This window comes from Helianthus annuus, chromosome 4 (assembly GCF_002127325.2).
Source record: "Helianthus annuus cultivar XRQ/B chromosome 4, HanXRQr2.0-SUNRISE, whole genome shotgun sequence".
In the NCBI taxonomy this organism is placed as follows: domain Eukaryota; kingdom Viridiplantae; phylum Streptophyta; class Magnoliopsida; order Asterales; family Asteraceae; genus Helianthus; species Helianthus annuus.
This window is the reverse complement of record NC_035436.2, coordinates 3,773,902-3,845,990: the sequence shown is the minus strand read 5'-3', so window position 1 is coordinate 3,845,990 and position 72,089 is coordinate 3,773,902. Positions and strand designations below refer to the sequence as shown.

Here is a 72,089-nt window from a genome sequence, read left to right as displayed (position 1 = left end):
GGTAAGAAAGGAAAACTGAGTCCCCGATATGTTGGACCATTTCCAGTGATTCAACGAATCGGACCAGTTGCTTATCGGTTACAATTACCCGAAGAACTAACTGGAGTACATGATGTATTTCATGTATCCAACCTCAAGAAATGTTTATCAGATGAATCTCTGGTAGTACCTCTTCAGGACATAGAGGTAAATGAGAAACTGAAATTCATAGAAAAACCTTTACAAATAGAAGACCGGAAAGTCAAATTTCTCAAAAACAAACGACTTGTACTGGTGAAAGTCAAATGGAATTCCAAGAGAGGACCAGAATACACTTGGGAATTGGAGTCAGAAATGAAGCGCAAATATCCTCATCTGTTTCAGTAAATCTCGAGGACGAGATTTTTCCTAAGGTGGGGAGGATGTAACAACTCTCACTAAAATTAATAATTAGAATGATAATTAATCAATAAGAACACCCTAATTGAGACACCCAAATAATTTGGCACTAACCCTGAAATTTCCGGAATAATCGGAATCAGGATCAGGGCCCCTAAAACTCAGGGGGGTTAAACCCTAATTGATATTTATCTTCAAAATTCGTTGTGTGCACTGGAATTCGATTTAGTTGTTGAGTCACCTAGGCTACACCAGTGAGAAGGCTAGTCTACAAGCCTAAACACGTCCCTTACGGACCGTAAGGATTATGGCTTACGGACCGTAAGCTAACCAGGTCCCTTACGGACCGTAAAGGTCAAGCCATACGGTCCGTATGTGAGTCGATTTTTGCACTATAAATAGCCGACATTGGCATTCGACTGATGATGTTCCAAGTTCGATCAAACACTTTCTGTACGTCAAATTAGATCGATTTTACTACAATTAATCACACACTAGTATCAAGGTGCTGCCGCGGAACAGGGTAATTACTCGATCGCTATTACGATTCATTTCCGGGATCGATATATCCAAGGAATGCCTAAGTGCCGCCCACATTGGGCTATGCTTTGTCGTTTGTCGATAATTCGATAAATGAGTTGAAGCATTGTACTTTGTCGTTTGTCGATTATTCGATAAATGAGTTGAAGTACTATACTTTGTCGTTTGTCATTTTGATAAATGAGTTGAAGTATTGCACTTGGTCATTCATTGAGAGAATTTGATCTCGGGAAGTTATCGTAACTGCTGTATTGATCACTAACTCTGTTTTGTGTGCATTATTGTGAAATTAGGTTAACAGGGATAAAATCATATTCTGTCAGTACTAAATCTGCAATGTGAGTCATTCTCTTTTTATCAATTATTTTACAATACTCCAAATCATTTTCCAAAAGTTATACTTACAGTGATTAAGTTTATGTAATCACCAAACTACAGCCGGTATGTGGGGTATTGTGCACATTACTATTGTTTTAATCACATTAGGTGGGCGAGCCTAAAAGAAAAGTGATATACGTCACTCATTGGGACAGCCAATGGTGATATGACCACAGTCACAGAGCTGGTCTGTGACAAATACCTATTCTTGAATGTTGGTTGATAATAAACATATGTAAAAACTCTTAATACTGTAAATTATAACAAATGTGTCGTTTTCAGTAAAATGAATGATTCACTCAGTATTTCCCCGCTGACAAAACCTTTTTCAAACATGTTTCAGGTGATCTGCTGTAAATCAGGAAAAAGTGCTGACGAGCATTTCAAGCTTAAAATAGTGGCTCAATATAAAATAAATAAAGATATTTTGAAATAAGGATTTATCACTAAACTTATGCATTGTAAATTATCGGGTTTTATCCCGAATTGTGAAATAAAAATAATCGGGAAAAAATATTTAGCTTTACAACGATCCTGATGTTAAAATTTCCGCTGCTAAACTCAATTAAACAAATATCACGGGATTTCTGTCCCGCGGCTCCGGAAACGGGTCAAACCGGATCGGGGGCCGTGACACAACACATAACTATGTGATTTTGAATACCCATTACGTTATTACACATTCAACATAAATCATTACATGATTACAATTTCAATATAAATCCATTACTTGATTACACATTTAATATGATTTGTTATAACTAATGTGATTACAATTATGCTTATAACGTAATCACTCAGTGTGTTTCATATAAAATACTATAATTAGATCACGAAATGGGTATTCAAAATCACGTACTCACGTAATAATACATACTCAACTATTGTTACATAATTACATAATCACTTAGTGTGGTTACACATACTATAATGAATTCATGTAATCACGTAATCGGTATTCGAAATCACGTAGTTATGCGCTGGGTATTCAAAATCATGTAATCACGTAATAAGCCTACCCCTTCGTACCAAATTTTAGAGACCTAGCGAATTGCGATCCCGTTCCATGTTACAGTATTTGAGAGTACCACGAACCATGAGAATAGGTATATTTTGGATGGGCCTCTTATTATTAACGAGGTTTGGTCGTGGCTTAAAATACAAAAAAAAGAAAGCTTTTTATTCAAAATTGACTTCGAGAAAGCATACGATAACATTAATTGGAGGTTTATGGTGGATGTCTTTCACCAATTGGGTTTTGGGGTTAGATGGTGTAACTGGATATGGGGAGTTCTTTCGTCGGCTCGTGCGTCAGTTTTGGTTAACGGATCGCCTACTTTTGAGTTTAAATGTGGTAAAGGGATGAGGCAAGGGGATCCCATTTCTCTGTTTCTTTTTGTTGCTGTTATGGAAGCCTTGTCTCGTTTAATTGACAAGGCAGAAGTCGTTGGTTGCAAACCGAATTCCCTTCCATTTAAGTATCTTGGGCTTAAGTTGGGGGCTAATATGAACTGTGTAAATAATTGGAGGCCTGTGTATGACATTTTTGAATCTAGGCTTGCTCTTTGGAAATCCGCTATGATGTTTATAGGAGGGAGAGTTACGCTTATTCGTTCGGTCCTCGAGAGCCTTCCCAATTATTACTTCTCCTTATATAAGGCGCCATTGAAAGTTGTTAAAGATCTGGAAAGCCTCATTAAAAAGTTTCTGTGGGGAGCTGAGGGTCGAGTGAGGTTAGAAAGACTCATTGGGTGGTGTGGGATAAAGTTTCTTTGCCTAAGAAGTTTGGAGGGTTGGGTTTTGGTAAACTAAGTAGTATTAACAAAGCTCTTCTATGTAAGTGGGGTTGGAGATATAAAAAAGAAAAAAGATAACATGTGGGTTAAGGTGGTGGATGCAATTCACTACGGCGGACCAGCTTAGTCGTTTCTCCCTGTCAAAAAATCTTTAGGAGGAGTTTGGAATAGTATTGTTTCTATTTTCAACAGGCTGTTGGATGGTATCTCTCGGCCCTGTGATTACTTTAGGGGATCGGTGGGTAGGGGAGATAGTATACTGTTTTGGTTGGATCCTTGGTTGATGGAGGTTCCTTTAAAGGAGGTGTTCCCTAAGTTGTTTGCGCTTGAAGTTGTTAAGACTTGCTCGGTGCGTGATCGGTTGTTAGGTGTATGGATTTGGAAACATGAGCCTGACATGGTTGACGAGTTGGCGGAGTTGTCAGCTCTCAACGAAGCCATCGCTCCGGATTGCTTAATTGAAAGGATGGACGACTGGAAATGGACTCCCGATCATTCCGGCTTATTTTCAGTTAGCTCCGTTAAGTGTGTTTTGGAAGGTGTCAACAACAACATCAGCAACTATGTGGTCGAATGGTGCAAATGGGTCCCGATTAAGTGTAACGTTTTCGTTTGGAGAGCGGAATTAAACAGAATTCCCACTGCCGATGCATTGCGGCGTAGGGGCATTGTTGTGGGTGACGAGGCTTGTCCTCTTTGCAAGTTGGAGATTGAATCGGTGGAGCATCTCTTCACGTCTTGTGTAACGGCTGTGGTCCTGTGGCAAAATATTAGTCGTTGGTGCCGAATTCCTCCTATCTTTGCATTTTTATTTAAAGATTTGTTGGAGATTCATAAAGCAAATTCCATTTAATCTGGGGATAAGGTTATAGTTCAAGGTATCATTTTCATCTCGTGTTGGTGTCTATGGCTAGCTCGTAACAGGGCGGTGTTCTCGGATGTAGAGGTCAAGGTGGAAGGTGTGTTTAGTGAAGTTAGATCTTTAGGCTTTTTGTGGTTCAAGCATAGATCCAAGTCCAGTTCTGTTTCGTGGTCGAATTGGTGTAAATTTGTAAATATGTAGTTGGTTGTTTGTTGCCCCTCCCGGTTTTCGGTTGTGGGTGTGTTTTAATGAAGTTCTCTTAAAAAAAAACAATAATAATAGCTTTGGGGTGAAGATCTCAGGTTCGGAAGAACAAAGCTTCTTTTTGTGATGCTATCTCTGCTAGAGCCCTCTTTAGATAGAGTAGTAACCAAATTTTGGTTATGTATTTGGTAGTTCTGTCGGTGGCACTCCAACTCCAACTGATTTGACGTTATTACGTTTATCCAAAATATAGCCGTGTACAAAACATGTTTGCGGCAACGCGTGGGTAAGAATACTTGTTTATTTCAAACCCTAACCAAATACAAATTTGTGGATCCATATATATGAGAAATAAAATATATAGAAAACAAACTTACTTATTTCTCCTCTTTTATTCTTGTTATATTAATTAATCAATAAATTAATTATATATTCTTATGTTCCCTTAAAGTCAAGGGAATAAAATACATTCTCAACCATTAGATTAAGATGAGATTAAATCCCGACCCTTCTAATTCACAAAATCCTTCTAGAAGCGGAGGTTTTCAGGCGGTTTTCTCATTCCAGTCAATGTCTCCCCACGTCCTCTACCAGCAGTTATACATCTTGGATTATGAGCTGTTGTGCAAGATATGTGTAGTCCGTTCAGAACCAGGTGCGGACTTTGATAATTTATAACTTCTACGATCTTCTTATGATATTGTTATGTTTTGTTTTGTTTTGTTTTAGTTGCAGGTCTTTGTCATAGTTTGATTTTGTCGCCTTCATTTCATGTGGATCGATACAGCTACCAGGTAAGAATAACCTACTACTTCTTTTTGGTTTCCTTTGTTTATCTCTAAACATTGATGCACAACAATTGTAAATCTTCTAACGTAGTGAAATTTGTTTCCTTGATTTTCATTTTTTTATCATAATTTTATTTAGAATGTTATTGCAATGCTAATCATCCGGTTCAGTACTTCTATTTGTTTGGTTCACTACATTTGGTATTTGTCAAAATTCTGGTTTTCGTTTAAAGATGTTGATGAATTTTAAGAACTAATGAACCTAAATCAAGTTAACTTAACGGTGATCCAAAATAGTTTAACTAGCCTATCACGATAGATAGCCCTAATATAACTGAAATTTGAAAAGGGTGAATTTTACAATGAGGAAGGCCGGGGTTCCATGATAGATAACACCCAATTGACAGCTTTTATTTGGCTTGGTAACAATCATACAAGGTCACATATATACATAAGGCTTAATGTGTATTTCGGAGTTCAAAAATCCTGCTGTGATATAAATTCGTTTTTGCAGGTTTTTGCGTTTAGAGATATAAGTTCACAGTTTCAAGCGACGTTCCTACGTCAGCGATTGAAGTCTTATTCTCACAATAGTCGTAGTTTCACAGCAGTCACATGTTCAATTTGAATTGAAGTCTCAGGGTATATTGACCATTTGATTATAATATCTTTTGTAGTTACACATGCATGTGATGTATTGCAAAATACATCCTTTATTCATGTATAGTTTGTATAAGTTTCTGTTATTTTTAGTTTAGTTTTAGTTAGAATGTGCATACTTTGATAAAATCTTGTGTTTCCAGGTCTTTGTACTGATTATTGCTGGAAATTGATTGGAAACGAGTCAAAATGCTGAAATACCAAGTCTTGGAATAAGCTGAAAAGAGTTAGAAAATATCTTGAGGTTTTTGGGAAGCTCAAGCTGGAAAATTCACGCAACATTCTGATCATTTTGTGCACTCGCGTCGTGCCACGAAGGAATAGCATAGTGGTGGCACTACGCCACCATTAAAATAAGAATATCTGGTTTTTATTGTGCTCGCGTCACGCCACAGCAAAGAGAACTACCCGTCGCGCGACGCGACAGGCTGGGTTGACGGTCAAAATTCGATGAAATTAGGGTTTGCTATAAAAACCTAAGGAAATCAATCATTAACCCTAATTACGAATTGGAGTTGTCTTGGGCGATTTTAAGAGCAAGTTTTGAGCACTTTCGGAGATTGTGAAGCCTACGAATCAGTGGTACTAGTTCGGGACGAAGGATCGAAGACTATACGGGTTTTCAAGTACTTTGTTTTTGATTTCTTTCTCGAAACTTGTTGTCATGAATTCTAGTTTGAACATCTTTGATTTTTTTTAAACCGACAATATCATTCCACACGAAAAAGGGTAATTACAAAGCAATGGCAGGTAGTCGGGCAACAAGTTGCGCCGCCACCCCCTTTTGAATAGAAAAACCAATTCTACTAAATACAAAGTTTGAAACCTTTAGCGACGAAGAATTACTATTAACGACTTTTTGAACCCGATTCAAAAGTCGCACAGCGTCAGGAGCGAGACCACCAAAGGTATCAAACGCAAACGGGACAAACACATGTTGATTCTCGAGGCAGGCTTTCTCATGTTTTGCCACTTTGCTCGCCTCTGCCTTGAGCACCGCTTGCCCTACAACAAAGCCCTTGTCCTTGAGCCCGACAAGGGGGGAGACTCCAGTTAAATCTACACAAGCATGTTTCCCCCCTTCCCATCCAAATACAAGGATGTCCGCCGGGCGTAAAGTGGACATGCTTGGCTAAACTTTTAAGCTACCTAGACTTAGAAGAATGGATAATAAAGTTTTTACCGTTTTCGTTGCTTGCATGAATATTATGGATTAATTGTGTTTAGTAAAGAGTTTCTTTTATTGATTTGATGTATATTCATGCTTTAATTTGGTTTAATATTATCAATTGCTTCGTGTCATTCTTAGTGACGGTCTTTATCACAACATAGAGTCATACTAGGGTTTAGGATTTTGTTGAGTGTCTATATCACGTAAGAAATCTTAACTCTTTAGGGAAAATCGGCCGATAACCCCTAGAAGTAAGTGTTAGTGATTTACTAGGTTTTAATGTTCTGCTAGTCCTAATACCTGGAAAGTGAGGGGCTATTGATAGGTCTTACCCGGCGAATTGCTTTAGACAGTCCTTGGAAAAGGTCGTGAATTGGTTTCCCCGTCGGTTTATCAGTCTATCAAGTCAAGTTTAATAATTCAAACTACCCTAGATCTATGATTGGAAAAGACTAGGTCAACATTAGGGTACTTACACAATAATTAGACAACTGGAAAGACGTCTAATAACCGGTAAGATTAACGGCCTAGGTAACGCCATAAGTTTCACCTCGAGAAGGGTTGAGGGGCTTAGTTGGTGTTTAATAGGTTCGGTACTTTAAGATCCCGGTTCCATAATTCATGCATTTAACTTAATCGGTAATTCTTTAAAATCAATCCAGGATTCTAGTCTAGGTGGTCCTTGTTATCATATAAGAATCGTCTTAGTCCTCTTTCGTATTAGTCTAATTCTTAGTTAATTAATTAGTTTAAATAGATTTCTTTAGTTTTTCCGTAACCCCCCCCCCCCCGTAAAACAAATAAACATTTTAAGTCTTGTCTGTCATTTTCTATTAGAGTCTAGTTTACATGATACATAGAGTCTCGTGGTTCGATATCCGGACTTCCTAGGTTATACTACATTGATCGGTACACTTGCCGATTGTGTGGTTTTAGGTCGAGTCTAGAACTAAAGCTTTTTAGTGTCTAGCTTAGAGAGTCTAATATAGTTAATTTTTATAGTCTGTTTAGCACACATCAAGTTTTTCGGTGTATGGTAGCTCGTTTGATGATTGTTTGAAGAACTTAGAGAAAATGTTGGAGCGTCTCGCCGGTCAACAACTTTATTGTTTTCTAGACGGCTTTTCCGGGTACTTCCAGATTTCCATAGCACCGGAGGATCAGGATAAGACCACTTTCACATTCGCACACGTAAGGACTCAGCCCTGATGTTCTCTGCTTTCAACGCTTCAACCTGAGCATCTCGTATCTGAGTAGGAAGACTAGATTGGATGGTAAGTTGTAACGCTCGCACACGTTTAGGTGTAGTATCCTTTCGAATGAGGGCGTCGGCCACAACATTGGCTTTGCCCGGATGGTACTTGAACGCATATTCATAATCATTCAAGAGCTCGACCCATCGACGTTGTCGCATGTTTAACTCCTTTTGCTTGAAGATATGCTCGAGACACCTGTGATCGGTGTAAATGGTGCACTTGGTACCGTACAGGTAATGTCTCCATATCTTAAGTGCGAAAACAATTGCTCCCAATTCCAAGTCGTGCGTAGTGTAGTTCCTTTCGTGAACTTTAAGTTGGCGCGATGCTTAGGCAATGACCTTGTCACGGTGCATCAACACGCAACCAAGTCCTTGGATGGAAGCGTCGCAATAAACCACAAAATCATCTGTGCCTTCAGGCAATGAGAGGATAGGCGCGCTACAAAGTCTATCTTTTAAGTACTGAAAAGCAGATTCCTGTGCATCACCCCAACGTTAGGTGACACCCTTCTGAGTTAGCGAGGTGAGAGGTTGCGCAATCTTAAGAAATCCTTGATGAATCTTCTGTAGTAGCCCGCCAAACCCAAGAATTGGCGGATTTCTGTTGGTGTACGGGGTGCAGGCCAGTTCTTGATCGAGTCAACCTTGGATGGATCCACATGAATCCCATCCTAGTTTACCACGTGGCCTAGAAAGTGGACTTCGCGAAGCCAGAAGTCACATTTAGAAAATTTTGCATACAACTGCTCTGTTCGAAGAAGTTCCAAAATAAGCCTCAGGTGTTGCTCGTGTTCTTCCTGACTCTTCGAATAGATCAGGATATCATCGATGAAAACTATGACAAACTTATCCAGGTAAGGTTTGCACACTCGGTTCATGAGATCCATGAAGACCACAGGTGCATTCGTCAATTCGAAAGGCATAACCAGAAACTCGTAATGCCCATAACGAGTCCTAAATGATGTTTTAGAGATATCCTCGTCTCGGACTCTCAGTTGATGGTAACCTGACCTTAGGTTAATCTTGGAATAGAAACTCAACCCTTGTAACTGGTCGAATAAGTCATCAATGCGTGGAAGAGGATAACGATTCTTCACGATCACCTTATTGAGTTCGCAGTAGTCAATACACATTCTGAAGGTACCGTCTTTCTTCTTCACAAATAACACTTGAGCTCCCCAAGGCGAAGAGCTAGGGCGAATAAAACCCTTGTCCAAGAGCTCTTGTAGTTGCGAGGACAATTCTTCAAGTTCTGATGGAGCTAGATGATAAGGTGCACGAGCTGTTGGTCCTGCTCCAGGAGCTAGCTCGATTTGAAACTCGAATTGTCGATGAGGCGGAAGACCAGGTAATTCCTCAGAAAATACCTCAGGAAAGTCGCGTACAATAGGAATGTCTTCTATCTTCTTTTCCTTCGAGGATGTATCAGAAACGAGGGCTAGAATAGCAGTGTGGCCCTTTCGCAAGCACTTCTGGGCTTTAAGGAAAGAGATGATGCCCACAACAGCACCACTCTTGTCGCCACGAATCACGAGGGGTTCTTCACCAGAACGAGGGATGCGGACAATCTTCTCGTTGCAAAGAATTTCCGCTTGCTGATGAGATAACCAATCCATCCCAATAACAACGTCGAAACTACCCAGAACGATAGGAATGGGGTCGATAGAAAAGGTCTGATCAGCAAGAACAAGATTACAACCCTTAACTATGTGTGTGGCCTCTAAACTTTTACCGTTTGCTAGCTCTACCATGTGTTTGGTGGTCAAAAGTGTTGGGGTGCGCTTAAGCATTTGACTAACTTTTAAGGACACATAACTAGTATCGGCACCCGAATCGAATAAAACAGTAACAAGGAAATCATACAGAAGAAACTTACCCATCACAACGTTGGGATCGTTCCTCGCGTCACCCTGACCTAGCTTGAAAACACGTCCCCTGGCACCATTGCCATCATTGTTACCCCCGTTATTGTTCCCGTTCCCCTGATTATTATTGTTCTGTTTCTTGTTCAACTGGGGGCAGTTTCTCTTGAAGTGACCTTCAGCACCACACTAATAGCATCCCCTGTTACCCTGTTGTTGTTGCTGCTGATTCTGTGGAGCTTGTGGCTGTTGTTAACGATTCTGATTCGCAGAACGTGAGCTCCTGCAATCCTTTGCTTCATGACCCAGCTTGTTACATCTCTGACAACGGCCCTTGTTGCACGGCCCACTGTGGTGCAAATTACATCGATTGCACTTAGGGTGATTTCCCTTGTATCCACCCTGACCTTGATTCCCAGAAGACTACTGACTGGGGTTCCTGTACTCATCTGTCTTTCGCTGCTGGGACTGAGACTGAACTGAAGTAGAACCCTTGCCCGAATTTCCATCCCACTTGCGCTTGTTATCACTGGGTGCATCAGAAGTAGTAGTAGCGCAAATACGCTTGGGCAGCTTGTTCTGCTCAACTGCCTGATCAGTGAGACGATGAGCCAACCGAATGATTTGCTGAATGGTGCCAAGATTAGCTGAGGTCACGTGGCTCTGAATTTCTTGCACTAAACCCTTAAGGTACAGCTCGATACACTTGATAGGAGGATCCACCATAGTAGGACACAATATAGCTAACTCGTTCGATCTCTTTGTGTATGCCTCGATTTCAGACCCCTTCATCTTCAAATTGAAAAATTCCACCTCTAGCTTGTGGATGTTGTCACGACTACAGTACTCTTCTTTGATCAAATCTTTGAAGTCGTTCCATGGGGTGGCATTAGCAACCGCCAGCCCTAGCAGTTGAACGTGTGCTTTCCACCAGGTTAACGCAGCACCTTCGAGTGTTCCAGTAGCAAATTTCACCCTACGAGCTTTAGGGCATTCACACATCTCAAAAACAGACTCAATCTTCTTGAACCAGTGAAGAAGACCTACAGCTCCTTCTGTACCGCTGAAAGTACTAGGTCGGCAATCCATGAATGTTTTGAACATACATACGGGAGGCTGAGAATGTTGACATGTGGCGCGAGAATAAAAGACAAGGTTAAGCACAAGAGTTGGTTCGATATGGTAGGATCTAAACGTCCTAAGATGGGTTGATATGGCAGGTTATACCTCCTGCAGGGATAGCTGCGAGTGCCTCAGCCACTCGTTCATTGATTAGAGCCATCAGCTGGGCTTGATTCAAGTTCAAACGTCCACTCATGATCTTCATAACGAAGCAACGTAAGTGAGAAAAGTGTCGCGAAAGTGCGTAAGCGTGGAATGACAAAAGAGAGTAAGCACGCAAGGTTCAAATAGCAGTTATCACGTTAACTAATGCACTATGTGAACTATCTAACAGACAATATAAACATAAATTATACCACCTATTGTGTCGAGTCTTGCACGTGGAGCGAAGCGTCGCTGTGGATCGTTGAGCACTGTACAGGTTATAGTCTGGTTTTGTCAAAAAGCTTTTCCCTTTTTAAAACCAAGTTCACTATAACCAATGGCTCTGATACCAATCTGTCACACCCCCAAAATCCACAAGCGGAGTATCACCGCATGGAAGCGTGACATGACCAGGAACAAGCCACCAATCATATTGAACAATGTATTTAAAATAGATAAAATCCAACCACGCAATATAATTGGTGTTCAAAAACGAGTTAACCAGGTTCAAATTAAACAGCGGAAGCATAAAACGTAAAACCAAAACATAAGTTCAATAAGTTCATAAAGTTTAAATATTTAGCATGGCACACCACTATCCATGCCCCACAACGATCACGTCTCCTCGTGCAAGCTCCCTAAATACCTAACGACCTGCGAGGCATGTAACCAGGAGTCAACAACAAAGTTGAGCGAGTTCACAGTTGGTTGATTGGTTTTAAAAGTTCGTTTTGAAAACCATAAGTTGTTTCGTAAACCACGAGTTAACCAGTACCTTTGTTTTTCCCCAAACCATATCCATAATCAGTGGGGGCTTCCCCATGTGAACCACTAGACCGTTACCATATCGACAATTGACGAAAGTAAGTTGTGCCCTAAGTCAATGTCTATCATCATTGACTGAGTAACCAGATCCATTAGTACAAGCCCATCCTACCAGCACGGTGTGAGGCTTGTCAACCCTAATAGCGCTATTAACTAATGACCCGCTCGCCATTGGCCCGACGATTAAGTCGATATAAAAATGAGGGACTTAATGATAGAGTTTTGTCTAGTAAGTTTAAGGTTGTTGTCCTACCCAATGAGGACGAACGTACGTATTCTACCCAAGGAGAATACGCACGATTAATATTGGCATCCTACCCATGGAGGATGGCGGGACATATCCTACCTAAGGAGGATATGCAGGTTCCGTATTAGTTCTTTGACCCATTTCCAACCACCGGGAATCCCATGCCTTAGAAAGAATGTGAACTCACCTTTGGTTGCTCGGTTGAACTCTTAAAGTAGCTAACAATAGGTGTTGGTCAATCATGTCCTAGTATGATTACCACTTAGTTTATTAGTGACTTCAAATAAGCAAGAAGTTCCTACACGCATCTACGACATAACATGTACTCACTTTAACAGTTCATGCCCATGCATACCTCCCACCTATAGCTACTCAAGAGCAAGCATACGAGATCCCACATAACACTTTATTGACATACAACAAGTTGGATAATTATCGGACAACACAATCGACATTTAGACACGCGAATCACCACATACATTGTTTCAGCTTTAACATCTAAAATTGGACTGTTTTCGAGTAATTTAATAAAATAGTTAACTTATTTCAAATATTCCCAAAATTTTAAAAAATATTTTAAACAATCCAAGTATTTTCGTGTAAAAATATCGGGATCCAATTCATTACCCATTATTTTATAAAAATCATTTACCGGGCTGTAATCAGATTCATCACTTCCTAACTGCAGTCCACGGAAAAATTCATCTAAAATTCATTGTAAGTCCAATTGATGAAATTCCAGTGGGAGAATTACAATGACATCAGTGTCCATCTACAGTACAAATTTCGTGACCTAATTCTACACAGATTTCAAGTTATGACGAAAAACATAACACAAATGTTCTACAGTAAAAACGCAGCTTTTGCAGCTGTACAAAACGGACCTTTAAAAATAGTCAACGGCCTCGAAAAATATGATTCTAGTGCCATTTGATTCGTCTTTCGAAAACACATAATTTAGACTTTAGAAAATCAATTTTTTGATTTCAAACGGTCAACAGCCAACGGAATTTGGCTGTAAATGTTACTCAGCATGCTGTTAATCGCTTAAACGTTACTAAAACACGCACATATGATCACAACACCTTCTAACAAGTTCCATATAATGATCAACATCATATTATCAAGAAATCAACAATCAAGTGCCATACATGTATTTCACAACATTATTTTAACAAGATTTCATCATCTTTAAGTTTCATGTTCATGATTCTTGTTGAAGTCTTTTAGTGTTCTTGTTCTTTATAACAATGTATATCTTTTTAACTAACATAAAGAGAAGTAAAAAACTAGTAGCAAGAAGCTTACAACTAGCTCAAAGGCTAGGGAAGATCACTAGAAAAAGATGATGAAGAATGATGGATGAAAGCTAAGGATGAAGGTTCTTCAAGATCTTCAAACACCAAGCTCCATGGATCACCTTCTTGCACTTGAATTAGGCTTAAAAATGGAATGATGGTGGTGACAAGGTGGTGGTGGTGGCGGCACAAGAGTGAGCCGAGAGGGAGAGAGAGATGTTGAGGGAGTTGGGTGAAGTTGTGAGATATGGACGGATATGGAATGATCTTGCAAATCCTATGCTCCATAGTTAAAAATCACCACCAATATTTTGTTCATTATCACAAGCAAAATCTAAATAAAATATGAATAAGATCTTGTAAGTAAGGTGGTGGGGTCCCCCACATGGGGCCATGAATTTTGATAGGGGTGGGGGGGGGGGTTAATTGTAAAATTTGATTGATAGTGGGTAAATATTTAGGAGGTTATGAGCAATATCTAGTGTTATATGTGTATGGTACATTACATAATGTGTTGGGATATTTGGGGACCATAACTAGTTCAAAAATAGTAAAACAATGTTCCTGGCAAAATTTTGGTGTTCCGGGTGGGTTGTTCGGTTAGATACCGTTTCGTTAAAGTGCTAAGTTATTCCGTATAGTGTCTTTTATGTAACTATTTGTAACACTTTCAATTCCCAACACTTAGGAAAGCATACAGGACCATTTTGTCAATTTTCTGCACAAGACTAGTATGTTAAAAAGCTGAAAAATGCAGAAATCATAAAGCAGTTACGTGATCAGATGTAATTAAGCACAGTCATCAAACACAATTTAATATTAATTAATCTTACGGATTCATGTAATTATGATGGTGGTCACATTCTCCCCCTGTTAAAAAAATTTCGTCCCGAAATTTAGCACGTGGTTACTAAGGAAGCTAGTTAAGTTGCGTGGTTTTCCTGGTTTTCCTGGGGTGTCACATCATCCCCCCGTTGGTTTGGAATTTCGTCCCGAAATTCTACAGTAGCTCCAGCCTCAGTATTGGTTGCACTTTTCTTAAACAATTGGGAATACTTGAGTTTCATTTCGTCTTCTCGTTCCCAGGTATACTCTGGGCTATGACGGGAGTTCCAACGAACTCGAACAAGAGGTATTCTGGTACTCTTGAGAACCTTAACATCTCGATCAGTAATCTCTACTGGTTCCTCGACGAATCGCAGCTGATCTTCGATAGTGAGCTCCTTGAGAGGAACTTTGAGGGTCTCATCTGACAGACACTTCTTCAGATTCGACACATGGAAAACATTGTGAACTCCGCTGAGTTCTGCTGGTAGATTCAGCTTGTAAGCCATCTTGCCAATTTTCCCAAGTGTTAAGTCGATTAGGAGTTTTCTAGGGCATGCGGGCTTCTATAGACGCTTTATTAGGGATTTCTCAAAAATTACCTGCCTCATGACCCGTTTGCTAGAGAGAGATGTTGCATTCGTCTTTGACGAGGAGTGTCTTAAGTCCTTCAACTTTTTGAAGGAACAGCTTGTGAGTGCACCTATTCTTATCTCGCCTGACTGGAGCTTACCGTTTGAGCTAATGTGCGATGCGAGTGACTATGCCGTTGGAGCAGTATTAGGACAAAGAAAGGACAAGCACTTCCACCCTATATACTACACGAGCAAAACGCTCAATGATGCTCAAGAAAACTACACTACCACGGAGAAAGAGCTTTTAGCCGTAGATAAATTCCACTCATACCTTGTTCTATCCAAGACTATAGTCTTCACCGATCACTCCGCATTGTGATTTCTTTTTCAAAAGAAAGACGCTAAACCCTGACTTATTCGGTGGATTCTTTTACTTAGTGAATTCGATATTAAGATTAGGGACAAGAGAGGGGCCGAAAACATGGCGGCCGATCATCTATCGCGCCTAGAGGACCCCAAGAGAGAAGAGATTCGTGAGGAGGAGATTGGAGACACATTCCCTCACGAGTCTATAGAGTTTGTTGAGGCCGAGAAAGAAGGATTGCCATGGTTTTGTGACTTAGCTAATTATCTTTCTAGTGGCAACATTGTGAGAGGAATGACTACATAACAACGTAGGAAATTCATTAGCGAGTCGAGAAAGTATGTATGGGACGATCCGTTTCTCTTTAGGATAGGAGGAGATAGGATCCTTAGATGTTGTGTGTCGAGAGAAGAGGGTTGGAACATCATAAAACATGTGCATGAAGGCCTCACGGGAGGACACCATGGAGCACATGCCACCGCTCAAAAGGTATTTGATTGTGGTTTTTATTAGCCTACCGTACTTAGAGATGACGTGGAGTTCGTAAAGACATGTGATGCTTGTCAACGAACCGACAATATTTTCGCCAAAGACGAGATGCCTCAAAACCCTATACAAGTAGTAGAGGTTTTTGACGTTTGGGGCATCGATTTCATGGGACCCTTCCCAAACTCCAAAGGAAACCATTATATACTCGTGGCGATCGACTACGTGTCTAAATGGGTTGAGGCTCAAGCTCTTCCCACAAATGAAGCCCGGGTAGTGTTGAAATTTCTTAAGAAGCTTTTCTCCCGATTCGGTACCCCAAAAGCCTTAATTAGTGACCATGGTACTCAGTTTTGAAATGCATTGATGGAAAAATTGCTTGCACGTTACTGAGTCACTTATCGTTTGTCTACCGCATATCATCCACAAACAAGTGGATAAGTGGAGAATGAGAATCGCGGTATCAAACGAATTTTAGAGAAAAAAGTCGGTAAAAATAGGAAGGATTGGTCCGATAAGCTAGACGATGCATTGTGGGCATTTAGAACCGCCTACAAGATGCCTTTAGGAACTACACCCTTCATGATCGTCTACGGAAAATCTTGTCACCTTCCCGTAGAGCTAGAGCATAGAGCGCTTTGGGCATTGAAAACCGTTAATTTAGACATGACTGAGGCCGCTAGGAAGCGGTTCTTTCAAATCCATGAGTTAGAGGAATTGAGGGATGCGGCGTATGCTCGATTATTGGGAATCAAGGAGAAAACGAAGGTTTTACATGATAGAAAGTTGAGAGAGGTGAAGGAGTTTAGCAAGGGGGATAAAGTGCTTTTTTACAACTCAAGGTTGAAGCTTTTTGCGGGTAAGTTGAAATCAAAGTGGTCGGGACCTTATATGGTTCACTGCGTGTTTCCGCATGGAGCGGTGGAGATCATGGATGAGACGGGTCACCGTAGTTGGAAGGTGAATGGTCATCGATTAAAGCACTACATTGGAGGAGTGATAAACAAGAAGAGAGGGAGGAAACTCCTCTCGAAATCCCATCTAAAGCCACCAATTAGTGTTTTGGGATGAAGTGCCAAGGGTAGAGTATGTACCATTTGTAATTTCGTTAAATTTCGTATTTTTCGTAGTTTTTCGTGTTTGTGTTTGTTGTGTTTGAGAAATTTTGCAGGAATTATACCGTAGAGGAGCTGAATTCGCAAGGAAAACGACATTCCAGGTAAGTCCCAACACTTAGAAAAAATTTGGGATGGTTTGGGGAAGGTTTGGTAAGTGTTAGAAAATTTTCTAAGGCAGAAACTCAAAATTTTTACGCACTTTCTGTCCAAAATATGTCGTGGCGTCACGCAACCATCAAAACACCATGTTTTGGCGCAGCGCGACCCCTAGGGTCAACATAAATGTTCTGAACCGCCACAAGCTGACCTCTCTCACATGAACCCTGCCGTGGCGCTACGCCACGGCCAACTGTCTTACTCCTGGTGCGACGCGACGATGTGACAGCTCGGATTAAAACCGTTCCGAATCTCTTTCTTCTCCAAAATAGCCAAACCCTTACACCCATAACCCCCATCGCCGAACCACCTTATACCCACCATATCATCACCGTTTTCCACCCCGAAACCACCCATGTGATCAGTTTTCCTCACCGGATAAAACCCACAAGAAGTTTTCATCATCTAGCCGCCATAGTTCTCTAATTTGGGACCCACCATTTGCCAAAAATTTCATCTTTTCTTTCAAAAATCAACGGATTCAGGTATGCTTCCTTGCATTTTCATCTCTTATATTTATGTTTTGTTTAGTTAGTTGGGTCCATAGGTAGGTGTATAATCAGTTGTGTCGAGTGATGTTCGAGTAGTTTTGTCGAGTCATGTTTGGTTTCATGTCAGTTAGTTTTTAGGGTTCTTGTCGGTTCAATCATGGGCCAATCGAGTCAAATACATGGTGGTGTCGGGTCAGGTTTGAGTCAGTTCTATAGCATAGTCGAGTCGTCTATGTAGTAATGTTTGAGAGTTAAGTTTGTTCGTTTGTTTTCATGTCATTGACAGGTTGCGGGTGGTCATGGTTTGGTTTGATTGTGAGATAAGAACTTTGAAGGGTATGTCATTATTGGGAATGATTTTTGACCCGTAGGTTTCGAGTTTGATTTCAGATATTGTTAGTTTGGATGTTGGGGGTGCGGTTGTTTTGGTTTGGGCTGCGTACATAGTATTAGTGCCATCGCCCTTTGACATTAAAATGCGACTTTTGGTTTCAAAGTTATTATTGATGGGTGTGGGTTGTGTTGGTTTGTGATGTTGAATGTTAAGGATTGATTGGTATGTTATATTGGCGAGTACAAGTTCAAGCCTTGCGCATTAAAATGGAATTTTTGCATATGAAAAACCCTCCTTTAATTAGGCGGACTTTTTCAATCTTTAAAATTTTGATTTTAAAACTAACAAGCAAATGATTTTTAAGCAAGGTTGGACTTTAATGTCATTTTTTAGGCACTCGATTTAATTGCGGACAATTAAAGTGCCGAGGGGGGGGGGTATTGTACATTGAGTCCAAGTTAGTGTCTTTGTGTCTTTCGAGTTAGTTTTAGTATAGTTCGAGTCGTAGTTTAGTTGTTTTTGTTTTTACTTTGCACGTACAAGTGACTTAGGCTCGCCCGTACTCAATCTCCATTCGGGCGAGTTTAACTATCACTTAGCATTTGTAATAGGTAGCCTCGAATGAAATGCTATACGACTATTCTATATTTTCCGAAAAAAATTATAAAAAATCCAAAGAAAAATATAAAAAGTTTAAAAATTCAAAAAAATTAAAAATACCAAAAATAGTTTGTTATTACTGATCGTCTGCTTGTTTGTCTTGATTATATTTGTTTTGCAGATGTGGCTAGTAGTTCCCGCATAGGTCGGTCCCACAAGACAGGTGCGGGTCAGTCAGCACCGCAACAGGATCCGCCCCAACAAGACCCGGTCCCACAAGACACTCCGATCATTCAGATAGCTGCCGATGATCCTAAGTTGAGAAAAACCGTGTATCAGTCGTCTTATAATTTTATTCCGAATAGGAAAACTCATAGAGCTGATCACCCGATACAGAAATTTGAGCCGAGTACACCAGAATGGAACAAATATGATAAACTGAAGAGTACTGATTTGCTTCAGCACAAGGTTATAGACTATTTGTGGTTGAGTGAAATAGGCTCGAAGCAAGAGGTGTTGGACCTTTTGGGTCCGAGGTTGACAGATGCGTTGGAGTGTATACAGCCGTAGTATGAGGAGCTGGTGCTAGAGTTTCATAGCACTTGGATGCATAAGGAGGGAAAGTTTGATAACGACACAGCTGTGTCGTTCAGTTTGGGGAGGTAGGTTTATGAGATGAACATGGCAAGGTTTGCCATAGTGTCGGGTTTTTACACTGGGAGGAGGTGAAAAGGCCTGAGTTTGTTACTAGTATGAGGGGTGCTTATTCTACTGTTAGGGATTACAGTGTGGGTGCGACTGAGCTGCGGAATTTTTAGAAAACGATTTCGAACCACCCATTCGCTACTACGAAACCTGATCACTTCGGTCCGTAACCCGATTTATAGGTATGTGTTGAAAATCTTATCTACTACGCTGGTGGGTCAGAAGTCGGGGGAAAATAAGGCGAATTGGATAGAGTTATTCATTTTGATGTGTAGAGTGGAGAATAGGGAGATGAATCTGGCTACGGTCTTAGCAGATTCGTTTAGTAGAGGTCGTCGAGGTGGTCCTCGGGCTGGTTTAGATATGGGTCCCTACATTACTCGGATTGCACAAAATTTGGGGGTGTTTACCAAGTACGTTCCCAAATTTCTACACGAGGGGCCCAAGACGATGACATTTGGGATAAAGGAGTTGCAGCAGGCAGGTATAGTGTCGGTGATGGAGCACTATGGCTGGGAGCCGATTAGGCAGGGCCCGCAGGTGCAGCCGCCGGAGGGGCATCCAGCTGAGGATGTTATGATTCAAATTGATCCGAAACACCGACAGCGACCACCACAGAGACACGAGCTGCCAGCACAGCAGTATTCTAGGAGGCAGCCTCCACCTAAGCCTCTCACATTTCAGTCACTCTCTGGCTATGTGGAGCAGAGATTTGACAGGTTAGAGCATCTGATTGGGTTGATGCGATTGGGTCAGGAGAGGCAGGATAATGCTCTCCGTTACATGATGACTACTCATAGTATGAGGATCCCAGACTTCTTCCGGCCGAGGCAGCAGGAGGGCTCGGCTGGTGCTGGTGAGGGTAGCAGTGGTGCAGCTGGACGAGAGGAGGACAGTGAAGAGGATTAGTGTGGGGATGGCATGAGGATGCAGGAGCAGCAACTGACTACTATATCTTTTGTTTGATTATTTTTCTTTTATGCTATTTTTGAACCTCATTCGTTGGTCTGTACTGAAATTGATATACTTTGAACAGGTTGGTTAGGGAGGTTGGGTTGGTTGATGTTGAAACTGATGATCTTTTGATGATATATATATATATATATATATATTATGATATGCTTTGCTAGTTTGTGATGGTGATTGATAGGTTGATTGTAGTAGCCGCTTTCGTTCGCATGTCCGAGGTTAGGAGTTGTTTGCTGAGCGTGTATCGAATTGGAGGGCTTATGTGGAAACGACTGGCACTTTGACAGTCTCACATATACAACTAAGTCGTTTCCCTTTTTGTTGTTGTATTTATTTATTTATTTATTTCATTTGCAGTCGTTATTTATTTAGGTAGTTTAGTAGTTATTTCTAGTTAGTGAGTCGTATTTTCGTTCTTGCATTAGGGACAATGCAATCTCTAAGTGTGGGGATGGGATACATGTAAATAATCGAGTCAAAAATATGAAAAATACAAAAAATTAAAAATATGAAAAAATCCAAAAAAATCGAAAAATAAAAAAATGTTCTTTGAAATGAGAAGTTTGCATAAATAAAATGGAAAATGATAGAAAAGATGAATTTTTGCTCGCGTTCGAATAATAATAATAGAAGATTAAATAAATCGAGCTTGCGTCTAGTTAGGGACGTGTGGATAGGCCTGGGTTTGGTTTTAGGTCCCTTTGAGTTAATATTACCTTAAATTATCGATTTGCTAGTGGGTTTTCATCTAGGAAATATGGGAAATCAAAAACCGCCAATAAGAGTATAAGGGACACCGTTATAAGTTAAAACCGTTAGAATTTTTTATCATGCAAAAATAAAAAAATAAAAAATTAATGAGCTAGAAACTAAATGAAAGTAACACAGTTCTATGCAGTCTGGGTTGGGGATAGTGACTTTACAACCGGATTACCTCTAGAATGTGTGAAATCGACCTTGCAAAGAAAAGAAAAAGTACCGAAGCTTAAGTAATCCGAGTTGGGGATAGCGACTCTACAGCCGGATTACCTCTTGGTTAGGGAAAGCAATGTCTAAGCTCATTGAAAAAGAAAAAAATGGAAAAAGAAAAAAAAATTGATTCTAAATTCTCGTGGTTTTGATATAAAACGGTTAGGAATTGATCCAGTGATCGTTTCTTTAGTTCTATAAGCTTGAGGCGGGAGTAGATGGACCGTAGATCGTAGCGTGAGGCCCTAGGTAGATTGACCGCACTTAAATTAAAATCACATGATAAGGGCTTGAGACTGGACTTGGGTTTAAAGGGACAAGTATATTCGCAATCGCGGCTAATGCAAGTTTTAGTTCTAATAAAATATACATATGCTTTTAACCCGGGTGATTGTTCGTCTATGATTCCGTTGCATAATTCTTTTTCTAGGATGAAAAAAGAGTAAGTGTGGGGATATTTGATGTATTGCAAAATACATCCTTTATTCGTGTATAGTTTGTATAAGTTTCCGTTGTTTTTAGATTAGTTTTAGTTAGAATGTGCATACTTTGATAAAATCTTGTGTTTCCAGGTCTTTGTACTGATTATTGCTGGAAGTTGATTGGAAACGAGTCAAAATGCTGAAATACTAAGTCTTGGAATAAGCTTAAAAGAGTTAGAAAATATTTTGAGGTTTTTGGGAAGCTCAAGCTGGAAAATTCACGCAACATTCTGATCATTTTGTGCACTCGCATCGCGCCACGAAGGAATAGCATAGTGGTGGCGCTACGCCACCATTGAAATAAGAATATCTGGTTTTTATTGTGCTCGCGTCACGCCACGACAAAGAGAACTACCCGTCGCGCGACGCGACGGGCTGGGTTGACGGTCAAAATTCGCTGAAATTAGGGTTTGCTATAAAAACCCAAGGAAATTAATCATTAACCCTAATTACGAATTGGAGTTGTCTTGGGCGATTTTGATAGCAAGTTTTGAGCACTTTCGGAGATTGTGAAGCCTACGAATCAGTGGTACGAGTTCGGGACAAAGGATCGAAGACTATACGGGTTTTCAAGTTCTTTTTTTGATTTCTTTCTCAAAACTTGTTATCATGAATTCTAGTTTGAACATCTTTGATTTATTTTCATTTATGAACATGCTTGGCTAAACTTTTAAGCTACCTAGACTTAGAAGATTGGATTGAATAAAGTTTTTACCGGTTTTCGTTACTTGCATGAATATTATGGATTAATTATGTTTAGTAAAGAGTTTGTTTTATTGATTTGATGTATATGCATGCTTTAATTTGGTTTAATATTATCAATTGCTTCGTGTGATTCTTAGTGACGGTCTTTACCACAACATAGAGTCATACTAGGGTTTAGGTTTTTGGTGAGTGTCTATATCACGTAAGAAATCTTAACTCTTTAGGGAAAATCGACCGATAACCCTAGAAGTAAGTGTTAGTGATTTACTAGGTTTTAGTGTTCTGCTAGTCCTAATACCAGGAAAGTGAGGGGCTATTGATAGGTCTTACCTGGCGAATTGCTTTAGACAGTCCTTGGAAAATGTCTTGAATTGGTTTCCCCGTCGGTTTATTAGTCTATCAAGTCAAGTTTAATAATTCAAACTACCCTAGATCTATGATTGGAAAAGAGTAGGTCAATATTAGGGTACTTACATAATAATTAGACAACTGGAAAGGCGTCTAATAACCGGTAGGATTAACGGCCTAGTTAACGCTATAAGTTTCACCTCGAGAAGGGTTGAGGGGCTTAGTTGGTGTTTAATAGGTTCAGTACTTTAAGATCCCGGTTCCATAATTCATGCATTTACCTTAATCGGTAATTCTTTAAAATCAATCCAGGATTCTAGTCTAGGTGGTCCTTGTTATCATATAAGAATCGTCTTAGTCCTCTTTCGTATTAGTCTAATTCTTAGTTAATTAATTAGTTTAAATAGATTTCTTTAGTTTTTCAGTAACCCCCCCCCCCCCAAAACAAATAAACATTTTAAGTCGTGTCTGTTAGTGTCTATTAGAGTCTAGTTTACATGATACATATAGTCTCGTGGTTGGATATCCGGACTTCCTAGGTTATACTACATTGATCGGTACACTTGCCGATTGTTTGGTTTTAGGTCGAGTCTAGAATTAAAGCTTTTTAGTGTCTAGCTTAGAGAGTCTAATATAGTTAATTTTTATAGTCTTTTTAGCACACATCAACATGCAACATAATATATATAGTCTAATTAAAGATGTTGTATTTTTATTAAGTGGTTTGTTTTTGTTCTGTTTTTTAATTGGTGTTGGAGAAATTTGAAAGCATACAAAATTGCAAAAAAAAAAAAAAAAGTGTTCCTCATACATATATGGTAGCATCCCATTAACAATTAATAGTTATTTTGTTAGGCGGAAATTGATTTAATATTTGGACTTGATAGTGGCTCTAACGCTAATGGGGAGAATTGTGTCTCTTTCAATAAGATAATTGAGTTGAAATGGGTTGGGTTGGATTGACCTGAAATATTTTATGTCCTTTTACACATTTGGCCATTTTCATTTTTAGTTGTTTTATTTACCCGTTTTACATGTTAGTGATAAAAAAATATACTTTTTATCTGACATTTACAGGGAAGGGAAACAAGGGTTGACTTTCTCTAGTCTTCTTAATTAGACTGAAGGGTATGGGGGCCGGCTGAGGCCCGACTAGGACCGGCACCGCCCCCCATAGAGTCGGCTCGGCAACATCGGCTCCCCACAGCCGGATGTGCCGTGCCTCTCTCCTCTCTCCTTCTCTCACATATACCTATACATACATACATATAGGATGTATAGAAAACTCACTTTAATTTAGAAAACCCGGGAAACTCAAAGCTCCCGATGTTTTTTTTTTCTTGAAAAAATATACACATGTTATATACATGTTTTTAAGGTTTTCGGGCAAAAAAAATCAAAAAAGCGCCGAGTAGATATTTAAAAAAAATAAACAAGTTTTGGTGTAACACATGTTACATTCATCTGACATATTTGTAACATGTGTTACACCAAAACTTGTTTATTTTTTTTTAAAATATCTACTCGGTGCTTTTTTGATTTTTTTTGCCCAAAACCCTTAAAAACATGTATATAACATGTGTAAATGTTTTCAAGAAAAAAAAACATCGGGAGCTTTGAGTTTCCCGGGTTTTCTAAATTAAAATGGGTTTCTATAGATACTTACATTATATATATATGGATAAGGATCATGTGAGAAGTGATAGGCTAGTTGAGAAACTTGAGAAGCATTCTGGACCACACATTTTTCTAAGCCTTTCGTAATATACACATATGTATAGTTTAAAATTGACTATATACATATGTATAACTCAATATACATATATGTATATAGTCAATTTTAAACTATACATATGTGTATATTACGAAAGGCTTAGAAAAATGTGTGGTCCAGAATGCTTCTCAAGTTTCTCATATAGGGTGGACTTCTCTTAGGATTCCTACCCATATATATATATATAGGGAGCCGCTAAAATGAAAACCATCCCCAGTTGTAAGAACCATGAGAACTACTCTCCACCAATCATATTCTGCCAAACAAAAGGGTAGTTTGGTCATTTTACCCCAATATCAAATCACCCATCTCTCAACATTTAATGCGACCACTTCTTTCTTCTGTATCATTAATAGATATAGTCTCTCTCCTCTATAACCAAATCCTTCATCCCACCTTCTTCTTGCTACCTCAACAACAACCGTAGCACCACAACCCCTTAGATCTGACACAAGTGTCTTCCAACGACTCAAAGGCACAACGACGACGAGGGGCCGCGGAATGGGGGTAATGGTGGTGGTGATTGGAGTAATCCGGCCGGCGACGACGGACATGGGTACCTTGGTGACGAGACCCCCAAAATAGAACCTTGGTAACGAGAAACAAGGAGAGAAAGGTAGAATCTATCTACCCAAATTGTGGTGAGAAATCATGGAGTTAAAAGGGTTAATCATCATCATCCCTTAGTCAACAAGAAACAGAGGTATGTGATTCTTCTTCTTTAAAACCCTAGTTTTTGGGTATTCTTGAGAGAGAGGCGATGAGAGAGAGAGTCGAAGGAAGAAGAAGGAGCCGGCGATGTGCCGGCGGCGCTGTGACGGGACTCGACGACGAAGACCGTCGTTTCTTTTCCGGAAACTCTTCAAGTCCTCTTCTTTTTCTGCTTCTTTTCTTTTAGATCTTTTTAAGATCCGGGTGTTCACCGACCGTAGCCGGTAGTTTTCAGGAAGAATTTGGTGATGAAGATGAACACGATGGTGAGATGAAGAAGATATTGATTATGATTATGGCGGCAGCCGGCCGGCGATGGAGCCACGCCGGCGGCGACGACAATGGTGGTGATTATATTTAGTTGGTTTTGAGTGGGTGTTTGAGCTTATAATACCCAATCAATGAGAAGTTGAATTAATGATTAGTATTTCAGTATTATGTTGCTGTTTGAGCTTATAATACCCAATCAATGAGAAGTTGAATCTTTGTTGCACGTTTTGGGATATTTGGGGGGGGGGGTTAGTATTACAAGTTGAATTATATTGGAAGTAGGTTCCTAGTTAGTCAAGTAAGTTTTATGTTTATACATGGTGGTTAGAATCTCTTGTAATTGGTATGAACTAGAACTAGTAATATCAATCGAAGTTTTTTATTGTTATCAATTGATTTCTGCTCTCGAGGTTCACTTTGTATTTTTATAATATGTTTTGAGTGGGTGTTATATTTTAGTTAAATGTATGTATATAAACCTTTAGAAATGTTGATGATGATGATACAGATGATGTTGATGATGAATATGATGACAATGATGATGTTAATAATGATGAATAACACAAAACATATTTGTTTGTTGGTTTTTTATTTTTTTCCCTAGTCGATGACGATAACAATTTATCTGAGACACGTACCGAGTTGCGATTTTTGGGTGCGTTCGTTTTGGGTAAAAAAGTTTTTGTAAAAAAAAAACTTAAAAACGTAAACTTTTTAACGTAAACCGTAAAGTTTTTAAAGTAAAACCTAATTTTTTTTAACGTAAAAAGTAAAAAGTTTAACGTAAGACGTAAAAAGTTTAACGTAAAACGTAAAAAGTTTAACGTAAAACGTAAAAAGTTTAACGTAAAACGTAAAACATTTAACGTAAAGGTAAAATGTAAAAAGTTTAACGTAAAACGTAAAATTTTTAACGTAAAACGTAAAATATATGAGACACCTATTGAGTCACGATTTTTGGGTAAGTTCGTTTGTAGCGATTCTCAAATTTCGTAAACCCGAAATCGGGGTCGGGGGCGTAAAAAGATATTTTGGCGTAAATCGTAAAACGTAAAGCGTAAATCGTAAAACCTTTTTAACGTTAAGTGTAAAACGTAAACTTTTTAACGTAAAGCGTAAAACGTAAACTTTTTAACGTAAAGCGTAAAACGTAAACTTTTTAACGTAAAGCGTAAAACGTAAACTTTTTAACGTAAAACGTAAAACTTATTTTACGTAAATTGTAAAACGTAAAAACCGTGTGATAAAACAGTGCCTAAACGAAGGGCGTGAATACGGGTCATAAAAACGCCGCGTAAAAAAACGGGACTTAAAAAACGGCCCGTTAAAAAAAACGACGGGTGGAAAAGCCGGGCGTAAAACGTAAAAAGTTTTTCGTAAATCGTAAAACGTAAAAAGTTTTACGTAAAACGTAAAATGTTTTTCGTAAAACGTAAAAAGTTTTTCGTAAATCGTAAAACGTAAAAAGTTTTACGTAAAACGTAAAAAGTTTTTCGTAAATCGTAAAACGTAAAAAGTTTTTCGTAAATCGTAAAACGTAAAAAGTTTTACGTAAAACGTAAAATGTTTTTCGTAAAACTTAAAAAAGTAAAACGTAAAAAAGTTTAACGTAAAACTTAAAACTTAAAAAGTTTTACATAAAACGTAAAATTTAAAAACATAAAATGTTTAACGTAAAACTTAAAATGTTTTACGTAAAACGCAAAACGTAAAACGTAAAACGCAAAACGTAAAACGTAAAACGCAAAACGTAAAACGTAAAACCGAAAAAAACGTTAACGTAAAAAACCCGGGGCGTAAAACGTAAAAAACCGACACGTAAAACGTAAAAAACCGACGCGTAAAACGTAAAAAACCGACGCGTAAAACGTAAAAAACCGGGGCGTAAAACGTAAAAAACCGACACGTAAAACGTAAAAAACCGACACGTAAAACGTAAAAAACCGGGCGTAAAACGTAAAAAACCGACGTGTACAACGTAAAATAACGTTAACGTAAAAATTGGCGCATTAAAAAACGGCGCGTAAAACTGGGCATAAAAACAGCGCATAAAAACACGGTCGCAAAAAACGGCGTGAAAAAACGGGGCGTCTACCGGGTCGTAAAAAAAATGCACGTAAAAAACGGGGGCGAAAAAAAAACGACGTGTAACACGGATCGTAAAAACGGGTCGTAAAAAAACGTAGATTTTGATGACGATGGCGCGGCAAGGACGGCGGAGGGTAGGGTTTTTGATCCTGCAACCCCACTTTTGCAGCCTCTTGATTATCGGATAATCTGAGCCAAACCCCATTTTTTTTCGAGATACGCTTTGTTTTTGATGTTTGTTGGGTTTTTTATATTTTTTTTTAGGCGTCGATGATGATAGCAATCTATCTGAGACACCTACCGAGTAGCGATTTTCTGGGTGCGTTCGTTTTTACCTAGAACGTTAAACGTTTTACGTAGAACGTAAAACGTAAAAAGTTTAACGTGAAACGTAAAAAGTTAAACGTGAAACGTAAAAAGTTTACGTAAAACGTAAACCGTAAACTTTTTTATCGTAAAACGTAAACTTTTTTGACGTAAAACGTAAAAAAACGGCGCGTTAAAACGTAAAAATTTTAACGTAAAACGTAAAAAAACGGCGCGTTAAAACGTAAAAAAATTAACGTAAAAAAACGGCGATTTTCTGTTGCGTTCGGTTTTGCGTAAAAATGTTTTTGTAAAAAAAATTAAACCGTAAACTTGTTAACGTAAACCGTAAACTTTTTATCGTTAAACGTAAAAACGTGAAGCGTAAAAAGTGTTACGTAAATTTTTTCGTAAGTTTTACGTAAAACGTAAAACGTAAAAAGTTTTTCGTAAGTTTTACGTAAACTTTTTCGTAAGTTTTTCGTAAATTTTTTTCGTAAGTTTTTCGTAAAACGTAAAGAGTTTTACGTAAAACGTAAAAAGTTTAAATTTTTAACGTAAAACGTAAAAAGTGTACAAAAAGGGGCGCGTTAAAAAAAGTGAAAAAAACGGCGCGTTTAAAACGGCGTGTAAAAAACGACGCATTAAAAAACGTGGAGAAACGGCGCGTTTTAAAAAAACGACGCTTGAAAAAACGGCGCGTAAAAACGCGTAAAAAACGGCGCGTTAAAAAACTTCGGAAAAACGGCGCGTTAAAAAACTTCAAAAAAACGACGCATTAAAAAACTTCGGAAAACGGCGCGTTAAAACGGCGTGTAAAAAGCGTGTAAAAAATTTGGCGCGTTAAAAAACGTGGAAAAACGGCGCGTTTAAAAAAACGACGCTTGGAAAAAACGGCGCGTTAAAAAACTTCGGAAAAACGGCGCGTAAAAAACGTGTAAAAAACCGCGCGTTAAAAAAACGCCGATTGAGAAAAACGACGACTTAAAAAAACGGCGCGTAAAAAACGGCACGTAAAAAACGGTGCGTTAATAAAACGCCGATTGAGAAAAACGACGCCTTTAAAAAACGGCGCGTAAAAACGGTGCGTGAAAAACGGCGCGTGAAAAACGGCGCGTAAAAAACGGCGTTAAAAACGGCGCGTTAAAAAACGCCGTTAAAAAACGTCGCGTTAAAAAACCGATGCGTTAAAAACGGCGCGTTTAAAAACGGCGCGTTAATAAACGGCGCGTTAATAAACGGCGTTAAAAAACGGCGCGTTAAAAAAAACGCCGCGTTAAAAAACGGCGCGTTAATAAACGGCGTTAAAAAACGGCGCGTTAAAAAACGGCGTTAAAAACGGCGTTAAAAAACGGCGCGTTAGAAACGGCGTGTTAAAAAACGACGATTGAGAAAAACGACGCCTTAAAAAAAACGGCGTGTAAAAAACGGCGCGTGAAAAACGGCGCGTGAAAAACGGCGCGTAAAAAACGGCGCGTAAAAAAACGGCGCGTTACGCTTGAAAAACGGCGCATAAAAAAAACGGCGCGTTAAAAAACGGCGTTAAAAACGGCGCGTCAAAAAAACGTAAAAACTTTAACGTAAAACTTAAATTGTAAAAAGTATAAAAATCTTTTAAAAAAAATCTGAATTTAAAAATGTTTTTAATAAAGAAATTATGTTTAAAAAATAAAAGTAATAAAAAGTAATTAATGAATAGGACAAAAAAAGTAATTTAAAATTAATATATATATAAAGACAAAATAGAGTTATTTTACTTAAATACCCTTTTGGATTATAATATTAAAGACATAATAAGACAAAAAGTTTTTAATATTAATATTAACTACTTTTAATCACATCCATCCATCTAGTTGATCTAAGGGCCATAAAGTGGTTCTCATGGTTTTTACAACTAGATGTGGTTTTCATTTTAGCGATCCCCTATATATATATATATATATATATATAAAGGGGCTAATCCCCCACCCCCTAGGTCCATCCCCACCAAACCCGAGCCTACGTGGCGGCCCATCCCCTTGGGAATGAGGCTCTCCATACCCTTTAGCCTTAGCGATTACAATTCACATGCTGTCGTTGCTGCATGTATGAATTGATTATCAGAATTAAGGTACATTTCTAACACCATGTGACTATGTCACGGGTCAAATCATTTGAAATATGACTAATTAAATAGAACCAATTTTTTATAATAAAACAAGCAATTATATTAACATTTTTTATCGCGTCAACAGGTTGGAATAATGATTAAAGGTACTAAACTACACATTTGATTTTAAAGTATATTAACAAACATTCACTTTATAGAAAGTCAACCAACCCAACGGAAGGAAAAGAACATCAAAGAGAAGCAATAAAGAATTGAGGAAAGTACAAAACACTTAGTTTATGAAGTATACATGATGCTACATTTTGTGGTTATTGAAGGATGATTATGATGTTCTTGAAAGATTTTAATTTGTTGTGTGGTACTCTGCTGCATAACATTTTATTTGTTATGTTGTACTATGAAGTCTGATGCATCAAAGCAGTAAATCACTCTTCAAAGTGTCTTTTGCTTAATAGTATATATAATTTTTTATCTATTAAAATGTGAAAATTGTTGCCGTGTAACTGCATAGATTTATAGTAACATTTTTTTATCTTCAATTTGCTGGAATAAAAGTTTGTATTTTAGGCTGTTCAGGGCTGTTATACAGGCACATTAAGCTAAGAAACACAGCTGCAAATGGTGCGAAAAACAGTCACACAGGGCTGGGAATTATACCCGTATGGGGATGGAATAATTTTGATGTAATAGGGTTTGTTATACAGTCATGTAAGGCTTTGAAATACGCTCTTATGGGGGTAGAAATATGCTTATACAAGGCTAATAAAAAATATCAAGCATTTTAAATGAAACTCTAAGTTGCTGTTACCCTGAATCTTGTAGTACGTGGTTCAAATATTATAGAAAATATACCTTGCTAATTGTGGATTAATAACCAAATTTTCAGTTTCTTTCAGTGAAGCTTGCTTTTGTTAACCCTATGATTTTGGAGTGGATTTGGATGCATTAATGCTTAAAACTGACGAGTATTGATTACTTTTTTTTTTGAACGGCAAATTTGGATCACTAACGAACCACTGGAGTATCATCGTGCCACCAGCAGAACCACCCGATCATATCCACCTCCACTAGGCAATAATGCCTATACACCAATTCAGGAGGAAACTCAATAAATCTAGGAAAAACCCCCTTTGTGGTAATCGAACCCATGACCTAATGGTCATAAGTCTTATCCCACCACCAAGATACCACTAGGCTATAATGCCATGGGTGAGTATTGATTACTAATTGTGGTTTTGTGATCCTATGGCTTATGGCAATGCAATGCAATCTATCATTCTATCATAAAGACAAGCAAAAAAAAAAAGGCAGAAGCAAAATAGTCCTTTTTAGGAAGACCAATTGGAATATTTTTTTTAACGGCTAATGAATCCTTCAAATGGGTTACTGGCGAAATTCACATCGGGATACACGCGCCTCCGAATCGGTGAAAACCCTCACCTAGGGCCGAAGCCCGTGAACACTCGCCCGAAGGCACGACAGTGCGGTGAGGTAAAACCCGCTCAGTTCAAGGATCAAACTAGCGATCACCATCTATTCGTCCAGTCTCCCTCGTAGAATATAATGAGGATGGCAGAAATCGAACTTGGGTCCCTTAGAACACTAAGTCTCTCCCTTACCGCTATAATATTCTAGAGTTGGAAATATCTATTTAAAATGGCTCGCTTTGGGTTGTGGTTTATCGGTACTGGGTCAAGTAAAAAAGGTAAGTTCAAAGGAAACGGGTGAAATGATTGAAATTCGTCACTAGTGTATTTTTGATGTTTATAGCCTCCCACATTCTATTAACTAAAAAAAAAGATAATTACGGGTAGCTTTTGTAGGCATAATATAACAAGTATTGGTAAACAGCTTGGAGCCACGTGAGTTTATTTATTTACTTTTATTATTGTTATTTTTATTTTATATGTTTGGTTTAGTAAATAGCATGGAAAAGTGATGGAACCCTTGCCAATCGGTTTGAACGTTGGTTAGTCTTGACATGGTTAAGGGAAGCTCCGGTTTTCTTTACTAATGATATACATGCCATTATTTAAATGGACTGAAACCGAAGGAATATGAAACAACCATTGTTTTTGGGAACAAGACTATGATGTTAAACCAATACTTTTGGGAACTAGTTACTATTGGGGTTGGTGGCTTAATGGGAGAAACAAAATTTCTAGGAGTATCTAAGTTGGGAAGGTCCTCGATTCAAGTCCCACAAGCAGGGTGCCTCGACTGCCACTCCAAGGGGGCAGCCGCCCACTTAAAATTTTGGTTTTTAGTGTTAAATGTAGTTGAAAATCTCGTGCGTCCTCCATGAAATTTTGGTATCGCACCCCTTAAAATATCGAATAGTTAAAGAAATTATTATCAGAACTAAAAGAAAAAAATGATAATTGTGTTAATCGGAAGTTTTCCGATCATTCAAGGTTGCAGACTTGCAGCAATTGACAATTGTTGAAGATGGGTATTAAGATAGGGGTAATTTGGTAATTAGACAAAACCACCAGACTAAGGGGCTGTTTGTTTACCTCTTAATGAGACTCTTAATGATTCAAACCTTACTAGTTCAACACTTAATGGTTTAGACTGTTTGTTTCATGACCAAATGTCTAAATGGTTCAGACATTTGCCTGTCTGAATGGTTCAGACATTTGCCTCTAAATGGTTAAGCATTATATTGAGTCTGAATGTTTAAAAGCTCTAATCTGAATTGGTTAGACATTTGCCTCTGAACGGTTAAGCATTATGTTTAGGGCTGTTAAAAAAACTCGTGGCTTGCAGCTCGCTCGAAACTCGCTTGAAAAAGGCTCGAAGAAAGTGTTGGGTTCGTAGGCTTTAGGGTAGCCGACCCTATTTAGGGTAAGCCTGCCCTAGTTAGGGTTAGCCGGCCCTAGTTATTAGGCCCACTTAGTTAACTTGTTGACCAAGTAGGAAATCCTAATCTTATTCTATAAATACCTATTATGTAAATGTAGTATGTATCATTCTGAAAACAGTTGTGAGCATCTAATAAAAGTGAAACCCTAGTTGCAACCCGTGGACGTAGGTCACCTTGACCAAACCACGTAAATTCTCGTGTTCTTTATTTTCTGCTAGTGTGTGTGTTTGTTCCGCTTCCGCTCGAGCCTACTCTTATCCGATACCCCTAACAAGTGGTATCAGAGCCAAAGGTTCAGTTAAACACACGGTTCACACGGTTATCGCAGGAGAAGGAGAGAGCTGGACGAGAGATCTTGATCTGCTGTTGTTGCCGTCACCGCTGACTTGTTTACGGCTCGTAAGGTCTAGGGTTTGCTGTTGCAGATCTGGTGGTTTTAGGGTGTTTGGAGATCAGGGTTTCGGTTCTTGAACCCTAGTTATTCCCTGATTTTACGCTCAGGTTTGCAGGAGAAGTCGCTGGTTCGGGAACTTCGGGTTTCTGGTTTATTGAAAATTTCACGGGTTTCGGTTGCTAGGTTCCTTGTGGTTTTTTCTGGTTTTCTCGTTTGCTATGGCTGAAGACGGGAAGTTTCGAATCGAGAAGTTCAATGGTACTGATTTTGCATGGTGGAGAATGCAAAGAGAGGCGTTGCTTGGTGAATGCGATTTGGATGTGGTATCAGAAGAAAAACCTGTTGGAATGGATAAAGCTGCCGAAGCAATTTGGAACTCAAAGGACAAAAAGGCAAGAGGTAAAATTACATTGGCTTTGACGAGGAGCGTTGCATTTAATATCAAGAAAGAAACAACTGCTCGTGATATGTTAGAAGCTCTGTCAAATATGTATGAGAAGCCGTTTGCCGGTAATAAGGTGTTCTTGATGAGGGAACTGTTTAATATGAGAATGAACGAAGGCAGTTCAATTGCTGATCACATTCACGAGGTCAATTCAGTTTTGTCCAGGTTAGCAACTGTGGGCATGAAGTTGGATGATGACACTCAGGTTGTGGTTTTGTTATCTTCCTTACCTGATAGCTGGTCAGGATTTGTGACAACGGTCAGTGAAACTGCTGGAACTGGAAATTTGAAGTTTGATCGGGTACGAGATAGTGTTATGGGTGAAGACATTCGCCTAAGGAACACTAGTGGAGGATCTACTTCTGGTATGCTCAGTGTTAGCAGGGGAAGAGGTAAAAACAGAAGCAGTGGGAGTCGTGGGAAAAGCTTGTCTAAAGCTGGGAAGAATGTTAGGTGCTGGAACTGTGGTGAAAAGGGGCATGTTAAAAATGAGTGTCCTGATCCTAAGAAAGAGGATGGTAAGCAGCATGTAAACAGTGTTGTGTCAGATGAATCTGACGGTGACGTACTGGTTTGCTGTGAAGAATCTATAGATTCTTGGGCTATGGATTCTGGTTCTTCGTTTCACGCCATGCACAGCGGGGAGATGACGGTGAATCTGAAAAAAGGAGACTTTCGAAAGGTACAATTAGCTAACGGTCATGTTCTTAATGTTACGGGTATGGGAGATGTCAATTTGAAAACTCCCGCACTATATGGAACTTAAAGAACATTAGGGTAATTCCAGGTTTAACGAAGAAACTTATTTCTGTTAGTCAACTGGATAAACAGGGACTAGATGTTAAGTTTGGTGGTGGGAAGTGGAAGGTGATTGATGGAAATCTTGTTGTTGCCTGTGGGAGGAGACGAGGATCGTTGTATCTAGTTGAGATACCTGTTGAGGGAGTAGCCGTCCCTGTACAACATAAAGTCTGGTTTACTGAATCTAGTAAGTGGAAGAGGGTTCAATTTGTGAACTTGAATCCTGGTGCTTTGGGGATGTCAGTTGAATGTGGTCGGGGGTCTAAGTTTAAGCCAATCAAGGGATTTGGTGATAGTGGGAGCATGGGTCGTGTTCCGGGTACAATCACAAAGAACCGTTGGGTTTTGAAGGCGAAGATTTCGACTGAAGAAAAAAGCTCTCCTGGAAATAGTTTGCAAATGTGGAGAGTGGTATTAATTCTCGGTGTATCTCTGGAGCTGGTGGATCGTGCAAGCCGGTTGAGATAGAGAATGGGTCTGATAAGACTGTTGGGTTGGAGCTTGTGGGAGCTTCAACTTAGTTACTTGATGAGAGGTGTGGTTACAACTAGGTGGCTTAGATGTGACTGAAGTCTTAGCTTGTTCTTGGAAGTGGAGGCTGGGAAGACTTGAACGTAAAAATTACCGAAGTTACTGGTGATGGGTTTCTTGGATGCACTTTGTGGATTATGCAAAGCCTCCGAGTGGGAGATTGTTGGGTTCGTAGGCTTTAGGGTAGCCGAACCTAATTAGGGTTAGCCTGCCCTAGTTAGGGTTAGCCGACCCTAGTTATTAGGCCCACTTAGTTAACTTGTTGACCAAGTAGGAAACCCTAATCTTGTTCTATAAATATCTATTATGTAACTGTAGTCTGTATCATTCTGAAAACAGTTGTGAGCATCTTATAAAAGTGAAACCCTAGTTGCAACCCGTGGACGTAGGCCACCTTGACCGAACCACGTAAATTCTCGTGTTCTTTATTTTCTGCTAGTGTGTGTTTGTTTGTTCCGCTTCCGCTCGAGCCTACTCTGATCCGATACCCCTTACAGAAAGCTCGGCTCGAAATTGGCTCAGTTGTTAACAAGCCTTCTCGGCTCGGCTCGGTTTGTAAACGAGCCGAGCTCGAGCTTGGTCTGGCTTGGCTTGGCTCGTGAGCTGGCTCGATAAGGTTTACATCCTTAATTTTTTGTCCCACATCGCTTAGAAAACCAAAACTAAGGGAATATTTCCCCTATAAAAAAGGTAAAGACAAAGTGAATTAACTATTTATACTTGCATATTTAGCCATATGGTAAAACTAAATGGCAATTATGACCTTTAGTCTAAAGAAATTCATTTTTAAGGGCTTTTTAAGTAGTAAATTTTGCGGTTTTTTTGTTAGTTCGAGCAAGATCGAGCCGAGCCGAGCCGAGCTAGCTTGAATTCTAACCGAGTCTAGCTCGAGCCTCAAATCTCAGCTCGATTTGAAATTCGAGCTCGACTCGGCTCGTTTACAACCCTGATTATATTGGTTCGCAATGGTTCAGAATTTCGTACTGGTTCAGACCTCTTACTGGTTCAGCACTTAACCATTCAGAAGTTGCCAAACGGCCCCTAAGTTTAAATGTTTAGTAGTAGATCACGTGCGTTCGTTTAAAATTTGACCTCTTTTCATTACTTTCGCTTTTTTTTGGAAATTGGTAATCGGCGTAGAGACCATTGTTGTTATAGGAGTAAGATCAAATACAAACTACATTTTGCATACAAACCATAAGAACCATTTAAAAAATGTCACGTGGCATCCAACACATTATAGAGAAATGATAAAATAATATCCTAAATAATATCAATTATATTGAATTCGCTATAAATATGTTAACACGCAATTAATTCTTTATTTGGATCTTCTTTTTGTTTTCAATGTGCTGATTAAGAAAAATGCTGATATTAGTCAACTGTGTGCTAAAATCAGTTATCTTGATTAATTTTTATGTACTAATATAATTCAAAAGTGCTACTTTTATGTATGTATTGTTTTGGTATGTGATAATTTAATTTTTTTTAAGTGTTAGGATCTGTTCTTACAGTTTGTAGGATAAATATAATTGTACTGGAACCAACCCCTGTTGTTATATATGCTTATTTAATTAAAGATCCATTCCTCATTTGTTATGTCATGTACATCATAACTACGAACAAAAAATAGAGTGACATTACCAACTTTACTAATCTTATTTATTAATATTTTGTGTTTTCTATTTTACTAGATATTCAGAAAAACACTGATTTAAGAATTTAAATTATGAAAAGATGAGATTGCTCGTCAAAATAGTAACTAACTAATACTAGCAATTGTAAAAAATCTTCGAATAAAATTTCTAGTTTTGTCATCGGATGTAATGGCTTTTAAGAAGAAAGTGACTATATAGATCTTGTATTTCTATTCCAATGAAGATTGACATATTTTTATAATATTTTTGAAATTTAATGTAGTTTTATTCTTTTGTTACGTGAACCCAACTCGAATTGGGCCGACGTTTTTTAGTATTTAGCATAAACAACTAACCCTTTTCCGGCCCCAATGAAAAAAATCCCACTTTCCATGAAATTTTTTTGGGTCCAGCACTTGCACTGCCTACAAGTAGTAAAATAATAAAATTTGCCATTAAAAAGAAAAAACAATCAATTTAGTTAACTGAATCCAAACTAAAAGCAAATCAACAAAAGCATCACCCGATCGTTTGTACATCCCAAAAAGATAAGCCAATTCAAGCATCACTTCCGATGAGCTTTTTTTTTACAGGATCCATTGTTGGAGGCATGCTGTCTTCTCATGTGCTTCCAAAAATCTAGTCTGTACAATATGGATGTAAGGACACCTTTAGTTCAGATGTTGAGTCATGTTGAATTTTGATCTTAGGGGTATAATGAGAAGAAGAATCTGTTGATGTTTCTGTTTGACCACTTCTACTTTTCTTCTCAACGAGTCTAACTCCAAAACCATAATCATAGCGATCTGGACCGTGTATACGCAAATGACTTTCAATTTTAAGAGAAACCGCGTTGTGTGTTTGATACCACCAAGTAGTGTGTCTTAATGAACCAAACGAAACATACCACACCAATGTAGTATAATGACCACCATCACTCTCCTTCCAAACCCCATCATCTTCGAAATCCATACCACTTTCCTGCTTCATACTTATATCACACCCAGCCATGATGAAGGGATATGAAGTCACAGCGCACATTAAGAAACCAGTGAAGTCATTACACCAATTCTCTGGAAGTTCCAATCTACAACTACCTCCTTTACGCAAAAGAGGTGTAAACCCCTTTGGAATCTTAAGGTCACCAAGTTGGAGATACATACAACCATTTTCAATACTTGTTCCCTAATTCATTAACACAAATTAATTATATTCTAATTACCATTAACATGGTCGATATACATAGAACAAATTTGATTTTCAAAACGAGAGATACCTTAAGCATGGATTGTAGTAATCTGTCACTCCATCCAACTTCAACTGCAAGTGAGACTTGACATAAGTGTTTACATTTTGTGCTAAAATCTTTGACAAGTGTAAGTGACCAGCATTTATCTGCTGCAAAAATAGCTAAACTTGATGGGAGCTCGGGCAATTCAAGAAGATTGTCACACCATGACACGTTTAGACTTTTGAGTCGTGTAAGTTGTGAGAAGTTGAAATCCAGCCGTGAAAAATTGTTAGAACATAGATCTAACTCTTGTAAGTTGGATAATTCACCAATACCATATGGTATATCTCCATCTTTTAGATCACAAGACGTTATTTGTAGAACCTTTATGTTTTTCATCTGACTAATCGTTGGAAGCCTTAGCTTGGAACAATATGATACCTCTAAGTGTTCAAGACTTGTATGATTTCTAAATGATGGGTGAATCTCTTCCAACTTATAACAACAATCGAGAATCAACCTTTTAAGACGTGGGAGTCCATCAAAATCTGGTGTGCTAATTAGCTCTTGCAGGTAAATAAGTTCAAGCACTTCTAACTGTGGTAGATGCTACAAACAGACAAGTTAATATATACGAGTTTATGAGAATTGATATGATCTAACAAATAAGTTATATCTTTCGGTGGGAATTTAAATAAATTGTAGGTAAGTTACGAACAGTTGTATTTATAATGCTTTGATATTATTTAGAAAGGCTTGATTACAATACATGATTACAATGGCTTTAAATAGGCCTGTACAAAAGAGTTTACAATGGAAATGAGAAAACAAAGGCAAAGTAAAAGGCTGGTCAAAAGGACGAGAATAATTACAAGCATAATTACAAATTGTGTCTAAAAATAAATCTCATAATGAGTAGGAGAATGTTATGTAATATTGCCTTTAATATGCCCCCGCAAGATGGAGGATCCATCGGAGACTCCAATCTTGGACCGTAAGTTCTGAAACGGACCCCGTCCTAATGGTTTGGTGAGCATGTCAGCCAACTGATCGGCCGAGTGTATGTGAAGGACCTTCAACGAACCATCAGTGATTTTTTCCCGAACAAAATGATAGTCAAGTGCCACATGTTTCATGCGTGAGTCGTATACGGGGTTGGCACATAGATAAGTGGCACCCGCATTGTCACAAAGTAATGTAGGGGGTTTAGATATGTGTAAACCAAGTTCCAATAAGAGATTCTGGACCCAAGATAGTTCAGCCGCACCGTTTGCTAATGCCTTATATTCCGCCTCAGTGGAGGATCTAGAAACAGATTTTTGACGCGACGAGCGCCAGGAGATGATGTTAGACCCAAGATAGATGATATATGCAGTTGTGGAACGACCCCCATCGGTGATTCCACCCCAGTCAGAATCAGTGAAGGCTGTGAGAGTAATGCGTGAGGTACGGTTGAGGAATAAACCATGGTGAATGGTGCCTTTGAGATAACGAAGAACTCGTTTTAAGGCTTGCCAATGGAGTTGAGTGGGAGCATGCATATATTGGGACAACTTATTGACAGCAAAGGATACATCTGGTCGAGTAAAGGCAAGGTACTGTAAAGAACCCACCAATTGGCGGTATGGTGTAGGATCAACACTAGGCGAGCCATCAACTGGCGAGAGTGGTTCGGTAGAGCTGAGGGGTGTGGCAACTGGTTTAGCACCTTCCATTTTGAACTTGGTTAGAATGTTTTGAATGTGAGCATGTTGGGATAGGAACAAACCGTTAGTGGTAGAAATGACCTCGATGCCAAGGAAGTGGTGGAGCATGCCTAGGTCTTCGATGGAAAACTTTTTGGACATGGCATGAATGATATATTGAACAAAGGCGTCGTCACTGCCGGTTAAAACAATATCATCAACATAAACCAAAAAGTATGAGACAATGTCATCCTTTTTATAGATAAATAGAGATGGATCAGCGAAGGACTTATGGAAGCCAAGTTCAAGGAGAAATGAGGTAAGTTCCATGTACCATGCACGTGGTGCTTGCTTGAGTCCATAGAGAGACTTTTTCAAGCGACAAAGGTGATGGGGAAGGTCCGGATTCACATAACCTGGAGGTTGAGTCATGTAAACATCCTCATGTAAAGTGCCATGTAAGAAGGCATTGTTGACGTCAAGTTGTCGAATAGGCCATTTTTGGGACAATGCAATGGTAAGAATGGTGCGGATTGTAACGGGTTTAGTAACAGGACTAAACGTCTCAAAGTAGTCCTTACCATATTCTTGAAGAAAGCCTTTGGCAACGAGACGAGCTTTATATTTGTCAATGGATCCATCAGGATGTCGTTTAACACGAAACACCCACTTGCAACCGATAGGTTTGTGTTGGGAGGGAGGAACAAGTTCCCATGTGGTGTTTGTTAGTAGGGAATTGAACTCATTATCCATAGCTTTCCGCCATTCCGGATCTTTTAAGGCTTGTTGGTAGGTGGATGGTTCAAGTTTGGGAGGGATGGAATGGGTAGTGGTGTGGTTAACAAATGCGGAGTTGTAGTACTTTGGGTTAGGTTTGCGGTTGCGAGTAGGTAGAGAGGAGGGTGTGGGAGTGGGAGTGGGTGTGAGGGTGATGGGTTCATCGGTAGAGGATGGTGAAGAGGAGGTGGGAGTGTAGTTAGATGTAGGAGATTGAGGGTTGGTTGAGACGTTGTCGGGAGAGGTAGGTGTAGGCGAAGGGGAAACCGTATGGAGGTTGGGTATGATGTCTGAGTGAGATGATGGGGGTGTGGTTGGATTGGGCTGAGGGGAGACGTGTTGGGCCTGGTAAGGAGTGGTTTGATGGTGGGAGTGGACCAAGTGGGATGGAAGGGGATGAGGTGTCGTAGATTGGCCTGTTGGCCCAATAGGAGGCTGGTGGTCTATAGGTGAAACAGTAGGGGCATGAGGTACATGTGATGAGAAAAATGGTGGTGTAGGGGGTTTTGAGGATATAGTGTGGGTGTCATGGACAGTAGTAGATGAGTGGGACTTTGACAAAGCAAGAAAATCATCAATAGTGATATTGTTGGGAGGTTTTGAGGGAAAGTTGGTGGAAGGTTTTAGTGGAAATGTTGACTCAATGAATTCCACATGTCGGGAGTGATACAAGCGTCGACTTTTGTAATCGTAACATTTGTAAGCCGACTTGGATGGCGAGTACCCTAGGAAGATGCATGGTTCCGAACGTGGGTGAAGTTTGGATTTTGCATATGGACGTAGCCACGGATAGCATAAGCAACCAAAAGGTTTTAATTTGCTATAAGTTGGGTCGGTCTTGTAGAGTAGGGAATATGGGCATTGAAAGTGTAGGATTGGGGTAGGGAGACGATTTATAAGGTACACCGCGGTTTGGAAAACATGTGTCCAAAAAGAGAGAGGCAAGTGAGCATAATGGAGAAGTGCTAGACCTGTCTCCACAATGTGACGATGACAGCGTTCGGCTACGCCATTTTGTTCTGGAGTATGCGGGGGAGTGGTGAAATGAGAGATACCTTGAGATTGTAGAAAAGGAGTGAGACCGACATATTCTCCACCATTGTCGGTGAAAAGAGAAATGACCGGTGTTTGAAAAAAATTTTCTACTAGCAATTTGAATTGAGGGAATAGGACTGAAACATCGGATTTTTGTTTCATTGGATAAAGCCAAATGTATTTAGTGTGATAGTCTACAAAAATCACATAATAGATGAAACCATCAATTGATTTTTCTACAGGCCCCCAAACATCCGAGTAAATTAGTTGTAAGGGTTTTGTAGTGGTAAAAGAGTTCATACCAAAAGGATCTTTGTGGCATTTATTGACGGAACACGAATTACAATGAAAATTTAAAAGATTGAATTGTAGACCTAAACATTTGGCTATTTTTTAAGAATCCGAACCGACGGGTGTCCAAGTTTATGATGCCAATCGAGAGGTGAGGTAGTTGAAACCGCATTTATTTGAGGTGACGAAGGCAAATTTGCATAGTAGACATCAAGGTAGTTCTCTCCCCACAGTAGACGTGCCCCCGTGCGAAGATCCTTGACAAAAAAATGGGTTGGAAAAAATTCCACAGAAACTTGATTAGTTTTACATAATTTGGCCACCGAAATTAATTTATTTTTGAAATGAGGAACACATAAAACATCTTGTAAAGAAAGTGAACCATTTGACGTTTGAAGATATTTTTGACCAATATGGGTGATGGAAAGAGTATTACCATTTCCAAGAACAATTTCATCCGGACCTCCATATTCGGAGACGGAGTGGAAAGACGCACGATCGGGGTCAACATGATGAGAGGCACCGGAATCGAACATGTGAGGGGAAGTAGTGAAATTAGCAGTGGGTGAGGCTTTGTTTTGGGTCGTTGAACCTCCTATAGTAACTTGATTTTCCTTGAGGAAACGTGCAAGTTTTCGACATTCTTTCGCTTCATGACCTGCAAAATGACAAAATTGACAATAAAGGTTGTTACGAGTGTCACGAGTTCCACCATTAGAATTGTATCCGGTGGACCACTGAGTACGGGCAGATTTGTAGTTTGAGTTTCCATAGTTGTTGCGTTGTCCGGGCCGTGGTTGTCGTTGTGTGGTATTAACCGTGGCCATAATTGGTGGTGATGAGACTGTTGTAAGGTTGAGTTCACGTTCATAGTCTACTAGCTTTTCAAACAAAACAGGAAAAGTAATCTTGGAGTCAAGTAGGCGTAGAGAAGTGGCAATGGGTTTGTAATCATCACCCAATTGCCGCAAAATGTGAACCATGAGATCCTCATCCGTGACCGGATTTTGGACCAAAGCAAGTTCGTCAGCAATAATTTTCATATCTCGTAGGTACTCCGCAATGGGACGATTTCCTTTCGGATTAGATGCAAGTTTTGACTTTAAGGAGATGATTCTGGACCGGGATGAGTTCGCATAGCTCGCGACGAGACGTTCCCAAGCCTGTTGTGAGGTCTCGGCTGATGCAATCAAAGGTTGAATGGTCGGTGCACAACTGCCAATGAGGGAAGCAAGAATAACTTGGTCCTGTCGATACCAAGCAGAGAAGGCTGGATTCGGTTGTGTTCTCGGCATCGAGGAATTCCGCCGGTACTGTTTTGGAGCCGGTGACAAAGTGAACCAAGTCGAATCCGATTAACGTAGACTGGACCTGTTTTCGCCACACTGAGAAGTTGTCTGATGTTAGGGTGGTGTTGAAGTGGGTAGCAGCATTGATTTGGACAATTGACTGAGATGCCATGGGATCAGAGGTGATAGCCAGGGAAAAAAAAAGGAACAGAATTGTTTGAGTGATCAGAAGTGGTAGCCAGGAAAAAAAAAGGACAGACTCGTTTGAGCTTAGTAGGCTCTTGATACCATATAATGCTTTGATATTATTTAGAAAGGCTTGATTACAATACATGATTACAATGGCTTTAAATAGGCCTGTACAAAAGAGTTTACAATGGAAATGAGAAAACAAAGGCAAAGTAAAAGGCTGGTCAAAAGGACGAGAATAATTACAAGCATAATTACAAATTGTGTCTAAAAATAAATCTCATAATGAGTAGGAGAATGTTATGTAATATTGCCTTTAATAGTATTGTTTGATTTTAGTTCCGGACTTGAGTTTTGCATTATTAGTTTTGATATCAAGAAAATTCTGAAGTTAAACAACAATGAGAGTGGCTTCGGTTTCATTATTCTATTTTTTAATAATAAAAAAGCTAATTTATACTTGATGGGTTTTGTTAAAAATGTATATGTAAATACAATTTTATACATATGTTTTATCAAGTTTATACTTAATATATTTCTAATTATTTTATTTGTTATATGTTGAGCTGAATTGGATGATGGACTTGCACCCGGATGGGCTTGTGGACACTTGGGATGTAGCAGATAGGATAGCTTGTACTACATTCAAGGTACTGGTTGGGCTTGTGAGACACTTGGCATGGACTTGCACCCAGATGGGCTTGTGGACACTTGGGATGTAGCAGATAGGATAGCCTTGCACCCGGTCGGGTTAGTCAGACCGGTGGTTGATCGAGTCTCTGTGTTCTATATGTTGCATAGTTGTTGATCTTGTCTGTGCATCTTGACTGTATAGTTGGTTGTTTGTTGTTTCTAACAATTTTTTTTGTCTAATTGTTTTCTTGTTTTTGATTATTGCATTTGTGTGGTGAAGTCTATGTCTAGGGGCACCCTTGATAAGGTTTGCGGTGGCACTTTTGAGTGATGAACCACTGATCGGACACTCTGACTTGGCTTCGCCATTTGTGCTGTGTTTTTAATTCCGTTGATTATAGTGATACTATTGATTGTTAATTCTTGTGTATAATTTGTGTGTAAACAAATATGGTAGATGATATTGTTAGACTGGTGGTAATAGTAATCCTCCTGCTGAGATTCTTGTCAATAAGTTGGATGCAAGTGATCCGTTATACTTGCATCTATTAAAATCTAGTAATCTTACCTTGTGTCATTTAAAATGAAAGGGGTTAAGAGTTATACAGTTTGGTCTAATGCAATGCAATTACCTATACAAGTTAAAAATAAATGGGGTTTTATAGAAAAAACTTGTGTAAAATCTAAAATGGTACCAGTATTTATTGACTTCACCTGTATTCATTGTAGGGCTGTCCAAAAAGCTCGCGGCTTGTAGCTCGCTCGAAGCTCACTCAGATTTAGCTCGGAAAAAGCTCGCTCGATATGGCTCGGTTTGAAAGTGAGCTGAGTATTAATTTTGAGAGCTATGTATTAATTTTTATTTTTAAAATCGAGTCAAACCAAGCCGAGCCGAACCAGCTCGGTTTAAAACCAAAATGAGCCCGAGCATAGATTTTCAGCTCGGTTTCAAATCCGAGCCGAGCCGAGCCGAGGCATCTCAGTTTATAATCGAGCCGAGCTAGAGCTTTATCTGGCTCGACTCGGCTCATGAACAACCCTAATTTATTGTAATTTTCTAATTTTATAAAATATAGAGTTTCATGAGCTATCCTAATATTATAAAATGGTACCAGTATTTATTGTAATTTTCTAATTTTCATATTAGTGAAAAAAGAAACTAGTGGATTAAAATATCTTGAGTAAAGATCCTATACAAATAAGCTAAAAATGTGGTGACAGGTTCGTAATTATCAAAAATGTAGTGACAGTTTCGTAATTATCAAAATAACCTACAAGTGTATCATAATTACTATAGTAATTGATCAAAATAACATAACATAAACAATTACTCTACAAGTTTATCAAACAGCATACAATTAAAAGTACATCATAATTACTCTACTAGTTTATTATTAATACATTACTAGTTATTCAAATTTACTCTCAAATGCATCATAATTACTCTACTAGTTTATCAAAATAACATAACATACACAATTACTCTACAAAGTTCATCAAACAACATATAATTCCAAAATAACCTATTCAAGTGTATCATAATTACTCTTTCAGTTCATTATTATTACTCTACAAGTGCGTCATAATTACCCTACCAGTTCATAAAAAAATAATATAAAAATAACAAACACATTTACTCTACAAGTTTATCAAACAACATAAAATTCAAAATTACTCTACCGGGATATCAAACAATATAAAATTCAAAATTACTCTACATGTGTATCATAGTTACTCTACTAGTTTATTAAGATAATTAATCTGCGGATAAAATACTTACTCTACGAATAAATAATCATGAAAATGTATCCGTTTTTTTTTGTTTTTTTACTTTTTCACTCTATTCGTACGTTTTGTACAATAAGCTTATTTGTATTTGATCTTTTGTCAAAATATGTATCAAGGCACCATAGGTTAGTTTTTAAAAAAGAAATGTTTATACATCTTTGGTACTTTCTACTTTTCATTTATAACTAAACTATTTATTTATAACAAACTAAAAAATTTCAAAATGTTGTATATGATTATGTATTAAGTTTTCCATTGTAAAAAAAAGCTAAAAATACTTTAAGCAAAAAAACTATAACGAATTACCTTATAACCTTTCCAAAGTTCTTTTTGCTTGCTGCCATACAATTCTAGAACAGCAAGCTTCATTGGTTGAAAATTGTGTGGAAATGGACTAGCAGGATAATTAAACCAGTAAATATATTGCAATTCATTTGAAAGAAAATTAGCCCCTTCGACATTCTCGAGATCACCATCGGTAATCACACTAAGCAACCTTAGTTTCTTCATCTTTGACACAATCTTACATAACCATGACGTATCACAATCTTGGCTGTCACCAAATTTATAGATTATGGCTTCAGTCTTGTCATATTCCTAAAATGAAACAGGAAACAATGCGTGGATTGAGAATCATTTAGTAAACATATAACATAATGTATGTTTTATAAAAGGTTAATCTTTACCATTCTTTCATCCTTAAAACATAATTCTTTAATTTCTTTATTTATCCAGAGCCTACTATGTTTTTCAGGGTTGTTCGGATGTTCCTCTCTGACAATGTAGTGTCCCATTTCTTCAAGTACATCATGCATATCAATGATGTCATCGACAATTGTTATAAGAGCTTTTTGTATTAACACCTTCATCCCAATCTTAGGGTGAAAACCAGAAGCTTCAAGTATCTGAACTACCTTATCCGCCTTCCACCGTCTAAAGAAACATGCAATATCTAAGAATAACTCTTTCTCGTAAGATTCAAGTCCATCATAACTAGTTTTGATTATGTTCATGACATTTGGATTTGGGATGTCTTTTAGCTTTTCCAAGGCACTAATCCACTCGTTCTTATTTTTGTCATACAGAAAAGAACCTAAAACTTTAAGTGACAAGGGGTGCCCAGAAGCATAAGATATTGCACGTAGAGAAAATTTATCATAATCTTCTATAGGCTCTTTTTCGTTATATGCATGCCTTTTAAAGAGTTGAGTAGCATCATCATTCGATAATAATGCGATAGGATAGACGTGGTCTACCCTATGGGTTCTTAGCAAATGTTCATCTCTAGTTGTGATTATTATTCTGCTTCCACTACCAAACCAATTATGTTTTCCAGCTAACGCCTCTAGTTGGCCAAGTTCATCGACATCATCAAGAACTACCAACACTTTTCTATGACATAACATTTCTTTCATCTTGTGTTTTCCTTCGATAACACTATATACGTTCACTTCTTTCTTGAAAAGAGATGATAAAATATTCTCTTGTAGTTTCTTTAAGCCATGCTTGCTTGTATCCTCTCTAACATTCTCCAAAATACAGTGACCTTGAAAATGTTGAGACATTTCCATATAAACGGAACTAGCAAGAGTGGTCTTACCACCGCCCCCAACCCCCCATATCCCAACCATACGCACACCACCTGATCCAATGTCTAATAGTGGTTTCAAATCTTGGAAGCGAGTCCTCATTCCAACAAGACATTCATCTACACATGAATTTAACGCGAAGAGCCTATCCAAAATTGTATCGACAACTTTTTTGATGAATTGTGATTCATGCCTGCATATTCGATATATGGATAATTTATTATATCCACAAACTAAAGAGAACTGAGTTGTAAATTTGAGATATTTAACTGAATAAAGATAATCACGAATTTAAAATTAATGTACATAAATAAATAATTAACTTATGGATGCACTAATACGGTGAAGTCACCTAATCAATCCATCTAAATGGATAACCTTTTATGCAAGTAAGATAGCCTTAGCCTAGCTTATATATATACACATAAATATATACATAGAAGAGTTTAAATAAGAACGCTAAATATCTCGAGAATCAAGAGAACGAATGAAAAAACCGTAAAAAATTGGTCAAAAAATTTCAAATACAAATTTATAGGGTTAGGGTAAAATGAAAATTTATGAGAACTTAGAGAACTCGTTCTAACGAAAGATTTTTTCAAATTTCTTTTTTACTAAAAATCCGAAAAAAATAACTTTTCCAAAACGAAAAATAAATTAGATTTATTTTTCATTTATGGCAGTCGTAAATGCTGTAAAAAGTGATGCCATGTTTATGTTATTACCTTTTTACCGCTGTCGTAAGGGATCGAAAAACACCATTTTGATTTTGATTTTTATTTTTTTACGACAATCTTTTTAAACATTATAATCGAGGGGTGTAAAAAAATTTGCTTTACAAAGGATCGAGCTCTTCACCTCCGGTCTTTAACTCCAAGAGATTTACAAGCTAATGAATATAAAAATGAATTTGTATTTTCATGCACACAATATAATATAAAGTAGAAATTGTTTTTTTTTTAATGAAAACTAGTGGGTTACCACTCGGCACCCGCGCTCCGCGGCGGGTTCAAACGTAGACAAAAATAAGTAAATTGTGAGTGTTAAAGCTCTTCGATGTTTTAGTTAAGAGGCTAAACATGTCATTATTAAGGTTTAGGGGTTAAAGTTGTTCACTATTAAAATTGAGAGGCTAAACATGTTAATAAGTTTAAGGGCTAATGTTATTTATTATTAGGGCTATTGGATTTTATCACCCCCAACTTGACTTTTAGTTTGTGCTGGCACCACTCAGTTAAACCTTTACTAACTGAGTTTGTTTCTTATCCTACGTGGCACAACCTAGCTTACGTGGACAGGATGACATGGCAAATTCGTGGCACTTTATCAATTACGTGTACAGGATGACATGGTTTCATGATATCTTCTCTCTTTTAAGCTAATCCACACAAAACAAAACCTTCCATCAGCTATCTTATTTCACACAAATAAATCGTCAGATCTGCGTATACTCAAATCAAATCGAATCTTGTCTCAAATCAAACTCAAATCAACAACCACCACTGGCGACCGTATCCAATACTCCAGATCCACCACCACCACCGGCGACCGTACCTAACAACCCCATCGTCTGTTTCGAGTGCAAAAAAAGAATCATTGAATCGATCTCAGTTTCCCGGCGTTCGGTAACGAGTTCGTTGAATCGATCTCAGTTTCAGTTAGGTCATGCTGGTACTACAATGTAGATGATGATGACGTCATAACGAATGAACGGATCGAGAATTGAAACATAGAACAAATCGATAATCAGATCTTCACAACGAGAGTAGATCGGTTCCAGTTAGGGTTTGCGTCACTGTTGGGGAAGAAGAGGCGGAGGGCGGCGCCGACGGTGGTGGGGGAGGCTATTTGTTTGTTGGTGGTGGTGTCTTGCATTATTTGTTCGAATCTGGGGCATGATTTGTGGTAGAATGATGTGGAAAGCTGTTGAGAATGTGAAGGTTGTAAGATGAGTGAGATGCAAAGGAGTAGAGTGAGTGGTTTTATTAGCACCTGCACCTCCATGGATGAGCTTCGATGTGGGAGGAGTGAGAGCTTGCTGGTGTGGTGTGATAATAATGTATGGTGCCAAGAGGAGGGTTTTGGATGTCTTTATAAAATGCAGCTTTTTATATATACATATAGTGCCACATAATCAAGATTCGCCATGTCATCCTGTCCATCTCATCAAGTTTGCGCCACATATGATAAGAAGTGTAAACTGCAATTTTACCCCATGGGGTTTAAGCCAATTGACAGTCTGACCCCCTCCCTGGAAAATATTGCAATTTGCCCCCCCCCCCAAACATTGTTGTTCTGTCGCAAAATTTCTCCCTGCCATTAAAGAACTTAACAGTTCTCTTAATTGGTATGTAAAATGACTAAATTACCCTTCCTTCTTATCCCCTATGATCTGTTCTGCTCTGCAATATTACCCCCTATGTAAAATGACTATATTACCATTTCTTCTAACCCTCTATGGTTCTCTGTATTCTGCAATATTACCCCCCAGGGTTATAGACTGTTCCAAATATTACCCCTGCAGGAAACAAATCCTTTTCAAAACCCTCTAACAATTGGGAAATGGACTTTCGTAAATCCCTAACCTGCTGCAAATGGTCATTTAACCATTAGAAAACCTCATTGGCAATAAAAATTCAGAAGAAACGAATAAAATAGAACTTCAATGTATGTTCCTTGTATTCTAATTATAAACTGGTTTATAATGAAGAAACTATTCAAACTCATTTGAGGAGAGTTTATGAAGGACACAAAAAACACAAAATATATATAAAAGTACGTCAAACACATAGCAAACTCATCCTTGCAATCACAAGTTAACTTACCTTCGTTCTTTTTAATAATATTTGACACTAAATGGTATGTTGCTGGAACATTAATAACAGTTTGAGGGTTACGCATGGTCTGATCCCAAAACAGAGACATAACTTTCGCATATATTAGTTCAATGATGAGGATGGCCGCAGCATATAATTATATTTCAAGCTTTTAGGACTATCTGGTTTTGAAAACACAATGTATCTTATTAGAATGTAAACCGTATGCATCTATACGAAAACCTAAGCGTGTTGAGAGAGAGAGAGAGAGAAGAAATGAACGAAATTGCGATTTTGAATAGTGCTACAAATGTTTTCGATGAGCTGAACAACGGATCCTTTGAGAACGGTGCCGGTTTCGAGTTGATCATTAAGCGGAGTGGCGAGAATTGCTTGCTGGGTGGAAACAAAATCTGAGAGGAGTAAACGGTAGCATTCCTGTGAAGAGCCGATGAGTTTGATGTCTAATACCTGTAGCAGCGGCTTCGAGTTCATGCCGCCGAAGAGAATCAGCGGAATCGGAATCGCGTTAGATGTCAAATTCACAGGCATTTTCAGAAATCCAGAAATGTGTGTTGTAAGAAATCGGAGAAATAAGATTTGGAAATTTGAAGGAAAAAGGTTAGGGTTTCGAGATGAAGATCACTTGAAGAAACACTAGATAAATGCCCGGAACCGAAATATCTAGGGGGTTTAAATCCGCATAAAAAGGTTAGTTTTCTCTCGATCGATCTAGGTCTAACAGACCTTCTTCTCCGGTAATTCTGCAAAAAAGAGCACCGTTAGTCTCGCCAAGGTGAGAAGAGGGTCCTCTCATTGACCCGACTCCGGTGTGAGAATCAGTATTGGTTATGAAGAAGAAGATGTATTTGAGAAGTGGGTGTAACTTGAGTTCATACCTGATTTTTCTCTTATTTATAGCAGGGAGTCGTTTAAAGGCGGGAAAACCCGTTAGTGAAAAGGAGACGGAAGATGCTAACCCCGTAAGCGGTTATGTTTTCTTCCATTAATACTCGTTGATCTGACGTGAAAGCACACAGATCGTGGTTTAGATCAAAGGCTAGGGATTGGCCACGTGTAAAGTGACTAAGTGGAGATTATCCTTTTCTTGCATGCATTCGTTGTGAATTTGAGGACGACTGAAATAGTGACACGTGTCCAGACGGTTGTAACCGTCTTGGTGGTGCACGATTGTATTACTTCTAGAAGATTACTGCTGTAATCTAGTGTGACACCTTATCGTGTGGAAACAGGTGAATAAATCCCAAGTCTGGACAAATAACATCCAAGTCTGGATGTTAAGCGGAAGTATCTGACTCCGGATTCTTATCCTTTGTTTGGTGTAAGAATGGCGCAAGGTTTGGTGGTTCCCTTTGGGCGCGAATGTTGACTGTTTGTAGGCCTTTTAGGCCTTTCTTTTTGTGAGACCAGTGCGCGGCCGCGCAAGGTGCCAGGCTAAAAGTTAAGGTTGTGGTATGGTTCCAAACACTTATTATGAGGTTTTTGGGACCTTACCCCTTCAAGTCCCCCCAGTCTAGTGCTGTACTTATGCAAATAAGTGGAGCACTGGACTTGTGAGAGGGAAATGCTTTTGGGCGCAAAAAATAAGGAATCTTTTATGAGAAGATTAAATTTTGTTTTGAAGGTTTGAAAATCTTTGACCTTAGTGGGCAGTACAGTCAGGGCTGTGTGACAGGCTGTCACTGTCAGGTATATTTTACTATTCGTGTTTTTCACGCGCGCGTGCAAACGCGTGTGTACTTTTCCTGCTGTTTGGAGAACTGTGATATCTGGAAAAGTCGCTGTGACGGTTACCGATGCTATTTATTGCGTTAAGTATATAACGTTCGGGTAACCTCTTTCGTGCAATCATTGTTTCGTTGAAAACTTTTTCCTTTCTTCTTTAATTGCTTTGAGAAAGAGATTGTCAATCTTTCTTCTTCTTATGTCAACTGGAGAATATCACGAAGATTTATCGGAGGAAATGTCTGCTGAACTGCCACCGCGGAAATGGTCTAGGGCAACTTTTGACGGCCTGGTTCAGAACCTTAGATTCCCGGAGACCTGGGGTGCCCGGTACCCTGAGGAAGGTCAGACGGCAGCAGATGCTCCGGCTGGGTATATTACTTTGTTTTGGGATTTCTTTTGCGAAGGCAACTTTCGCTTGCCTGTGACAAAGTTCTTTCTTGAAATTCTTGGTTTTTACAATATTCATCTCTCTCAACTGCATCCTATTGGCTTGGTTAGGGTTCGCCATTTTGAGTTTATGTGTCAGACTATGCATATTGAGCCGACCGTTCCCCGATTTAGGTTTTTTCATCAAATGCATTGTACCCATGGGTTTTATTCGTTCGTTCAGAGGGCAACTGCAAAGAAAATTTTGCTGCATCCTCCGAAATCTTTCCATGACTGGAAGCAAAAAAATTTCTTTATTAAGGCCGGAGTGATTCCGGTGAGGATGGTTTTAAGGGGAAAGGAAGATGTTCCTGTTGAAACTCTTCGGACCCCTTCTGACGAGAATTGGTACCAAGATTTGAAAGAAATTCCTAACATTGTTCTGCCGGAGAAAGCCCTTGTCGGAGCTAGTATGAGTTTAAACTGGAAGATGGACCGGGACGACAAGCCGGTGTATACGGAGGAAGGTCATGGTATGATTGAGTTTTCTCCTTCTTACTTTTCTCCCCCCCCCCCCTTTTTTTTTGAACATGCTTCCCTTCTTTGCAGTTGTTTCGTTGTATGTTGTTGCATATAAGAGAGAAAAGGGAAGGATGGGTACCATTAAGAAAAAGCTTGACGAAGAGCTTTGGTACCATCGTATTGTGAGGAATTTTGCTCTTCCGCGGGATGCGGATTTGTCTGCGCAGCCTGCTGCTGGTATAGGTAAGATTGCGCATACTGTTTGTTATTTACTTGCCATTGTGCGTCTGAGTGAATTGTTCTTTGCGCTCTATAGGAGAGTTGTCAAATTTGGGCATAGGCCCTGAGAAGAAAAAACGCGTGACGACTAGTAATGTTGCGCCGAAAAAGAGTGATGCTGAGAAGATTCAATCTTCTAAAGCTAAAAATGTTGGGGAGAAGAAAGGTATGCGCCATTCTTCTGACAACTGGTGTGATTATGTGGTGGTTTCTGATACTTTTGAGGGTCTTGCGCCTGCAGTTACTATTAGGCGACCGGAACCAGAACCAAAAGATTCTACTGACATTCCTCCATCCAACCCAGAGGATCCAATTGATTTGGAATCCAGTCCTGAGCATTTGGTGCAAAGGGGAGCAAGCAAAAGGAAATAGACTGATACTGGCGCGGAGGATCAACCTCCTAAAAAAGTTCAGAGGAAGAAAATTACTAGAAAGGGGAATCTTGATGCCTTTGTTACGGAATCTGTTCCTGGTAAGTGGCGTCTTTCCTTGTTTTCTTTATGCGGACTAGATTCTTACGGATTTTTATGTTTCCAGAAATTGTTGTTGCTCCTATTCCCACAGGACTGCAATCTGTGGAAAATGAAGAACTTCCCTCTACCCCTCCACATGCTTCTGTAGCTGATCAGCTGAAACCTACAAAGGTTGCAGATGATGGTGTGGAGGAGACTGTTGAAGCTGAGAAGCCTGTTGGTGCTGGTCCAAGTGTGGTGGATGATGCTGATAATCCCCCGACCCCTAAGGTTGCTGTTCAAGATTTGGGGAAAGAGACAACTGAGAAAACTTCTACATCTTCCCCTAAACCTTCTGATATTATGCCGGAGCATGTTGAAAAAATGACAGTTGAGGGAGAAGATTCGTCTGCTGGTATTAGTAAACATTCTCCGATCCGCCCAGAGGAAACCTTGGGAGATTACTATTATCGGACCTACGCGGAGAAAGATGCTGCTGATCCTCACGCCCCCGTTTGGAACTTAAAGAAAGGTGATACTTTCTCAGATTGGCATGTGTGCCAAGATTGGTTGCAGGGGACACTTCCACCTGGGGAGATTAAATTTCAGGAAGGTCGATCTTATGAGCAGACTTACCAGTCTTATTGTGCAGAAACTGCTTCTCATGTCTCTACCACTCATCGCATAGTACGTGAGTGGTATAGTATGCATAAGGAGCAGGAATCCTTTATGGTGTCTCGGAAGAAATTTGCCAAAGATGAGAGACGTCTGGCTCAATTAATGGCTAAATTAAAATATGATCAAGCAAAGTTTGAGGCTGAGCGTAAGACTGAAGAATGGTCTATTGCTGGTTGGAAAAGAAAAGCGTAAGCTGAAGCTGCACTCCTTTCCGAGGAACGTAAAAATTGGAGAAAAATTTGTGAAAAAGATAATGCTGAGAAAGCAAACCTTCGTAATATCATTAATAACCTCAAGGCTGAGGTTGAAAAACTGAAGAATCAAGATGCGGAGGTAGCAAAATTGAAGAAGGAGAAAGCTGATGCAGAAGCTGCGCTGGCGGAGGCGCTCTCTCATAGGGAGCATAGTGAGCAACGAGAGGTACGAGCTTTAGCCACCCTTGCCCTTAGAGATAAAGAGTTGAAAGAACTTACTGCTTTGGTTTCTGATCAGGAACAACTTAAGCAGGATCTGGAGCTTGCGCATTCCGAGAATACTGAAACCTCCCGCTGTTTGACTGAGGTCGAGGAGAAATTAGAAAATTCAGAAATGGCGCGGGTCACAGCGGAAAGCGAGCTTGAACCTTTAAAGAATGATATGGCCTGGTTGAAAGATCGCGGAATTGCTTGCGTAAGTTTCTTCTCTCCTTTTTGTTTGTGGAAAGCGCTTTTTTGATACTTATTATTGCTTGATTTCATATGTTGCGGAATCTGTGTTAAACTCTGAAGAGCTGGATAAAACCGTTGCTAAGTTAATGGTTGTTGCGCGACATGATGGGTATGCGTAAGGATATGCTGAATGTTCCCAACATGTGACCAGTGCACTAAAAGTTAACTGGGATGATAGCAAGTCTGCGACTTTTGGAGTAAATACTGGTGTCGCGCTTGCTTCCATGAAGACAAAGTTTAATAATTTGCAACTTCCGGTTATGGACTTGATAAATGCGGCGCTGCAGTCGGATGACCACGTAGCGCGATTAAAGGAAATCTTTCCGGATGAGGGTGAAGATTTAGAGTAGTTTTAAAATTGTATTTGAACAATTTTTCATGTAATAAGCGGGATGTAAATCCCTGTTTTGATGGTGCGCTGTTGCACAAGAACCTTAAACACTGCCGTGTTTGTAAATGTTCAGGACGTATCCGTACGTTTGAGAACAACATGTTTCTATTTGTTTTGTTTAATGATTTTACAATGTTTTGCATGAGTACAATTGCTTTTATCGAGTAAGGCGAATGAAGTTGGTATAAAGCTCATGTGTGGATTTATGGTCATTTGTGACGTGATCACTGACCGCGCATGGAGCTTGTTTTGTAATTACCATAATGTTTTTGCGCTTACTACAAGAAATTGCATGCACTTTGTAAACACAAAAATAATAGAAACTTTGCAATTTTATTCATGGATAGAGCATAGAGGCTTTACAAAGTTTTTAATAATTATGTGTGGAGAAACACTAGATAAACGGCCGGAACCGAAATATCTAGGGGGTTTGAATCCGCATAAAAAGGTTAGTTTTCTCTCGATCGATCTAGGTCTAACAGACCTTCTTCTTCGGTAATTCTGCAAAAAAGAGCACAGTTAGTCTCGCCAAGGGGAGAAGAGGGTCCTCTCCTTGACCCGACTCTGGTGTGAGAATCAGTATTGGTTATGAAAAAGAAGAAGATGTATTTGAGAAGTGGGTGTAACTTGTGTTCATACCTGACTTTTCTCTTATTTATAGCCGGGAGTCGTTCGAAGGCGGGAAAACCCATTAGTGAAAAGAAGACTGAAGATGCTAACCCCGTAAGCGGTTATGCTTCCTTCCGTTAGTGCTCCTTGATCCGTGGTGATATCACATGGATCGTGTTTTAGATCAAAGGCTGGGGATTGGCCACGTGTAAAGTGACTAAGTGGAGATTATTCTTTCCTTGCATGCATTCGTGGTGAATTTAGGGACGACTGATATAGTGACATGTGTCCAGGCGGTTGTAACCGTCTTGGTGGTGCACGATTGTATTACTTCTAGAAGATTACTGTTGTAATCTAGTGTGACACCTTATTGTGTGGAAACAGGTGAATAAATCCTAAGTCTGGACGAATAATATCCAAGTCTGGATGTTAAGCGGAAGTATCTGACTTCGTATTCTTATTCTTTTTTGTGTAGGAACGGCGCAAGGTTTGGGGGTTGTAGGATTTTTAGGCCTTTGCTTTTTGTGAGACCAGTGGGCGGCCGCGCAAGGTGCTAGGCTGAAAATTAAGGTTGTGGTATGGTCCCAAGCACTTGTTATGAGGTTTTTGGGACCTTACCCCTTCAAGTCCCCCCAGTCTAGTGTTGTACTTATGCAAATAAGTGGAGCACTGGACTTGTGAGAGGGAATGCTTTTAGGTGTGGTATGTAAAGAATCTTCTATGAGAAGGTTTAATTTTGTCAGAAAAAGGAAAATTTTGAAAATCATGATTATATCGTGACGTGTGGTGACATCTTACTGCATTTGCGATGGTTTTTCCTTACATTGGGATACGTACTGGCGCTTTGTCAGACTTCATTAATGTAGCGCCGTTAGGATTTGATGTTTCCTGACATTTAATCATGACGATTTGAACTTTTCGTTTTTCGAAGCTGAGTTCATCTATATATAGGTACATTCTTCCTGCATTGCTAGTTTTTGACGACGAAGATGAAACACTCTTATCATACTCGTCTTCTGTTGGATGCTATTAGGATTTATGAAGCTGCTGAAGGCCTTGTGTTGCTTTCTCGGTTACCACCTTGTGCTGCTGCTCCGGAAAAGGATTTGATCCAACCTGCTTTGCCGGTAACTGTTGATTCTGTCTGCAAAGTTTCTCAACATACTGGTGTTGCTGATAATGTTGGAATTGTGCTGGATGCTGATAATTTAATAGCTCGGTTTCCGATGCTTCGGAAGAAAGAATGCCGGCTGGTGTATCGACGCCGGAAATCTCACCGATGTGAGCAGGTGTCTGCCGTTGACGAAGGTTCTGGTGCTGGTTAGGTGTTTAACCATAAGGGTTAGTTTAATGCTTTGTAACCCTAAACAATTTTTGAAGATCATTGCTATGATCTTGTTAAGTGTTTCTGCTGAACTTTTGATGATATGTAGATGGTAGTATACCACTAGTCTGTATTTTATTTCTATGTTTGGATTACAATGTGTTGCATGTGTTTAATTGCTTTTGGATAGGTGAGGCGAATGAGAAATGGTATTGTGCTCATGTGTGAACGTTTGTCTAAAATGTGCGCTTATGTTGCGCTTTTCTCAGACTGTTCATGAGGTGTACAATGTCTACCATATTGTTTTCGCGCGAACCAAAAGAATTATATGCAATTTGTAACAAACAGAAACAAGTATGAAAATAAATTGTTGTATTGATAAAGTGCGAGGCTTGTAATACAGGCGTAAAATAGGAAATACATTGCCTGTGAATGATTTGGCCTACATGTAACACCTGCGCAGCTGTTGCGCGTTCCAGGTGCGTGGGACTAGAGTCCCGTCAATTCTTTTGAGAGTATATGCCCCTTTGCCTAGGACCTCGTTAATGACATATGGTCCTTCCCATCTTGGCGCTAATTTTCCCGGTTTCTCAGCGTTTGACGCTTCATTATCGCGTAAGACGAAATCACCCGGCACGAATGTACATATGCGGACTCGCGCATTGTAGTATTTTTCGAGTTTGGATTTGTACCTGGCCTCTGTGATAGCGGCATTCTCGCGCCGTTCTTCAAGGAAGTCTAGATCCAATCTTCGTTCGTGCTCATTATTCTGTTTTTTCATGGCTAACATGCGTGGTGATGGTAAGCCAATTTCTGCTGGGATGACGGCTTCAGACCCATAGACTAAACTGAACGGAGTTTCGCCTGTGCTAGTTTTTGGCATTGTTCGATGCGCCCAGAGGATGCTGGGGAGTTCGTCGACCCACCCTCTGCGTGCTGTCCCTAGTCGTGCTTTTATGCCGTCAACGATCTGTTTTTTTATACTTTCCACTTGACCGTTCGCTTGTGGATGCGCGACGGAGGCAAAATGATGCTCGATCTTCATTTCTTTAAACCACTTTTGAAGATCCTCTGAGGCAAAGTTTGTGCCGTTATCAGAGATAATGCGCAATGGTAATCCAAACCTGCAAATGATATGTTCCCATATAAATTTGCGAATTACCATTGCTGTGGTTGAAGCCAAGGCTTTAGCTTCCACCCATTTGGTGAAGTAATCGACCGCTACAATGATGAATTTTACTGCGCCTGGCGCATCAGGGAATGGGCCAACAAGATCGATGCCCCATTGTTGGAATGGCCAGGCGGATGTGACAGGCACTAGCGGATTTTTTGGTCGGAGTGTCTTTTATGCATGGCGTTGACAGGCTGCGCATCTCCTTAATAAATCAACTGAGTCCATATGCATTCCTGGCCAGTAGTATCCGGCGTTCATTATCTTCGCTACGACCATGCGCGGTCCTGCGTGTATTCCGCATAATCCTTCATGGATTTCTCTGACCAAGTATTGAGCATCTGTTTTGTCGACACAGCGTAGTAATGGTCCCATGAATGACTTTCGGTAAAGGACGCCATCCGCCATTTCGTAATTTATCGCTTTGTGTTGGAGTTTCCGGGCTTCTGCTTTCCCTTCTGGGAGTTTCCCGTGTTGTAGGTATAAGATGATCGGGGACATCCAGGATGGACTACCGACCTCTATAACGTTTACTTGCTTGAGATGGATTGACGGGTTAGACAATACCTCTATGCGCACTTCTTTTGCTAGGTGCTTGAAGCTGGTAGCGGCTAATTTGCTAAGCGCGTCTGCATGCTTATTTTCGCTTCTGTTTATATGGTTAACCCTGAATGTCTGGAATTGGCTGATTAACACCCGTGCTTGTTCAAGGTATAATGCCATAGCTTCTCCTTTTGCATCGTAATGACCGTTAACTTGTTCGGCTACTAGTTTTGAATCAACGTTGGCCTCAAGGTTTCTTGCCCCCATTTTAAGCGCTAGACGAAGGCCTGCTAAAAATGCCTCGTATTCTGCTTCATTGTTGATACTTTGGAAATCTAAACGTACGGCATATGTGAGCTCGTGATTGTCCGGACTGACCAATCGGAGGCCTGCTCCTGCTCCGTCATCATTAGAAGCGCCATCTGTGTGTAAGGTCCAGACTCTGTCATCGAAAACAGGTGTAGGGTTCTGGATTGCTTCGCATTCTTGTACTTTATCGATGGGCACTTCAGTAGCAAAGTCTGCTAGAACTTGCCCTTTGATTGCTGGTCTCGGCTTGTAGAAGATATTGTATCCTCCCAGCTCGATAGCCCATTTAGCCAATCTTCCCGCCACATCGGGTTTTGATAAGATTTGGCCTAAATGATAATTTGTGAGAATCGTTATGACGTGGCCCGAGAAATACCTGCGCAAGCGTCGGGATGCATGCACTAGTGCTAGAACCAACTTTTCTATCATTGAGTAACGAGTTTCTGGGCCAGTGAGCATTTTCCTGATATAGTAAATTGGAGTCTGAACGTTGTCTCGTTCTACCTTTAATACTGCACCTACCGCTACTTTCGCGGCTGATAGGTATAAGATTAGTGGCTCTTTTTCTTTTGGCGCAGTCAGCGTTGGTAGCTGAATTAAACATTCTTTCATTTGCTTGGATGCTGCTTCTGCTTCAGGCGTCCATTGAAAGGGGGTTTTCTTCCCGCAGTTTCGCAGCGTACTGATAAATGGGTAAGATTTAGCCGCATGATTAGCCAAGAATCTGTTCAAGGTTGCTAAGCGTCCGGCGAGTCTTTGCATTTCTTTTATTGTTGCGGGTGAGGGCATTTGCTGGATAGCCTGTACTTTTTCTAGGTTTACCTTGAAGCCCTCTCTTGTGACTATGAAGCCCAGAAATTTTCCTTCTTCCATGCCGAAGGAGCATTTAGTTGGGTTGAGTTTTGAGTTTACGCTGCGCAAAGAATCGAATGTACGCTGAATGTTGTGGAGCATTGAGTCTTCCTCATGGCTCATGATGACAAGGTCATCCATGTATACCTCAACTGTCTTGCCGATGTCACTTTTGAAAACTGTGTCCATTAATCGTTGATAAGTTGTGCCAGCATTGCGCAGGCCAAAGGGCATTTTAGTGTACCAGAAGATGCCTTTATCTGTGCGGAATGCGGTTTTGTCTTCGTCTTCTTCCTTCATCTGGACTTGATGATAACCTTTGTAACAGTCGAGAAAACACTTCCATCTGAACGATGCTAGAGAGTCGACTTTTTTGTCTATCTCCGGAAGTGCGTAACAATCTCTTGGGCATGCTTTATTCAGGTCTTTGAAGTTGACGCACATTCTCCATCCGCCACTATGTTTTTGTACCATTATTGGATTGGCAACCCATGTATGGTACTTTACTTCACGCAAGATTCCCGCATTGAGTAGCCCCACCACTTGCTCGTCCATGGCTTTCGCTTTTTCTTCACTAAAGCTGCGCCTCGCCTGGGTAACATGTTCCGCTGATGGTTTCATATTTAGGCAATGTTGCGCTATATCGCGCGGAACCCCAGTCATGTCTGCTGGGCACCAAGCGAATATATCTTTGTTGTTGGACAACAATGCTTTCAATTGTATTTGTGTTGCTGGTGAAATGGCGTGTCCTAATGAGATGGTCTGCTCTGGGTATTCTTCGTTCAGGACCCATTTCTCTGGCTCGTTTGATGCTGAAGGTTTGACTACCTTTGCTGGTGGCTCATGAAATTGACTGATGACGTGATGATGTGATGTTGCCGGCATGACCATGAAATTGACTGTGACTGTTCGTGAATGTTCGCCATCCGACAAAGTCACAGGGAAAGCTATTTGCCGCAATGGGAATACAGCTTCATTACAGAATCCGGTGAGGGGAAAATCGACCGGTTCTAGACGTGCTTTATCATCTGGGTCTAGTTGTTTAAAACACTGCTCGTATATGATGTCCATCGAGCTACCCAGAACTATAAACATGTAGTCTGTCCGATAATGACCGAAGATGCCAGTGATAATTACTGGTCGCTCTTCCTGAGGGCCTCCTGGGACGACGGGAAATATGACTTGCTGTTCTCGCCAATGTTGGTCATAACTTCGTTTGTTTGTCCTTCGTGATGGACCTCCTTGAATCATATTTATCTGTTTTGGTTTAACTTTCTGATGGCTGCTATTTCTGAATTGCATTTCAATGTTACGACTAGATTGGATGTCCCCCCGACAGGGTGCTGGTGGGTCCAATACTGTAATGTTGTTTTCCTCACTAGATCTGATGCTCGGGACCTCAGATCTGGCGATTTGTGTAACGATTGTGTTTAAAGCAGCTTGACATCTGCTGAACCAAAGTCATGGAGATTTTTTCATGATTAGATCTGAGAAGTTCTCCCTATCTGAGTGATCGTTGTTCTGAGTGTTTGGGTTGTAGAACCTTCACTCTCGGATCGAGGATCTGATGAGTGGAATAATGAATCCTTTGCCATGTGCAAAACAAAGGATGAACAAAACTAAATTCAAACGAGATAAAAACTGGAAAAAACAGAGGAATCGATGGGTGCCAATGGAGAAACACTAGATAAATGGCCGGATCATGTTATGCTTCCTTCCGTTAGTGCTCCTTGATCCGTCGTGATATCACACAGATCGTGTTTTAGATCAAAGGCTGGGGATTGGCCACGTGTAAAGTGACTAAGTGGAGATTATTCTTTCCTTGCATGCATTCGTTGTGAATTTAGGGACGACTGATATAGTGACACGTGTCCAGGCGGTTATAACAGTCTTGGTGGTGCACGATTGTATTACTTCTAGAAGATTACTGCTGTAATCTGGTGTGACACCTTATCGTGTGGAAACAGGTGAATAAATCCTAAGTCTGGACGAATAATATCCAAGTCTGGATGTTACGCGGAAGTATCTGACTTCGGATTCTTATTCTTTTTTATGTAGGAACGGCGCAAGGTTTGGTGGTTGTAGGCTTTTTAGGCCTTTTTTTTGTGAGACCAGTGCGCGGCCGCGCAAGGTGCTAGGCTGAAAATTAAGGTTGTGGTATGGTCCCAAGCACTTGTTATGAGGTTTTTGGGACCTTACCCCTTTAATGTGGAACTTAACTTACTCTCTGGTATTTCCGCCGTATCTGATGGATCATGTCTTTCCGCGAGGAACTTACAGAGCCTTCTATTAGGTTTTTGCCCGTTTACTTGGGCCCTCTTCCCCTCGGGTTATCTGCTTAATCTCTTTTCGTACATTTTGGAGCAAATGCGTCAGTTCGCCGCTCTTGAGAGCTTTCTCTATTTCTGTGCGCAGAGAGATGCAGTTGTTAGTGGTGTACCCGTTGTCTTTGTGATACTCGCAGTACTGCGCCGGGTCTTGTCCATGTTTACTTTTCATCGGAATCGGAGGCTTGAATTGGTAATCTTCAGTACTTAAGACCTCCGCCGGGGTTTTTGTTAGGGGAGTCCACTGTCTCTCCCTATTTTCCTGTTTGCACTCCCGCTGTGCGGAGAGTTTATTAATTGTTGTGCGGGCATCTTCGGACGAACGACTTCCTGTTCCAGACTCGCGCCATGATTTTTTAAACCTTCTTTCGCTGGTTAGGCTTAAATCTGCAGGCCTATTGTGTGGTGGTGGTGGCCTGTTTGTTGTAAGGTTTTTCTCAGTTTGCGCGTAAACTTTGGCCGCCGCCATTATCTTTTCCCAACTTGTTGGAAGGCCTTCTGTTCCAGATAAAACTTTAATCATATCGTCACATCGAACCGCGTACTTGAATTGAGCACGGATCAATTGTTCATGAACACCGCCGATTTCTAAAACCTCTTTATTGTATCTGGTGATGAAATCATCCAGATTTTCGTCATCTCGGCGCCAGATGTTCATGACGTCAGATGTATCACGGATGGAACGCCGCTGCTGGCTGAAGTGTGTCAAAAACTTTTCTCGCAGATCTTTCCATGATTCGATCTGCCCGGTTGGTAGGTTATCAAACCAAATACGTGCTGGGCCGGTTAGGGATTGTACGAACAGATGGCACCATAGTGGGAGAGTCCAACCCCCAACCAGACCTGCGATGGTAAATACCCTTAGGTGATCGTCGGGGTCTGTTAACCCATTAAACTTCCCTATGTTGGATGGTAATTTAGCCTTTTCCAATGGAACTAAAGCTATTTCTAATATGAACTTTGAGTTTTCCGCTGCTTCTGCTGGGCGGTAAACCAAGTCATAGTTGTGCTTTGCCTCAGGGTTATAAACCGCTCGAGGCCTGTATTTGTTATAGTTTGGTTGCAATCGATTGAACACACTGGTATTTGCACTTAAACGGTATGTTGGATCGGATTCGTCAGTGTGGGTGTTTCGCTGAGAACCCAGCCTGTCATGAACTGATTGTCTTCGGTGTGTTCCTGTCTGAATGTGTTGCGATGTAGATATGGTATAAACTTCTGTACCTTCATAAGTTAATTCTTCCCGCTGAGAGGCATAAGCACGAGATCCCAGTCTCCGTGATTGAGTTAGGGGAGCAGTTTGGGCGCACAACTGTGTATATACTGCGTTTAATGCCCCTTGAGACCGGACATACCAGGATATCGGAGTTACCCCTGGTGGTAAAATTGATTGAGCAGGGTTTGCTGGTAACATCGCTGCAGTGATAGGATCATTTGCTCGATTGGATTGAACCTCGTTATCGTCCGAGGCATCTTCCGGAATTCCTTCTACTTGTAAATTGTTTGGTCGAGGACCATGTTGCCGGTGAGATGACGAATTTTTTGCCATGTGTAAAACAGAGATTGAAAAGAACTAAATCAAAACGAGATGAAAACTGGAAAAAACAGAGGAATCGGCGGGCGCCAATGAAGAAACACTAGATAAATGGCCGGAACCGAAATATCTTGGGGGGTTGAATCCGCATAAAAAGGTTAGTTTTCTCTCGATCGATCTAGGTCTAACAGACCTTCTTCTCCGGTAATTCTGCAAAAAAGAGCACCATTAGTCTCGCCAAGGGGAGAAGAGGGTCCTCTCCTTGATCCGGCTCCGGTGTGAGAATCGGTATTGGTTATGAAGAAGAAGAAGAAGAAGAAGAAGAAGATGTATTTGATAAGTGGGTGTAACTTGAGTTCATACCTGATTTTTCTCTTATTTATAGCCGGGAGTCGTTTAAAGGCGGAAAAACCCGTTAGTGAAAAGGAGACGGAAGATGCTAAGTCCGTAAGCGGTTATGTTTTCTTCCGTTAATACTCCTTGATCTGACGTGAAAGCACACAGATCGTGGTTTAGATCAAAGGCTAGGGATTGGCCACGTGTAAAGTGACTAAGTGGAGATTATCCTTTTCTTGCATGCATTCGTTGTGAATTGGAGGACGACTGAAATAGTGACACGTGTCCAGACGGTTGTAACCGTCTTGGTGGTGCACGATTGTATTACTTCTAGAAGATTACTGCGGTAATCTAGTGTGACACCTTATCGTGTGGAAACAGGTGAATAAATCCCAAGTCTGGACAAATAATATCCAAGTCTGGATGTTAAGCGGAAGTATCTGACTCCGGATTCTTATCCTTTGTTTGGTGTAAGAATGGCGCAAGGTTTGGTGGCTCCCTTTGGGCGCGAATGTTGACTGTTTGTAGGCCTTTTAGGCCTTTCTTTTTGTGAGACCAGTGCGCGGCCGCGCAAGGGTGCCAGGCTAAAAGTTAAGGTTGTGGTATGGTCCCAAACACTTATTATGAGGTTTTTGGGACCTTACCCCTTCGTCATCAGAGTTGAAGATCGCCGAAGATGAATATCGTCGAAGAAGAAGATCACCGGAGATGAAGATTGTCGGAGATCTGGAGGAGCTGTGTGGGAAGGTGGAGGGGGGTAAGAGCGCTAGGAGTCTCAAATGTATAGGGGTTGTAATGTGTAAGATACAAAAGTATCCTGGAAATGACCTATATACCCTTTGACCGTTACTTAAGTATGTTGACTTTTAACAGAAGTTGTTCACAAGGGGTAATCTTGCAACAGAACAACAATGTTGGGGGGCAAATTGCAATTTTTTTCAGGGAGGGGTCAGAGTGCCAATTGCCTTTAACCCCAGGGTGTAAAACTGCAGTTTACTCTGATAAGAAACATACTCAGTTAGTAAAGATTTAACTGATTGGTACCAGCACAAACTAAAAGTCAAGTTGGGGGTGTCGGGTGTCAAAGTGTTAGTTAGGGGTGGCAACGGCCAAAGGCCGATAGTTGGGGATGATAAAATCCAATAACCCTTATTATTAACGTTGAGGAGCTAAAATTCTTTTAGTTAAGAGGCTAAATATGTCATTATTAAAGTTGAGAGTATTATATAATTTGACTAACACGCCCATTATCGAGGATTCAATGTATAGGATCACTTCAAGGGTCGGACCTACAGTTCTGCTAAGGGGGCGGTCGCTCCCTCTGAATTTTTTTAGTGTAATATAGGTGTTGAAATCCCGATTGCCCCCATAAAATTTTATAATCACACCCCTTGAACTTTTTTGAAACCAAAAGAAATGTGAAAAGTTAACAATTGAACTTTCCGGTGGACTGTGGCGGAGCTGTGGCTGGAGATGGTGGTTAACGATAGAGAAGAAGATGACACCAAAATCAAAGAAAAGTTCACAAACATCCAATATTAATGTTTATTATTTTATACTTGGATGAAGTGTGCATTATAGCATATAGTTTTAACTAGTATGACCAACTTATAAGTCTATATACATTTTTGATTGCGAACTTCTCTATATAGATTGAGGGATTGTTTGTTTTTATTGAAAAGATTTTTCTGGCCACTTTTGTTTGCTTCACACAGACCACACGCAGACCTTTTGTTTCGCAGAGTGTTTGTTCTTTAGAAGACATTTCATTTAAAAACATCTGCGTGTCCTCTTATTCCAGCAGACGTGCACTTCCTATTTCATACCACTTCCAAACCCTAGTTATCCTTCCCTTCTCACAAATCGCCTCTCACCCCTCTCCTCTTCCAACATCCGACTCCACCTCTCACCTCCACCAACAACCGCCACCTCCACCACTCACCTCAACCAACAGTCGCCGCCTCCACCTCTCTCTTCTACCCCATAGCCGCCTCCTCCACCCCATAGCCGCAACCTCCACCTCTCACCTCCACAAACAACGCCAACTCTCACCCATCTCCTCCACCCCACAACCGCCGCCTCCACCCTCTCCTCTATCCCACAACCGTCTGCAAATGTTAAAAAAACAAACAGTATTCTTCTCGCAGACTTGAGAGGTTTTTCTACATCTTCTACTACAGATGTCTGCATATGTGGTTCTTACGGCTATAAGATTAAGATTCTAATACAAATTTTTGTAATTATTAACTTGTTGTTTCTTACTGCTATAAGATTAAGAATAATAATCAAAATAATATTTAAGAATAAAGGTTATGGGGTTATTATTTTTAAGAATAGTAAGAATAGTAATAAAAATAGGGTTAACTTTGTAGAAATGTAATCAAGTTTGACATCTGTTCCAATTAAATCACTAAATCACTGAAACTTTTTTTGTCTCTCTAAAGTCACTAAAGTTTCATTTGTTGTTCTAATATTACGTAATTATCAGGTTACTAATGATGATTTGTCAGGTTTGATAACTTTTTATAATTTTTTAATAGGAAGTGGGAAATATAAATAATAACATGAAATTTTCAATAAAAAATTATATTTTTATTCTAAAAAATTTATTAAATAATCAAAACTTTTTGTGTATCGTTTGATTCAAAAAATGGAATTCCAAGCTGGTTCCAAAATGTATGATTCCAGTACGTTTCAAAATGGAGCAGGGGTTACAAAAAATCACATTTTAAAATTTTTAAATCACAAATAGAAGAAATTGCGGTGATTTCAATATGCTTTCAAAATGGGATTCAACCATTCAAGTGATTCAACAGTGATTCCAATGATATTGCCATGAAGATGCAGTAAGACCAGAACATAAACTAGAAGAAATAAAATTTAAGAAGTCACAATGATTGAATTATGCAAATCAAATCCACAAAATAAAAACATATTCTTTCCGATTCGATCGACGATTGAAAATTGAGAGGTCCAAGGTTTGTTAGGGTTTAAAATATATTTTAATTTTATAAAATCCTTAAATAATATCCACATAAACATTAAAAGAAAACAAAAAAAAATAAAATGAAAAAATAGAAAATAGACAAAAAAAGTTTGAATGACTTAATTATAACATTTGATAAATTTGGTTACATTTCTATGAGGTTTTCCCATCAAAATAATATATAAGAATAAAGGTTACGGGGTTACTATTTTTAAGAATAGGAATCCCAAATCATGATATAAGAGTCTAGATTATGGGGTAATTATTTATTAGGGTAAATGTGTTAGTGTGCATTTTGTTAATGTTTGTTGAAACTTCTTGCTGGATTAATATTAGATTATTGAAACTTGTTTGTTAACGTTTACTTTAAGGAATGTCAATATCATGGAGCCATTTCTAGGACTTATTACTAAATTAATTATTATTAGATTATTGAATTAAATATTAGTTTTGGCTGACGCAACAAGTTTTACTTGACCCGATCCAAACAGGAACAATTTTTTAATATTCCGCGATAGATAACTAACCCTAAAAATTCCACCCCCATGCAAACTATTCTTGGATCCGCCACTGATCACTTCTGATTTTAAACAAAAATCTAGCTTGGCTTGTTTACACATACATATATACATATGACTATCAAATATAACTGAAAACTGCTAATATCAAATGTAATTAATTGTAAAACACATTAATTAACGGTACGCAAATAATTCAGATAAAAAAGGTTTACCCGTTGGCAATGTTCTTTAGCTCCCATCCAGAGATGCTACTCACATCAACAAGTGCTTTTCTCCATATTTCAGCTTTGGTGACATTCTTCGTCTCTTGTTTGGAAAACGCTTCTCCAAATTTCCCAATCTGATTTCTCACTTCTGTAGGTTCCACATCATAAAATATTGGTATAACAAATAGCTCTCTCTCATGCTTACATTTCATTATATGTGCAAGTTCTTCTAAACACCATGACGAATCCGCATAGTTTTTGGAGAATACTATCAAAGCAATTTGTGATTCTTCAATTGCCTCGAAGAGGGATTGATTGATGGATTCACCTCGTGGAAGTGTTTCATCGTCCTTGTAAACACGGATAAGGTGTTGTGTAAGAGCAGAATATAGATGATCAACAAATGTCTTGCGGGTATCATCTCCTCTAAAACTAAGAAATACGTCATATTTGCACGAACGAGAAGAAGAGGCGGGTGTAGAGTGAGAAGACGACGAAGACGATGCCATTGATGTGTTCATCTGTATAATGACCGGAAACAATTCAAATGAAGATTTATGTTATTTGTTTTGCTACCTGCTTAAATGGTATTTAAGAGTAAACTTCTTGCTAACTTCTAATTTTGTACCTTTTATACAATTAATTATTTATGAAACATCTTTTTTTTCAAATCTATGTATAAGTTGTCGAGTTTTTCTTTTTTGGTAAAATGGTGTTTTTTGGCTGATGGTTTTAACATATGGTGGAGGATGAAAATAATTTTGAAGAATGGGTGTTATGCTTGTAATACAAGCGGATTGTGTGACTTGTTGGTCTAATCCGCTTGTACTACAACCGGATTATGTTCAAAAGTATTCCTTCGCTTTGTTGCATGAGAAGAGCACATGTCGCCGGAGAAGATGACTGGACGTTCGCAAACTCTGGCAAATGTCCGGTCATCTTCTCCGGCGACATGTGCTCTTCTCAGGCAAAGCGAAGGAATACTTTTTAACATAATTCGGTTGTAGTACAAGCGGATTAGACCAACAAGTCTCACAATCCGCTTCTACTACAAACATAACACCCAGTCTTCAAAATTATTTTTCATCCTCCACCATATCTCAAAACCATCAGCCAAAACAACACCATTTTACCAAAAAAAAAAAAAAAAAAACTCGTTGTTTGGAAGTAGTAGTATATTCTTAGTACAAGGAATATCCGAAGGCATACCATACCTGTACCAGCAAATTAACTAGGTTATTATTTTCTAGGGGGTGTGGGAGGTAACTGGCGGACGTAAACAGAGGGTGACGAGGCCAGTCGCAGGCTCGCAGCAGTTGCGAAAGTAGGGCGATGCTGTGGATGGGCTTCTGTTTCTGCTGGCTGGGAAGCGGGTAACGGCGGAGCAAGAGGTCAGTTGGCTTAGGAGTGGGTGGGAGAGCAGGAAGGGTTGATGAAAGATGGATTCTTCGTATATATAATATGTCGAGAGTGAGGGAAGTAGAGGGAGTGAGGATGTTCATTTGACAACAAAAAAATAAGTTGAGAATCACAACAAAAGGTCGTGAGAATGTCGGATTGGTGTAAATTTGTATTTATGTAATCTGTTTTGTTGGTTGCTGTCCGTCCCGGTCTTCGGGTTTGGTTTCTGTTAATAAAGTTAGCGTTTAAAAAAAAACAATGTAGCTGTATAATTTAATTTAACTATTTGTATAAGTTTGGTATACATGGCGGTGATATAAGACCATGTTTAGTGGTAAATTGTTATAATGCCCCCACCATAGGGCATTATTCGACACGTGTTATCCCAGTCAGCATGGGCATTATAGCATAAAGTGGTGTACTGGGGCATTATTCCAATAACGTCCATGCAATTATTTCTCAATTATTTTTTTTAAATTAATTCATGAAATTAAACAAATACAATACTTGAAATAAAAAAAACCCGAAAAAAACAGAAAATAAACTTAATATAATTCATTAAATTAAAAAATACAATACTAAAAATTTACTTTGAGGCCTAATGTGTAGTAAAGTTTAAAACTATAGGGGCTTACGTGTCAATATCAAAGTTTTAAAACAAAGCCCTTTTTCTTCTTCGTGCATATGACCTGCAAACCCATTTGAAATTCCAGCCAAAAATCCGGCCAAATCAAACCCCACAATTATCTCTCTCTCTAAACCCACATGTCCTCATTTGATTGGCCATTCAAACACCCTTGAAGCGTTTTAAATAAAACGCCAGATCCATTTTTTTCGAAAAAAACGCCCCAAAACGCCTAGCGTAGTGGGCGGCCGGGCGTTTTCCGGCGTTTTTGGGCGGTATCAAGGGGGAGAACACGCCCCAGTACGCTTGGTCTAATCGTCTACTTTACTGTCCCACTAAATTATCAATACGCTACAGTTTTTGTACAGTTTTTACGGTTCTTGTAATTTCCAATATAAAATTTGTTTCTTGGTTATTTCATTTCACCTATTATTTCCTCTCTATTATTTCACAAAAAGATTTTGTGAGCCAAATCTACTATTCAATTATGTATAACTCATTATAGCCTTGGGTATAATTAATCAAAGCACAATTCATTTCTCCTTTTGGTTTGTTGGTCTATTGCCATTTGTTCAAATACTTTTAGTTTTACCAACCTTTAGTTTGTTAGTTGGTTTATTGGTCCATTGCCATTGATTCATATATTTTTACTTTTACCACCTTTGATTTGTTATTAAGAATTACAACTCAACTTTTTTACACTTTTCATCCTAGTTTTTGCCATTTACAACTTTGCCGTTTTATGTTTTGTATTATTTTTCGGTCTAAAATATATTTTTTACCCTAATACTTTTGCAGTTTTAACTTTGATCTTTACAAATTTATCATTTTATGTTTCGATCTAAAGTTTACGAGTTAACACTTTGCAGTGTGTGTATGCGAATCAAAGTTTTTACCTTAATTTGTTTTGTGGTTTAACAACTCTATCGCAACGCATGGCTCCTAAGTTAATTTAGTTATTTTTTTATATGTTTTACGTTTCAGTCAAATTTTTAGAAGTTAACACACTGCAACGCCTGTACGTTGTTAATCGTTTTTACGTGTACTTGTGGTTTGGTTTAATGAACCCACCGTAAAACGCAAGTTCCAAATACCAGTTATTATTATTTAATAGAAGCAAACAGAAGAAAAAAAGGTCATGATTTTTTATTGAACATATGTAGGGAGAGATTCAAGGAACTAGAGTCAAAAAGTGAAGATAATTTCCACTAAATCACGCGTTCCTCCAAAGTTGATGAGATTTCTCAAAATAAAGCATTTGTAGTGCTTCCTACTTTATACTTTTAAATCCACCAACTCCACACTAATCACGCGTTCCTCCAAAGTTGATTTTTTTTTGAATGGAGAATTTCATTAAAGCAACGGAAACGAACCCGAGAAACCGGGCCGCCCAAACAAAAACAAAACCCTACATAATTATAAAATTACATCAAGATTCCCAATTGATATTCTTGAACTTGCATCGATTTTTAAACCATAGGAACCCAACCGTCTTGACATCGCTAATCACATCTTCGACTCTCACCTTTTTATTTGAGAAAATAAGCTCGTTCCTACCTCTCCAAAAGGCCCAGCACCCGCACTCGATTATAACAATACCATGCAACGTATCTTTCTCGGTATCATTCAGACCCGTATAATTTTGTATTTCCTCCAAAGTTGATAAAACCTCTCCAAATAAAGCATTTGTAGTGCTTCCTTTTCTATTTTAACAGCTAATTAAGTATATCCTTTTTTATTTTTAAATTTCACAATTCTCGAAATAAAGCATTTGTAGTGATTCATTTTAACTTTAAGGGTTATTGGATTTTATCACCCTCAACTATCGGTCTTTAGCCGTTGCCACCCGCAACTAACACTTTGACACCCGGCACCTCCAACTTGACTTTTTGTTTGCAGTGGCACCACTCAGTTAAATCTGCTCTAACTTGGTTAGTTTTTTGTCCGACGTGGCACCATTTCACTGATGTGTACATGATTACGTGGCTAATGATGTGTTATATCTCTTCCCTTCTCTCATTTATAACACAGAAACCCCAAAAATCACAGTCATCCATCTCTTCGATTCATCCCCACAAAATCATAGTCATCCATCTCTTCGATTCATCCCCACAAACCAACACGATTACGTGAGTCGGATGTTTGAATGATCCAAGACTTCGAGCGCATCAAATTACACAATCGGTTGTTTGAAGGATCATCATTCCCAAATGACCACAATGGTATCTCCCCAGTAACTCCCAATGAGATTGCACCAGTAATCCTGTTGTAAATTGCAGAAAAAT

General features: G+C 39.4%; 2 protein-coding genes across 3 annotated transcripts; one reads left to right on the top strand and one right to left on the bottom strand.

Annotated features, from left to right (window-relative positions):
- The first annotated feature begins 2,526 nt into the window (after positions 1-2,526).
- Positions 2,527-3,945, top strand: LOC110932755. The gene is made up of 2 exons (XM_022176011.2): positions 2,527-3,029; positions 3,285-3,945. Exons 1-2 carry the CDS (start codon positions 2,527-2,529, stop codon positions 3,943-3,945), a joined length of 1,164 nt encoding a protein of 387 aa, XP_022031703.2.
- Positions 3,946-37,022: 33,077 nt separating this feature from the next.
- Positions 37,023-69,299, bottom strand: LOC110935557 (disease resistance protein RUN1). 2 transcript variants are annotated; one of them, XM_022177932.2, is made up of 6 exons: positions 68,993-69,299; positions 67,785-68,299; positions 46,198-47,293; positions 45,818-46,108; positions 37,870-38,433; positions 37,023-37,778 (listed from the first exon to the last, which is right to left on the bottom strand). In XM_022177932.2, exons 1-6 carry the CDS (start codon positions 69,278-69,280, stop codon positions 37,233-37,235), a joined length of 3,300 nt encoding a protein of 1,099 aa, XP_022033624.1. In that variant the 5' UTR covers positions 69,281-69,299; the 3' UTR covers positions 37,023-37,232. The 2 variants fall into 2 exon arrangements, with proteins under 2 accessions (XP_022033624.1, XP_022033626.1); XM_022177934.2 differs by having other exon boundaries at positions 68,988-69,126.
- Positions 69,300-72,089: the final 2,790 nt, after the last annotated feature.

Coding starts and splice junctions, on each gene's coding strand:
- LOC110935557 (XM_022177932.2), bottom strand. CDS start 69,280: ATGAACATCCTCACTCCCTCTACTTCCCTCACTCTCGACATATTATAT. Junction 46,109..46,197: donor GTTTTAAGGATGAAAGAATG/GTAAAGATTAAC, acceptor GTTTCATTTTAG/GAATATGACAAGACTGAAGC. Junction 38,434..45,817: donor AACTTTGGAAAGGTTATAAG/GTAATTCGTTAT, acceptor GTCTGTTTGTAG/CATCTACCACAGTTAGAAGT.
- LOC110932755 (XM_022176011.2), top strand. CDS start 2,527: ATGGTGGATGTCTTTCACCAATTGGGTTTTGGGGTTAGATGGTGTAAC. Junction 3,030..3,284: donor GGAGCTGAGGGTCGAGTGAG/GTTAGAAAGACT, acceptor TATTTTCAACAG/GCTGTTGGATGGTATCTCTC.